This window comes from Eubalaena glacialis, chromosome 5 (genome assembly GCF_028564815.1).
Source record: "Eubalaena glacialis isolate mEubGla1 chromosome 5, mEubGla1.1.hap2.+ XY, whole genome shotgun sequence".
NCBI lineage: Eukaryota > Metazoa > Chordata > Mammalia > Artiodactyla > Balaenidae > Eubalaena > Eubalaena glacialis.
This window is the reverse complement of record NC_083720.1, coordinates 111,451,926-111,524,014: the sequence shown is the minus strand read 5'-3', so window position 1 is coordinate 111,524,014 and position 72,089 is coordinate 111,451,926. Positions and strand designations below refer to the sequence as shown.

Sequence of the window (72,089 nt, the reverse complement as noted above, 5' to 3'; positions counted from 1 at the left end):
TAAAAGTTTAAGTTAAAGGTATAAAAGTTGACAGAATTGAGATGAAAGTGTATGAACTGGGTATATTTAAATGGGCTTTATATAAGGTAGTTACATCTCTTTTGTTTAATTATATTGTGGGATAGGCATGTTTCACTGGGAAGTACTTCTCCTGCATGGTATTATAAGACAAGACATATAGATTGCCCCTCAGAAAATATTAAACCTACTAAAGGAAACCAATAGGGTTTCCTGAGCCATACAAATAAGTAAAAACTGGGAACTAACAGTCAAGGGCTAGTAAAAATAAAAATAGTGATTTTGCTCTGAGCTTAACTTGTGAACTCAAAATGAAGGCCTTTGCTGAATGCTTTATACAAACCTTTGAAGGCATGATAAATTAAACTCTAAGTTCTAGAACATAGAGCTCATAAAATAAGTTTCAGTTTAGTAAGAAATCTTGTCACTGATAAAATCTTTTAGTATCATTTAGGTGACAGACCTGTTCTTGGGGAACTAAAAACCACTGTCTTTCTAGTGCAAATCTCTAAGAACCAGAATGTAAATACAGGCCACAAGGACCTGAGCCTGAGCCTAATTAGCTCAATCAGACAAAACCTGAAACCAAGGGAGAAAAAGTGGCAATTTTAAAATTCAACCACTGAAAATGCTCCCTCAAGGAAAATTTACAAACAGTAAAGCCTTAGTCATCTGAGCAAGCAACTTTAATGTATTCCAACTGTTTGTAAACTAGTAATTTCATATTGAAATACCTGTTTCATAACTGTTTCTAAGTAAAGCCATGAGATCTCTAGTTTTGCCTGTTTATATTATATGTCTGTGAACGCATTATACATGAGATCTCTACCTCTGAAAAATATTATCAAAATTGAATTTATAAAGAGCTCTATTGAATTTAAAAGAAAGTGCTTACAAATAAAGAAACCAGCCAAAATGACTTTCAGGGTCACGTGAACTGAGAAAAAGTCAATATTAAGTTGATACCTGGTATTAAAATTTAAGTTTGTTTATCTAACGAATATAGACATGTAATTAGAGTTATCAACATGAAGTGTAATACTTTACTGTGCCTAGGCTTGACAGAAGTCAAATAAGACTTTAGTATATCTGTTGCAAGGAAAATAACTTGATATGATGAGACTTTAAATATAAATGAGATAAGAAGTTTTGGGTAAACTGTTTAAAAGTAATTATATTTTTGAAATGTCTACTTAAAATGATCTTTACAAATATTTGGTAATCCAAAGTTCTAGAGTTATGCTAGGTTAAGTAATGGAAGTTTATTGAATAGATAATTTCCAAAAAAATAAGATACTGAGACATCAATTGCTAAATAAAGAGACTAAAGGTATTTAGGGCTATTAATGAAAATGTGTGGTACCACCCTGAGATATTCTCTATAAGAAAACAAATGTTTTCAGAAATTATCATTGATATTTATGTTCACCAATCTACAGAATGCTAATTTAAAAAACTGTTCATAATTGCTTACTTCTTAAATTTCATTAGAAATTAAGGTTCTTAAGAGTTGAGGATTCTAATTTAAACATGTAATTAAAACTAATAGGAATATTATGGAAACATTTCAATGTACAGTAGGAAAGTAGAATGTGTGTTTTCAGTAAAGAAGGTATGAGGAATGGAATTACATTTTACTGAGGAAAAAGAAAGAAAGTATGTCTTAGAACTGGTTGGTTTATTTGGACTGGAGCTAAAATTAACTTGTAAGGAAACAAGTCAGTTCTGTTAGCTAGACTAGGAGAATATTTCTTCATTTTTGTGATTTCATAATCCTCTTTTGATCCTGTGTGATGACATGATCACAGAGTGCTCTTGCTTGTGCCTTACTCCATCATACCCAGTGGCCTTGTTTGATGACCACTGTGTTGTTTAAAATAGTTTCTGGGGACTCCCTTGGTGGCGCAGTGGTTAAGAATCTGCCAGCCAATGCAGGGGACACGGGTTTGAGCCCTGGTCCAGGAAGATCCCTCATGCTGCAGATCATGCCGGAACTAAGCCCATGCACCACAACTACTGAGCCTGTGCTCTAGAGCCCATGAGTCACAACTACTGAGCCTTCATGCCACAACTACTGAAGCCCGCATACTTAGAGCCTGTGCTCCACAACAAGAAGCCACCTTAATGAGAAGCCCGCGCACTGCAACGAAGAGTAGTCCCCCTTCGCCACAACTAGAGAAAGCCCATGTGCAGCAAAGAAGACCCACGCAGCCATAAATAAATAAATAAATAAATAAACAACAAACAAACAAATAAATAATAATAAATAATAAAATAATAAATAAATAATAAATAAATAATAAATAAATAAATAAATAAATAAAAATAAAAAATAAAAAAATAAAAAAATGGTTTCTGTCCAAGGAAGTCCCCCTGAAGTATATTTTAAAATATGTAACTATTGTGATGTGAGGTAGTTTTATTTGTTTCTAATTATCATTATGTTCCAGTCTACAATTTTAATCTTCCTGCAAGGTCCAACATGTCCACCCACACCATTAATTTTATACTTTCTTGATTGATGACCTTCTCTGACATTCTCTCTTTTCTCCAGTTCTTACCATATTTGTGTTGGGTCTAATTTGTGTAGTGAACACCTTCGTATATGTCTAGTAGCCCTGTGTTCCTTACTCTATCCTGAAAGTTATAATTGTGATGTCAGAAAACACGTAGGACATTATTTCTTAATGACATTGCTGAGATGTTGCATTTACCCTGTACTTTTTGTTTCCAGACAATTCCACGTGAGAAGTAGACACCATGCAGATATATAAAGCAGCTTGTGTGAGTTTCTGTGCCCTTAAGTGAGCCATATTTGTTGTTTTCTTTTAGTCATTTTGCAATATGACAAAATTTGGTCATGAAATGTCTTCCAATATTGGTCAAATTCCTGACCAAGAGGAGGATATCTGAGAAATGGAATATTTCCTGCCATATCAATAAACAAAGGATGTCACAGTCAATAACGATTGCAGCTATCCAATGTGAGCCAGTGAGCCAAGGAAACTCAGGGCTGAAAAGAATGCCTGCCATCTAACAGCCACTCCCTGTGGTGAGCCCTGAGGAAACTCAGGATGTGTCAGGATACTGGCCCCAGATAGTTGAGGTGCATATCAAAGGAATGATTTCAATGAGCCCAGACTCTTGCATCTTCCCATACATAGAAAAGCGCTAAAATCCTTAACTTGAGATATCTGGTTTTCTTTAATTAACAATAATCTTTTGATGTCCCCAACTACCTGTCCTTCGTTGCAAAAACTCCTGTATATCCTGGCTCCCCCCTCGCCTCTTTGGAGCTGTTTCTCAGAGTTATCTGAAACGCTGTCTCCTGGGCTGCAGTCCTCATTTTGCCCCAAATAAAACTTAACTCTCAACTCTCACGTTGTACATTTTTTTTTAAGACAATACCATTAAACATGGCCCTTGGCTCCAGGACAATCTTTTACTATTTAAATATAAATTTAAACCTGTCTTCTCTCTTTCTCATAAGAGATATTATTTCCTTGAGAGCTAGGGAACCAAGTGTCAGGGGTGTGTATTGAGGTGGGGGGTTAAGCGGATGTTATTTATTGTAATGGGTCACAGGCAGGTGATCCTGTAATCAACATGACTGGATCACTCAGAAAGCACAACCCCAGGAAGTTATCCTTCTGGGAGTGTTGTTGCACCTCTCACTGAGCTACAGATCTAGCCATGGTAAAAATTTGTGTGGAGGCACACTCCCATTCTCCCAAAGAAATAAACATGATAAAGCTGTGGAAATCCACTTAGTCTGTTCTATTACACACTCTTTAGTTTTTTCCCTGAAACTTATCCTTCTCCTTTTTTATTACTATTTTAAGCTTCTCTGTCCTTTATCTTTTCCCTAGACTTTCTCTATTATTCATTTTTGCATTTATAAAAGAAAAAACTTTTAAATGTTCAAATATATTCCATATCAACCAGATAAAAATAAGAACAATAAAAAATTCATATATTGCTAAGGTTTTACATACACTAATATAATCTAAATAACAAACTTATGATAATAGAGTACTTCTACTTTCCCAACTTTACCAAGGTAAACTGAAAATTAGAGGGAGTAACAACTTGTTCGAGGTCACATAGCTAATAAAAGAAAGGATTCAAATCTTATTCTAATTGACGCTAGAAGACATGATTAATTTATCCAATAAATATGGACTGAGTACCTTGGTGTTAGAAACACAACAGTGACAAAACAGACCAATCACTGCCCTCATGGTGCTTATCTTCTTGTGGAGTGTCAAATAAAAAGTGCCCCAGACAAGTTAAATAGGCAAAGAAAACTTCATTCAAAACTATGAGAGAGACTGAACTCAACTCCCCTAAGACATAAGGTAAGAGATTTTCTTTTTTCAGATTTTTCAAGTTATATTTATATAGGTTTAATTTACAAACAATAAATTTTACCCTTTTAATGTTAAAGATTGAGGGATTTTGACAAATATGTACAGGACTCGTTTTTTTTTAATTTTTAAATTTTATTTTATTTATTTTTTTATACAGCAGGTTCTTATTAGTCATCCATTTTATACACATCAGTGTATACATGTCAATCCCAATCTCCCAATTCATCACACCACCACCCTCACCTGCCTCTGCTTTCCCCCCTTGGTGTCCATACGTTTGTTCTCTATATCTGTGTCTCAATTTCTGCCCTGCAAACTGGTTCATCTGTACCATTTTTCTAGGTTCCACATATATGCGTGAATAAATGACATTTGTTTTTCTCTTTCTGACTTACTTCACTCTGTATGACAGTCTCTAGATCCATCCACGTCTCTACAAATGACCCAATTTCATTCCTTTTTATGGTTGAGTAATATTCCATTGTATATATGTACCACATCTTCTTTATCCATTCACCTGTCAATGGGTATTTAGGTTGCTTCCATGACCTGGCTATTGTAAATAGTGCTGCAATGAACATTGGGGTACATGTCTCTTTTGGAATTATGGTTTTCTCAGGGTATATGCCCAGTAGTGGGATTGCTGGATCATATGGTAGTTCTACTTTTAGTTTTTTAAGGAAGCTCCATACTGTTTTCCATAGTGGTTGTATCAATTTACATTCCCACTGACAGTGTAGGAGGGTTCCTTTTTCACCACACCCTTTCCAGCATTTATTGTTTCCAGCTTTTTTCATAGTGACCATTCTGACCAGGGTGAGGTGATACCTCATTATAGTTTTGATTTGCATTTCTCTAATAATTAGTGATGTTGACCATCTTTTCATGTGCCTCTTGGCCATCTGTATGTCTTCCTTGGTGAAATGTCTATTTAGGTCTTCCACCCATTTTTTAACTGGATTGTTTTTTTTTTTGATATTGAGCTGCATGAGCTGTTTGTATATTTTGGAGATTAATCCTTTGTCTGTTGTTTCATATGTAAATATTTTCTCCCATTGGGAGGGTTTTTTGTCTTCTTTATGGTTTCCTTTGCTGTGCAAAAGCTTTTAAGTTTACTTAAGTCCCATTTGTTTATTTTTGTTTTTATTTCTGTTACTCAAGGAGGTGGGTCAAACAGGATCTTGCTGTGGTTTATGTCAAAGAGTGTTTTTCCTAAGTTTTCCTCTAACAGTTTTATAGTGTCTGGTCTTACATTTAAGTCTTTAATCCATTTGGAGTTTATTTTTGTGTATGGTGTTGGGTAGTGTTCTAATTTCATTCTTTTACATGTAGCTGTCCAGTTTTCCCAGCACCACTTATTGAAGAGGCTCTTTTCTCCATTGTATGTTCTTCCCTCCTTTGTCATAGATTAGTTGACCTTAGGTGCGTGGGTTTATCTCTGGGCTTTCTATACTGTTCCATTGATCAATATTTCTGTTTTTGTGCCAGTACCATATTGTCTTGATTACTGTAGCTTTGTAGTATAGTCTGAAGTCAGGGAGTCTGATTCCTCCAGCTCCGTTTTTTTCCCTCAAGACTGCTTTGGATATTCGGGGTCTTTTGTGTCTCCATACAAATTTTAAGATTTTTTTGTTCTAGTTCTGTGAAAAATGCCATTGGTAATTTGATAGGGATTGCATTGAATCTGTAGATTGCTTTGCGTAATATAGTCATTTTCACAATATTGATTCTTCCAATCCAAGAACATGGTGTATCTCTCCATCTGTTGGTGTCATTTTTAATTTCTTTCAACACTGTCTCATTGTTTTCTGCATACAGGTCTTTTGTCTCCCTAGGTAGGTTTATTCCTAGGTATTTTATTCTTTTTGTTGCAGTGGTAAATGGGAGTGTTTCCTTAATTTCTCTTTCTGATTTTTCATCATTAGTGTATAGGAATGCAAGAGATTTCTGTGCATTAATTTTGTATCCTGCAACTTTACCAAATTCATTGGTTAGCTCTAGTAGTTTCCTGGTGGCATCTTTAGGATTCTCTATGGATAGTATCATGTCATCTGCAAACAGTGACAGCTTTACTTCTTCTTTTCCGATTTGGATTCCTTTTATTTCTTTTTCTCCTCCGATTGCCATAGCTAGGACTTCCAAAACTATGTTGAATAATAGTGGCAAGAGTGGACATCTTTGTCTTGTTCCTGATGTTAGAGGAAATGCTTTCAGTTTTTCACCACTGAGAATTATGTTTGCTGTGGGTTTGTCCTATATAGCCTTTATTATGTTGAGGTAGGTTCCCTATATGCCCACTTTCTGTAGAGTTTTTATCATAAATGTGTGTTGAATTCTGTCAAAAGCTTTTTCTGCATCTATTGAAATGATCATATATTTTTTATTCTTCAATTTGTTAATATGGTGTATCACATTGATTGATTTTCATATATTGAAGAATCCTTGCATCCCTGGGATAAGTCCCACTTGATCATGGTGTGTGATCCTTTTAATGTGTTGCTGGATTCTGTTTGCTAGTATTTTTTTGAGGATTTTTGCATCTATATTCATCAGGGATATTGGTCTGTAATTTTCTTTTTTTTGAAGTGTCATTGTCTGGTTTTGTATCAGGGTGATGATGGCCTCATAGAATGAGTTTAGGAGTGTTCCTTCATCCGCAATTTTTTGGAAGAGTTTGAGAAGGATGGGTGTTAGCTCTTCTCTAAATGTTTGATAGAATTCCCCTGTGAAGCCATCTGGTCCTGGACTTTTGTTTGTTGGAAGATGTTTAATTACAGTTTCAATTTTATTACTTGTGATTGCTCTGTTCATATATTCTATTTCTTCCTGGTTCAGTCTTGGAAGGTTATAACTTTTTACGAATTTGTCCATTTCCTCCAGGTTGTCCATTTTATTGGCATAGAGTTGTTTGTAGTAGTCTCTTAGGATGCTTTGTATTTCTGTAGTGTCTGTTGTAACTTCTCCTTTTTCATTTCTAATTTTATTGATTTGAGTCCTTTCCCTCTTTTTCTTGATAAGTCTGGCTAATGGTTTATCAATTTTGTTTATCTTCTCAAAGAACAAGTTTTTAGTTTTATTGATCTTGCTATTGTTTTCTTTGTTTCTATTTCATTTATTTCTGTTCTGATCTTTATGATTTCTTTCCTTCTGCCAGCTTTGGGTTTTCTTTGTTCTTCTTTCTCTAGTTCCTTTAGGTGTAAGGTTAGATTGTTTATTTGAGATTTTTCTTGTTTCTTGAGGTAGGCTTGTATAGCTATAAACTTCCCTCTTAGAACTGCTTTTGCTGCAATCCATAAGTTTTGGATCGTCGTGTTTTCATTATCATTTGTCTCTAGGTATTTTTTGATTTCCTCTTTGATTTCTTCAGTGATCTCTTGGTTATTTAATAACGTATTGTTTAGCCTCCATGTGTTTGTGTTTTTTATGTGTTTTCCCCTGTAATTGATTTCTAATCTCATAGTGTTGTGGTCAGAAAAGATGCTTGATATGTTTTCAATTTTCTTAAATTTACTGAGGCATGATTTGTGACCCAAGATGTGACCTATCCTGGAGAATGTTCCATGTGCACTTGAAGAAAGTGTAATCTGCTGTTTTTGGATGGAATGTCCTATAAATATCAATTAAATCTATCTGGTCTATTGTGTCATTTAAAGCTTGTGTTTCCTTATTAATTTTCTGTTTGGATGATCTGTCCATTGGTGTAAGTGAGGTGTTAAAGTCCCCCACTATTATTGTGTTACTGTCGATTTCCTCTTTTATAGCTGTTAGCAGTTGCCTTATGTATTGAGGTGCTCCTATGTTGGGTGCATATATAATTATAATTGTTATATCTTCTTCTTGGATTGATCCCTTGATCATTATGTAGTGTCCTTCCTTGTCTCTTGTAACAGTCTTTATTTTAAAGTCTATTTTATCTGATATGAGTGTTGCTACTCCAGCTTTCTTTTGATTTCCATTTGCATGGAATATCTTTTTTCATCCCTTCACGTTCAGTCTGAATGTGTCCCTAGGTCTGAAGTGGGTCTCTTGTAGACAGCATATATATGGGTCTTGTTTTTGTATCCATTCAGCAAACCTGTGTCTTTTGGTTGGAGCATTTAATCCATTCACGTTTAAGGTAATTATCGATATGTATGTTCCAATTACCATTTTCTTAATTGTTTTGGGTTTGTTTTTGCACGTCCTTTTCTTCTCTTGTGTTTCCCACTTAGAGAAGTTCCTTTAGCATTTGTTTTACAGCTGGTTTGGTGGTACTGAATTCCCTTAGCTTTTGCTTGTCTGTAAAGCTTTTGATTTCTCCATCGAATCTGAATGAGATCCTTGCCAGGTAGAGTAATCTTGGTTGTAGGTTCTTCCCTTTCATCAGTTTAAGTATATTATGCCACTCCCTTCTGGCTTGTAGAGTTTCTGCTGAGAAATCAGCTGTTAACCTTATGGGAGTTCCCTTATTTGTTAATTGTCGTTTTTCCCTTGCTGCTTTCAATAATTTTTCTTTGTCTTTAATTTTTGCCAATTTGATTACTATGTGTCTCAGCCTGTTTCTCCTTGGGTTTATCCTGCCTTGCACTCTCTGAGCTTCCTGGACTTGGGTGGCTATTTCCCTTCCCATGTTATGGAAGTTTTCGACTATAATTTCTTCAAATATTTTCTTGGGTCCATTCTCTCTCTCTCTTCTCCTTCTGGGTCCCTTATCATGCGAACATTTTTGAGTTTAATGTTGTCCCAGAAGTCTTTTAGGCTGTCTTAATTTCTTTTCATTCTTTTTTCTTTATTCTGTTCCATGGCAGTGAATTCTACCATTCTGTCTTCCAGGTCACTTATCCGTTCTTCTGCCTCAGTTTTTCTGCTATTGATTACTTCTAGTGTAGTTTTCATTTCAGTTATTGTGTTGTTCATCTCTGTTTGTTCTTTCATTCTTCTAGACCTTTGTTAAACATTTCTACATCTTCTCGACCTTTGCTCCATTCTTTTTCCAAGGTCCTGGATCATCTTCACTATCATTATTCTGAATTCTTTTTTCTGGAAGGTTGCCTGTCTCCACTTTGTTATTTGTTTTTCTGGGGTTTTATCTTTTTCCTTCATTTGGTACATAGCCCTCTGCTTTTTCATCTTGTCTATTTTTCTGTGAATGTGGTTTTTGTTCCACAGGATTGTAGTTCCTGTTCCACTGCAGGATTGTAGTTTTTCTTGCTTCTGCTGTCTTCCCTCCAGGGTAAGAGAGATTTTAAACACTGGGGTGAGCTAGTGGAAAAGTACTGGAGGACCTTCGGGGTGGTGGTCAATGTGATTGGTCATTTCTTGTTTGTTAGTTGATGCTTATCAAAGTTAAACTGCTACTCTCCCATAGATCTGGAGATAGGATGCTCTCTCTCTTGATGATGTTTCAAAAGGATGGCTTATAGGTCTTTGAGAAAGACATTTCTAGGTTGTAAAACTGGCAAGAGGTTGGGAGAAGATTTACATATTAAAGGGTCAGGGAAAGAATTTACAATAGTAAGTTTTCTAAAATAAATGTTTTAAGAAAAGAGAAGTCTATTGTCAGGAAGAAACCATTCTAATATTTAGTCAAGCTGAGGGGAACATTAAGCTCATCTTGGTCAAGAGAGAGACAAAAATACATAGAAGTATAACACCAAGCAGAATAATGGTGCTGGGTTGGATAGGGATGCTATTTTACAGGGTATATGTGATTTTATCCCAATTCATATCAAGAATAGCTGTCTTAAGCCCCCAGTTCCAGACTTATAGAGCAACTAATTAGAATTATAATTATAAGGGGGAACATCTCCTAACGACAAAGATGTAACAACCAACCTGTTGTTTACTAGAAAATGTGTTGACAGGCTGCATCTTCTGGCTTAGCTCTGATCTCAGAGCTTTTCCAGCTATTATTCCTAATGTTCATCATTAATTTCAGGGCCATAATTTGGCATTAGCAAATAGGCTACTATCAATCACCTTCATCATCTTTCCCTACCCCAAATTTCTAGATCCTCTAACTTGAAGACCTGATTATAACCATCTCCTGGATAACATGGCTATCCTCTCATTTTACTGAGGGAAAACATCCTGGGTCACTTTAGCCTGTTCTCCCTTCATGTCTTCTAAATCTGGCATATTTGCCAAATAAGCCTAAACTGAAAGTGTTCTTACACATTTTTCTGGACAATAGCTTTTTTCATTTAATCTCCAAAAGACAAGGAAATCACTTCAGCATCTCAGAAGTCATTTTTCCCCTTGGTTAATAAAGGAGACTTTTCTGAAGCTCTTTCCCCAGCTAAGACAGGAAAAACAACTGGCTAAAAAGCAAATTTAATCTCCAGCAGGGCACCTCTACTCCATTACACTATCCCTATTCTTTTTATGTTCTCACAAAAATGTTACAAAGCTCTACATTTAATAGATAAGAAGACTGAGACTTTGAGAGTCTTATTCAAGCCACATAACTGTTAAGCAAAGGGCTGAGATGTAAGCCTAGATTTTCATAATTCCAAAGCCTGTGTTCTTTGTAATTTTTTTTTGCATTGTTACATACTTAATCAAGTTTTAATCATGAGGATAAACCTAAATTCTATGGCTTTTATTTTTTCATGGAAAGATGTAGACATCTATAATGATATCAAAATGAAACATAAAAATATTATTCTGGTCTAATGTGGAGTTTTTCCTGAGTTACAATAATTATAACAGAGTTTTCTATTCAAATGTTCTTTCAGGAATAGATCATTAGAAAAAATATGCTAAATGGTATTGATTATTCATTTTTATTTCAACATTAAGAGGAACTATTTTACTAGCTTATTATTTCCTTTTGTGGCTTTATAAGGTCAATTAGTTTTGTTCTCTTTGGGGATAAGAATACTGAAGAAAACAGAGTACTACAGGTAATATTCTTTTTTTTTCTTTTTTACTATTTATTTTTTATGCAGCAGGTTCTTTTTTAAACATATTTATTTATTTATTTATTTATTTGTTTGTTTGTACAGGGTTAGCTGCAGCAGGTGGGCTCCTTAGTTGCAGCATGCAAACTAACGTTCTTTTTAATTATCTATTTTATACATATTAGTGTATATATGTCAATCCCAATCTCCCAATTCATCCCACCACCACCACCACCACTGACCCCCACCCTGCTTTTCCCCCTTGGTGTCATACGTTTGTTCTCTACATCTGTGTCTCTATTTCTGTATAGGACAAATTCTAATTACTTTATAGAATATGAACTACTTTACCTTGTTTTGGTTGTTTGCTTAAGATATTTTTTCTTATTAAAAAATTACAATGGAAAATGCAGGAGTAAATTTTCCTTTCACATTATTTCACAATTCACCTCGCTTCTCTTTCATGTACTTATACTATGAGGCTGATTTTAATTCTTGGCTTGGTGAACAATAGTTGGTGTATCCCTTTGAAAAACTGAGCCATGCCTCATTGCACTTCTGTCCTTCACTTTCTCAACCTAGAATTTATCCTGAATATTTCAGAAAATTAAGACTACATCTTCTCTGTAAGAGTGAGGTTTGAAGGATGAAAAGCCAAGTACCTGGATAGGCACAGATGCATCTAAGTTGCATTCATGGAGATGGGGCTGTGGCTGCTATGTTCTTGCTGATGTTCTGTTCTGCTGCTGCCATGAGCCTACTGAGGTCATGAGCCCTTCTCTTTGTCACTGGCTCCTAATACTGCCACATAGCAATAGAATTCTCCATCATGGCATCAGTTAGAGGGAATGTACAAAACTCCCTATCTCAAGAGATGTTTAAAGATAGGTACTAGAGCTGTACCTAGTGTATGTGAGTGATAGAATTATACAATCTCACAGGGAGATGGGGCCATAAAAAATCACAGTCATTGTCAGACTTCAGAATTACTTAGTATCACTCAGGGATGATTGTTAGGTAAGCAGATCTCCCTGTCATAGTAACAATGCATTTCTCTGAGTGGCTCCAGAATATACTTGTTTGACAAACTTCTGAAAGTATTTCTTAGTTACCTCTGAAACATAAAAGGATTTGACTGGGTGGTTAAACAGTGCAATGCACCTCTGAGATAATAGAATCTGAAAATGACAGCAAATAATTCCTGAATGATAATTTTCATCATAATTATCTGGGTAAAATCTAACCAGATTCTAACTCTTTTATAGATCAAAAACCTATTATGTTTTCTCCTAAATGGATGGATTGCAAACTGATTTGATTTTGCCTCCAGCAGACTTTCTGTGACTGTGTCCCAGGGGAGAGACAAAAGGACTGGAAACAAGGGTCATTCTAGAGGACAGTTTTTGTTGAGAAAGGTACCTTCATTCTTCTCACTTGAGGCAGAGAGCACCGTCTTCACCAGGTAATGAAAGATCTGCTTCTAGAGTCATTACTCCCTCACCCCCTCCTGATTCTTGACAGAGTGCATCCAAAAAGTGAAAGAACTGTTTATCTCATGATTCTAGTGAAGTGAAAAAAATGGCCTTCTCCCAACTCCTGGGTAATTAATTTAGCCTAATGTGTCTGTTCTAGAATCCAAGTACTGCAGTAATAGGCGCCATGTAAATATACAGATAGCTTAAGAGAGATCACTTTATTTAGATAATCAAATAACTCTTTGGTTCACCCAAGATTAACAATGACTTGAAACTCTCATTCATTTAAACTAATACCATCTTACCTGTTATAACAATTTTTAGTATTTAATGCACAAATTTTAGTATTTAATACACTGTAAGGAAGGTAGTGCTTAACAAAGATTATATGCCTTGCTTTCAAGGTCTGACAACACAGGAAGGATCAGATTTGGGATCCAAATGCAAGCCTACAGACTCCAAGTCTAGTTCTCTTTAAAGGATGTGAGGGCGTATGTAATGAGTTTTTCCAGATTCTTACAGTTATGGAGGACATCCAAAGTTCTGGTTACAGTAAGAGTGTTATTGGCCTCAAACCCTCACCCAGATTTGCTAAGACTGTAAAGTACTCCTATCTCTCTTCAAGTCTTGGTTTCTCCTAAAAAACATTCTCCAGTCTCCTTTCTCTGGTTAAGGTTCAGGGGCAACTCATTTGACATAGCACTAAAGCCTGGGGTCATCATATAATTTACTCATAAACCTTCGACAGACTCCATAGTTCCAAAATATTTACATCAGACAGATTCTGCCACTGCAATTGTTGTCTAGATGTGGAGACAGATATCTGGTGCTCTCTCCTCTGCCATCATCTCAGAACTCTTCCCTCCAATCATACGTATTTGCACAAGAGAAGTGAAAACATATGTCCACCAAAAGCGTTGAACAAGAATATTTATAACAACGTTATTCATAATCATCGAAAACTGGAAACAACCAGATTCTATCAACAGTCCAAAGGATAAATCAAGTGTATATTCATACAAAAGAGTACTGAGTAGTATTCTACTCAGCAATAAAATGGACCAAACTGATGATAAAATTAGCAACATAGGTGAATCTCAAAAATGTTATGTTGGGTATATTTCTACTGATATGTATACTTTTGTGTAATTCTGAAATGGCCCAAACTAATACTGAGGATAAAAATCAGATCAGTGATTACTTGGGAAACAGAAGGAGGATATAAGCTGGGAAAGGACATGAGAGAACTCTCTGAGATGGTGGAAATGTTCTGTGTGGGGGTCAGTTTGCATTTTTCAAACTGACTGAATGATATTCTTAAGATCTGAGCATTTTATTGAGTGTAAATTATACCTCAAAAGGAAATATTTTTTAAAGCTCACTAAAAATTACCCCTGTAAATTCTACTTGATCTTGCTTATCAGTTGATTTTGAAAATACCTATACAGATGATAACCACCCATGAATAGAAAACATCAAATAAATGGGTCAAAATATGATTTTATAAGTTTGAATCCAAGTCATTCAGTATCTGTTTCAGTCAGGTCAGAATGTATAAATGAGATACTAATAATTAACCAAATTCATTGTGATGTCCGGAGAATAAATTGATTGAAGATCTCTAAAACAATAAAAACAAATCATTCTTTATATGCCATATAGTTTATCTTGACATGTAAAATGGAAAATCATCATTCTTTTCTTCAGTTGTTATTGTAATTTTTGCTATACTTTAGGGAGGTCAAGCTATGTAGGCTGTATGTAAAAAGAGGAACAGGTCATTGTTATTTTGCATAATTGATTTTCAGTGATCTGAGACCCTTCTTGGAGGTTGATTTGTGTAAATACCATAGTGCCTTTGTTGTCATAAATAAGGAACCAATTTATTGAGTTGATAGCTGTGAGAAGGTGGGAGAGGCAACAGATTGTTATCAACTGCAAACTTATGGAATCATGAGGACATTTGGCCAAGTACCACTTCATATGGAACTAAAGGGGAGTATTGTCCCTATGATCAATAATGCTTACCCGGGCACAGAAGAATATAGAGAAAATCTAGATAGGGACAGAAAGCAGAAAGGTAAAGAAAATCAGATGTGATATAAACCATAGAGCACATGAGGGTATTGCTCATTTCTCTATGAACTGCATTAAGATAAAGCAGAGGGGCTTCCCTGGTGGCTCAGTTGTTAAGAATCTGCCTGCCAATGAGGGAACACGGGTTCAAGCCCTGGTCCGGGAAGATCCCACATGCCATGGAGCAACTAAGCCCATGAGCCACAACTATTCTAGTTGTGCACTCTAGAGCCCATGAGCCACAACTACTGAGCCCACGTGCCACAACTACTGAAGCCCACATGCCTAGAGCCTGTGCTCCACAACAAGAGAAACCACCACAATGAGAAGCCTGCACACCGCAAAGAGGAGTAGTCCCCGTTCGTCTCAACTAGAGAAAGCCCGTGTTCAGCAACAAAGACACAACACAGCCATAATTAATTAATTAATTAATTTTTAAAAAGATAAAGCAGAAATAGCTGAAGCTAACTGTTTATACACCCAAATATTTAGAAATAAAAATATTTTCATCTACAACAATCCTGAAAATCACTCCTGTTCCTAAAAGGCCAAAGATAATTGGCAGGTATATAAAGAAAGCGATATTTAGATGGGAGGACCTGACATTTAGTCTATTTAGATAGGTGACATCAATACATATTGTTAAGCTGGCCAATTGATGTGACACAATAAATCATTGTTACAACACAGTTTCAGAAGTACTATCTAAAAATAAAGTTATGTCCCAGAACAAAGAAAAATTTTTAGCTTCAACACTTGTTGACTCTGTTTTCTTGGGCAAGTTACTTACTGAGCCTTAGTGTCCCCATCAGTAAAATATGGATAATAGCACCTACCTCATAGGGTGTTTGAGAGGATTAATGATAAAATGCAGACAAAACATTTAGCACCATGCTTAGAATAGAGTAAGTGCCCAATAGGTGATAAAATATAGTATAGGTAGAGATGTATGCACATGCATATATACATAATTATAAATATTTGGCAAAAGAAGAGACAGATTTGACAGATATACATCAAATTTTTACTTGTTACTCATGCTAGGCACTGAATTCCTACCACTGGAATGAATAGAAGGGATGTGCACTGCCACTTCCAGGCCTGGCATGTGAAATCCTTCCATGAATTTCTCTACATGTTCTCTTTTCCTTCTGCCAGCTAAATGTTAGGGGTCACTTGCTAAAGGATGGCAGAACCTGGATTACTGACAGCAAGGACTGAGTGCCACCACCACCACCATCTCCTCTCCCCTGACCCCGTGTCCAAAAGTTTTAAGTGCATGAAAAATAAACTTCTATTGCATTAAGGCCACTGAAAATTGGGATCCACCTATTGTAGTAACTAGCATTTCTTTGACTGGCACACTAACACATCGGAACATCAGTTTCAGATTTTCTTTGTACGAATGAATAGCAGGAGAGGGTGTCAGTCAGAATTTTGTTTGGTTCTTAGTAGTAAAAAACTCAATTTCCAGCAGCTTTAACACCTAGGGGGTTATTTTTCTTATAGAACAGAGATCCAGAAGTAGCAGTTACTCCCTTATTTCGGCAGCTGGTATATCTGGAAATCTCTTGCTTTTCCTCCTGATTGCAATATTACGGCTGCAGCTCCCACTATCATGTCCATGTATAGGGCAGGAGGAAGATAGCAAAGCTCATTGCATCTGTCCCCTTTTATCAGAAAAGTCAAAGCATATATACTTCTCAGCAGACATCTGCTCAAAACTGGCAGAAGTGTGTCATCTAGTCACAACTAGCCACAGGAAGGATGGAAAGTCAATATTTACTGGGTACCTTGTTGCCCCAGACATAAGTATGGTTCTGTTATCAAGGAAGAATTGTCCATTCTACCAATATAAGGGCTCAGTTCCTCAAGATTGTGTTGTGTTCACACCCCAGTCCTCCACCCCAGTTCAGATGCCAATCACAAGCCCAGGTTATCACCTGTGCTTCTGACCAATGGGCTGCAGATTGGAGGTTCCCATGACCCCCTTCTTGGGTTGGTTTAATTTGCTAGAGTTTTCACAGAACTCAGAGAAACATTTTACTCACTAGATTACTGGTTTAGTATAAAAATATATAATTAAGGAACAGCTAGATGCAAGAGATACATAGGGAAAGATATGGGTAAGGGCACAGAGCTTCCATGCCCTCTCCAGGCATGCTACTCTCTCCAAATTTCCACATGTTCACCAACCCTGAAGCTCTCTGAACCCGTCCTTTTGAGGTTTTATGGAGGTTTCATTACATAAACATGATTGATTAAATTATTAGACATAGTCAGTTGATTCAACCTCCAACACCTCTCCCTTCCCCAGAGGTCAGGGGGTGGGACTGAAAGTTCCAGTTCTCCAATCACATGGTTGGGTCTCCTGGCAACCAGCCCCCATCCTTAAGTTACCTAAGGGCTTTCCAAAACTGACCTCATTAACATAACACAAGACATCTATGTTGCTGTCATCACTTACTAGAAAATTCCAAGGGTTTTAGGAGCTCTGTGCCAGAAATGGGGATGAAGACTAAAAAATATATATATATATATGAATATATATATTATATATATAAATATATATATACTTATATATGTATGTATTTTTCTTATTATAAATCACAATAAAACACTTGTGAATTCAGTATTTTGTGAATCTATCTGCTGTTAGTTCTGGAATAGACTATTAAGTTTGTGTTTTGCTTGACAAACATTGATCTTCCCATATATTTATTGATATGCAAAATTACAAAGTTGCTGGAAAAATAGTGAAAAAAAAAGTCACATGGGGCAAGCAACTTCCTAGAAGTAAAAAGACAGAGAAATCTCTTTTGTTACCATTACCCCTGGACATGATATACTGAAGTAGCCCCTACTAAATATGGTGGGAGAAGGCAGAAAAGACTCACCAAACAGCAAGGGAAGTGGTTATTGGACTTGTGTGTGATTGGGCTTAATACCAGGCATAGGTTGTCATAAGACATGACTGCATCCTGGTAAAGATCATGGCCCAGGCTTGAAGTGCCCCTTGAATGAAACTGTGTCATGGGGTTTTGTATGGTATACATTAATTAAGGAGCAAGCAGAGTCAGACATATACTCAGGTCAGTCAGCATCTCTTTCTCCTAATCTCTTCACTAGGCTCTGAAATGTCTAGGACCAATTCCCTCAAATCTATCACCACCCCTCACACCCCAAAATATTTCACCTTCATGCTTATCATGCATCCATTGGCTCAGGCTATGATGAAACCCTGAAGTCGTTGTTGACTTTTCTCTATCCTTCATATCTCCTACTCAGTCCATTAGAAAAGTCTATTTTTCTACCACCTAACTGTATCTTAAATCCAACCACTTCTCATTACCTCCACTGCTACAACCCCAGACCAAGTCTCCATCAATCCCTACCAGGACAGGAAAGAAATCTTCCAACAAGCTATCCCCCACATAGGAGCCTGAGGGAACTTTTTAAAGTACATGTCAGATCACTTAGGTCTCAAACTAAAACCCTCCCATTGCACTTGGAATTAAATTCAGACTCCTTAAAATGGCTTCTAACTCTTTGCATACGCTAGAGCCTACGTACCTTTCTGGCCTCATTTCCTTACTCTCTGCTCCTTGTTCATCACCAAGCAATGTTGGCTTTTTCCCTCCTCAAAGCCTTTGCACTCAGTGTGCCTTCTGCTTGGACCATTCTTCCAACAGTCATCCTGGGGTTGTCTTCTCATCATTTCAGGTCACAACTCAAATATTGTTTCTTCAGAGATGCCGCCTCTATTCTTATTGCTAAAAAATTTGCTAAAAATCTTCTAGATCCCAGTCATGCTTTATCACATTAAATTATTTTAACTTCTTCATAGAATATATCAGACTAAAATTATTTTGTTTATTTGTTCAGTGATTTCTGTTTGTCTCCTTCCAACTTGCATATAAGTTCCCATGTCTGTCTATTACTGCCATATCCCAAAAGCTTCACAAAAGAGCCTGGCATATGGCAGCTTGTTCACCACTTGATGAACTAACAGTTTTGATATGGAACAATCAACATCTGGTAGCATTTGTGGAGATCACAATCACAAGCTTTAAAAGTGTAACTCTGAGCTCTAGATCTACTGAGAAACAAGTATCTACAGAGTGACCACTCCCTCCACTCATCAGGGTCGAGGCACAGCTGCAGGGTCTGGATTCAGCATCCACACTTGGGCATATTTGAATTTCAGCCCTAGTTAAAAGATAATTCTACTCAGGATTCATTCTTTAACCCAGAGGTCCCCAACCCCTGGGCTGCAGACTGGTATTTGTCAGTGGCCTGTTAGGAACTGGGCCGTACAGCAGGAGGTGACCAGTGAGCGAGCAAAGCTTCATCTGCTCCTCCCCATCACTCGCATTACCACCTGAACCATCCTCATCCCCGACCCCAGTCCGTGGAAAAATTGTCATCCCCAAAACCAGTCCCTGGTGCCAAAAAGGTTGGGGACCACTGCGTTAGACTGAATGAGCCAGTGAGCCCTAGTCTGGCTCCCCTCTTTCCTTTTCTTTTTCTTTCTTTCTTCCTTTCTTTTCTTTCTCTCTCTCTCTCTCTTTCTTTCCTTTCTTTCTTTCTCTTTCCTTTCTTCCCCTTCCTTCCTCTCTTTCTTTCTTTCTTTATTTTTTTATTTTTCATTGTTGTTGCTTAAAAGAAGGACACCAAGAAAAAAGAAAAGAGTTTTCTTGATAGGGCTCAATCTATTTAACTGTAAATATTAGAATATACATAAGCTTTCCCAACATAATGCAATCACCTTTTAAGTGTACAGTTACATAATTTTGAGGATATTCACATGGTTGTGCAAACAATCTCCAGAACTCTGTATCTTGCAAAACTGAAATTCTGTACCCATTAAACTCCCATTCCATGTCTTATAGTCCTGGCAGTATGAATCTGTTCCTAGCTTTACTTATGAAATTTATTTATCTGTAGCACTGATGTGATCTTACAAAGTGATCCATGACACTTTTCTCATCTTGTACATGCACTGCAGCAAGAAGGCTAATCCTCAGAGTGTGAAACCTCCTGAGTGACTGTCTCAAAGGCTAAGTTCCATAAGCCACTAGATATTTTGACATTTTAATACTAGATACAGGTGTTTGACCAACTCCTTAAATATTCTGAATTATTTTTTCATTTCACAAATTTAATGAGGTCTACCATCACTAATAACAAGGCTATTGACTACAAGAATGTTGACTGTATTATTACTTATTATAGTCAACATTCTTAAGGAAACAAATTGCTCAAAAATAGGTTAAATAAATTATAGTTGCATCAAAGATTATTTGAAAGGTGTAATAACATGGAAATATGTTCATTACATACTGTTGAGTGGAAAAAATCTGGTTACCAAATACGTAGTTTGATCTCATTTTTAAAGAATAAAAATATGTATGTTTGAATATATGCATGTATGTGCATGTGTTGTATTTTATATAATATACACACATATCTTTACACACATATGTATACAGACATATAGCAGCATGGTAGAGCAATAGAGAGACACAGAGAAAAATAGAGAGAAGGGAAGAGAGAGGGGACTGTACCTCTACATTATTGACTCTCAGCTTAACTTCATGTATGGAGGAAAATGAACTAGAAAATAAAAACTGGAAGAAAACAAAATATTAACTATGATTGTCTTTGGGAAAAGACAATGTGGGTAATTTTTGCTATTTGCATTTTCTAGTTATTAATAATTATATACTTACATTACCTTTGTAATTTGTGTAGTGTTTTAAGTAAAAAAGTTTTATATCCAAATTTTCAATGATTTTTAATAAAAGATATATCAACAAAGTATGATTATTTCACCTTTAGCCCACAAATAAAACTCATACCATATTTTCTGTCATTATGAAATAAATTTGGGCACAGTCAATAAATAATATCACCCAATAAAATAAATCTTGTATGGTTCACTTTAATTAAACATTACATGAAAATATGCTACTAAAAAGCAGACATTAAACACATCTCCTAAAATAATTCTTAAAACATCCTAAATCCAATACCAAGAATTTAGTTGACCCAAGTTAACATTATACAACTACATGTAACACATGTTTCAAAATAACCAAATCACATGAAATTTTAAAGTAAAAAGAATTCAGAGAAGTCTTCAGTTAAATGTTACATAGTATTCATTATTTCTGTCAGCCAGTGTACCTAGGAAACAGGATAATTGATAGTATCTTTGCTTTGTGTAGAATGGAGGCATATGGGTTTAAATACTTTTTAATAGAGCACTATTGAAAGCAGAGTCAAAATTAAATCAGGAAAATGTGTTTTCTGTATTAGTTTATTCTTGGGAGCTATTTTGACAAACATCAATTTCTCCTATTTTGTAAAATTCTTTTCCTCTACTGTATCTTAGCCCATGACTCAGGATTTAAAAAACGTCAGTATTTCCCCACATTTTCAGTGACAGTGTAGGTGCACAAACAGCTCTGATCTGGTGGATAGTTATGGAGAAGGCCGTGAAAGAGCAAGGGCACATCTGAGAGGATAAAAATCAATGACATTAATAATGACCACAGTTACAAGAGTTAGTGCAAAACTTTTATCAGATTATCAAAATTGTGGAATGGTGGACAGTCTACAGCTGGGAAACCTGATACCTGAGCTGTCACTCTAGATTTCTTATGGTCATTTGTGTGAGCTTGAGCAAGTCAGAGGCTTTGGAAATCAGTTTCTTCAATTTAGAAATAAGTCTGGGCCAGGCTTATTAAAATTCCTTTCAGATTCATAGTTATATAACTCTAAGGTACATATACCTTTGGACGTCTAACTACTATCAGGTACTGCTTTGGCAACATGAAAAATATCAGTTTCAATACTATATAAAACAATAAATGAACTACTAACATTTTCAAAATGTGGTACAATACAAACCACTGGAATATTGTTATCCCTGAACAGTTCTTATTTTCTTACATTAAGAAAATTTTAACCTCCTACTGATCTAAAATGCCATATTGTTTCTTTTTATTTATGTCACTAATTTTCTTGGTTATTATGAAACTTCATTTCTGAATAAAATTTTATTTTTTAGTATTATTATTTAAATTTCTAGGGAAATTGTTTTCAGTAATGTTTTAAAATATTCATTAAATTCCTATTTACTTTAAGTGTCAGCATTCTTCAAGTGCTCAATACAGTTTACACAACTAGAAGTTTAATCTGAAAATCTATAGGCTTTTAGTGTCTTTAATTTGAATTAACATTCCCTCATATTATAACAAAAACTTAATGAAAGTTAATGATATTGATATCTGATAATTTCTAAGGAAATATGGGGAAAGCATACACATTAAATAGACAAATATATTCAGGAGAATATTACCTGGCTTGATTCTCCCTTTGGATCTCAGAAAGTAAATAGCACTGTATTTTCATCCAGCTCCGAGAACTCAGCTTTATTTCTGCTATAGGCAAAGAGGTGATTTCATTCAACTAGACAATTCAATCAGCACAGCTTGCTGTAAACAGGAAATAATATATTATTTAGCATAGTAACATGAAAATCCCATTTGAGGGAAATGACTTGTTGGGTCTTTGCAAACACCTCAATTTCCCTTTTCATTGACCTCACAAGCAATGCTAAGGAATTAGTATTTAGATTTCTTTTTAGAAGGTCCCAAACGCAGGTCACCTCTATATTCTCTCTTGAGTGCTACAACCTAGACTGGCGAGGAAAGCAGAGATTTCTTCTTATATGCTAACCAAATGCAATGTTAACTCATCATTATCAGCCTCATCCATGTTAACCTTTTCACAAACATGAGGTGGGGAAACAAACGGCTCAAGGTAGGAAGTAAGTGAAAACAATGAACATTTATTAAGCTTTTTCTTATGTGCCATATTCTTTATATTAATTAACTAACTTCAATTCTCACAACTCAGAGGTGATAATAGTTAATCCACTATGCATGATAAATAAGAAGAAAATGTTCAGAATGCTTAAGTCAATATTTAATGTGAAATCTATGACACACACACTTAAGATCTCACATTCATAAAAGTAGCTGTACATTTTTCTAGTTTTCCTTTTACTTCCCTGGAGTTTGCAAATATCTTTTAAGCTCTGAATAGAATTCAATACAATATAAACACTTAATCTTTTCTGCTTGGTACTGTGGGGGACAAACGAATGAACTAAAGGAGGCCCTAAATCCCATACTGATACTGATGGTAATTAGTTCAATTTCATGACAGATTCTCCTAGTTCCAGTGGTATAAAAAGGCTTCCAGTTTTATTTATGAAATTTTTAAATTTATCTGTAGCACTGATGTGATCTTACAAAGTGATCCACAACACCTTTCTTACCTTGCACATCCACTGCAGGAAGAAAGCTAATCCTCAGAGTGTGAAACCTCCTGAGTAACTGTCTGAAAGCCTAAATTCCATAACCTGCTGGGTGCTCTCACATTATAATACTAGACATGGGCATTTGACTAACTCCTTAAATACTATGAATTCTTTTCTTTTATTTTGAAGATCTAATGAGGTTAACTGTCTCTAATAACAAACAGCTATTTCTTAAAGGAAAGATAATCTCTGGATAACAATACATGATTTTAGGATCTGAGAAGTAAAATGTGTTTTTAAGGTTGATATAATACAGAGGTTTTGACAGAATTTACAATTCTCTGAGGTCACATGAGAGCATGAACATGAGCATCTGAATTCTAGAGGTAGAGAGACTTCATCAGCTCTAATCCCAGCTCAGTCACATGCTAAATGTGTGGCAAGTTCTTTGATTTCTCTGAGTCTCAGTATTTTTATCTGCAAAATGAAGCTAATAACATGTACTCTGAATAGTTGTTGTAAAGACAAAAAATAATACTTGTAAAGATCTAGTAGAGAGGATACAACAGGTACTTCATAAATAGTAACTTTTTTCTCATCTATCATTGCATTGCATCATTGGCTACAGTAGCATTTCAACTCTGAGAGCATACATTTGGTCTGTGATAAACTAGTTGACCAGTTCAAGTATGAGTCCGATTAATGAGGATATGCAGAGATCAAATAAATAAATAGATTCTTTGGACATTTTCTACAAATTACCTTCCCATACAGCTGTCTTCTAAATATAATGTAGATGACTCTGGATTAGCTAAGAGGACAAAAATTGCCATTATCTTCTTTATGGCTTTAGTCTGGAAAATAATAATAGTGATAATGACCTTGGACTCTTGTGGAATTTCCATAAGTAATGTATATAATTACCATGAAATGGACATCTTTTGATATCAATGAAATAGTAAAATGAGATAGAATTTAGGAAGACACATTTCAGAAGTCTGCTCATTATAAAGTGCCTATTATTGTCACTTAAGCAGGAACAGGTAAAGTATACTCGTATTAAAACATATGGCAACATTCTTAAATAAAATGCCTCAGTGATTGGATGATTCTACTGAACTACTGCCTCAGTTGACCAAAATTCTAACTTGCACAGTGCAACTACTTTGAGCTAAAGATTAGTTTTAGAATAAATAATATATGCATACTCCCCAGTGACCATTCATTTTAAAACCTGACTCTAGATGTGCAATCATTTACAAAATCAATTATTTCTATGATTATGGTACCTAGACGGTTTTCTTTTTATGTTGGAGAATAATCATACTTAAATAACATGCACAGGTTAGGGAAAGTGATCATGGATCATCAGACTATAAGAATTATCAGGACATGATAAAGGGTTATGTATTTCAATGGTAAAAGCAATCTGATTATTAGCTCTTCATTTGAAGCAGTTTATCTACAGTTCAAAAATGCTTTCAGTGCTTTCACTGATTAAACTCTAAAGCATCTTTTTCATTGTCAGCAGAAGTGACCAGCATTTAATTAAAATAGACTCTTCTAACTATAAATAATTTAATTAATAGTTTTAAATTTAATTTGGCTAAAATTGGTGAATTGATAAATAACTAAATAATGCAAGAATAAGAATTATCAAAACATTTTTGAGAACACAGTTCTGCTTGGAGGGCTCCATGGAGGAAGTACCTCATTTTCAAGAAAGGGATGATGTTTCTTTTGTTTTCGTTCAATTCTTTCCTTCCTTTCTTTTTTTTCCTAAAGAGAAAATAGAAAACTATTTATATATAAATTTATATACAAATATGACCATTATTTTCAAATCAAGTTGCTTGCTGAAGAACAAAATAATCATTATAAGGTATTTAAATGTCATTTGCTAGCTTAATTGGTTATAAAGTAATAGCAGCTAGGGAATATTGTTAATTTATGAGTATACTATCAATAGGCGTTAACGCACCACTTAATTTTTTAAATATTAAAAGTGATAATATTTTAAAAGAATTATGTAAAATAGGAAAAAAAGACCTGTAATCCCATAATTCAAAGAGAATAATTATTAGAAGTTAGTGATGACTTTCTGAGAACAGAGTCTCAGAAATAAATTTACTGGGTGCAAAGGTTGAATACATGATGGCAGCAGACGATACTTCACAGTGTTTAGAAATATTTGAATATTGAGGTTCATGTTTCTTTGCTTGTTATTGAGCTTGAGCACATTTTCATTTCTTTAGTGCTTTTGTGAAGTTTTTGCTCTATTATTTGGCTCTTCTAACTGTATGGGTATTGGTGCTTGTAATTTTTAGCAATTTACATATTTTCATATAATAAATATTATCCTTGTAGCATTTTATCTACATTATTTTTAGTCCTTAATTTTTTACCAAAAAATTAATATTTCAACCATAGACAACTAAACTGTTTAAAGAGTAATATAGTCAAAATCTGTGTACCCACTACCTGCCTTTTGAAATAAAACATGACCAATACTTGTGCAGCCCTTGTATCCACTCCCTCACCACACCTGCTTTCTCTCCACCATCCAGAGATAACCATTACTGAATTTAGTGCTTAAGTTGCAGTGCATCCCTTAATACCTTTATCACACACACATATTCATCCCCAAACAACAAATAATTTTGTTTTGCAGGTTTTTTGAGTTTATGCTAAAAGGTACCATGTTATATATTCTTTTGCATCTGTCTTTTATTTATGACCATATTTCTAAGATCCATCTATATGGAGCTGTAGCTCTAGTTCATTGATGCACAGAATTCTGGTATATCAACATATCACAGTTTACTAATCTATTTTGGTGTTGAAGACATGATGTTCTAATGTTTTTTCCACACAAAGACAATGCTGCTGTAAATATCCCTGTTTGATTCCTTGTGCTTATAAGCCAAGATTTTCTCTCCAAGTATATGCCTAGGAATGAAATTGCCAGTTTGTAGGGTATGAATATGTTCGACTTTGCTGGACAATAATGATTTATTCTCCAAAGTTGTAGGAAATTACCCTCCAGCCAGCAATTATACTGATTTTTTATTTTGTATTATTAATATGATGTATTCTATTGTTTGGCATTTTATATTTAATGTTTAAATCTTTTGAAGTTTGTATTGCAGTAAAGGAATTGTTTGAAGTGATTTTATGTCCAAATGTCACAAATAATCCCAATTGTTATTGCCTTGCATCCATTAATTTGTGTTACTTTATTATATAATACATCCTTACAGGTAACAGGTTCTGAGGCTATTATTCTACTTGTACTATACTATAATTTGTGCTCATTCATTCAATGTTAAGCACTGAGATCTTACTCTGGGTCAAGCAGTATACAGGGAGCAATGCATGAAGTGATTATGAAATACAAACACACAGGTTACTGTTCCTGTCCTTTAGGGAACTTTCAAAATAGACGCTTAATAAACAAGTACATAAACAACAGATAATTCCAAATTGTGTGAAATTCTATGAAACATATAAACAAGCTGTTGTGATTGATAAAAAATGAAATGAAGTACTTACTTTCAAAGAAAAGTGGATTCAGGGAAAGTCACTTTGAGACGTGATGGGTAAGAGGAGCCACTGGTGATGTGCACTGAGGGGAGGGCACCCCACGCAGACAGAAGAGTGTGTGTGAGGACTCTGACAAGTGGGGAAAACTTGGGATGGGAGAGGAAGCCAGAGAGCCAGTGTGAATAAAGCCTGTCGGGAGATGGGAGCAGGGTCCCAGATGAGAATGACAAGGTATACATGTAAGATCAGACGGGGCCTAGCAGGCCACGGTAACATTTAGAACACAGGTTTGAAAAAAAAAAAAAAGAGCTGTCAACAGGTGATTTGGAGGAGAAAGGCAGAATGCTGAGAGGTAAACCGAGGAACATGACAGCAGAGGAGGAGACAGCTCAAGTGGAAGGGGAAATCAACTGTGCAGAATGCCTAGAGGTCTAGGAAACAGGGCAGAAAAGAATACATAAATACCATAGGCTAGATGCTCTAGCAAAATCGTAACTCTCAAAGTTTAGTTTCAGAAAAGGGATAAGATGGGGGTTTATTGAGGATGAAAAGGATATGAAGAACTAAGGAAGTGTAACAAACTTTCCAGAAGTTTAGCTATTTAAAAAGATGAGATCATAGCTGGAGGGAAATGAAGAATTAAGAGAGTTTATGTTTATTAAGATTACTTATCCTGAGACTTGATGGGAATAATCCAGGAGGGTAGAAGAATGCAGATTCACAGGAGAGTGAAATGGTAAGTTCATATTTCATTGCTTGATTGGTACAGTCCCGCTTCATATTATTTTGAAAATATTATCTTCCATAGTCTCACATTTTTATTATACCAGGTGAATTTTAGAACCATTTGGCTTCCCTGCTATACTCCCTTCCAAGAAATGACTATCTGAGGATTAATATGAAATCTAAACAATGATCTAGGAATACTTGAAATGTTAATAGCATTTGGCCTTTCATCCTGCAGCTTGGACTGTCTCTCCGTTTCTTCAAGTTTCTGCTAAAACTATAAAGTTTAGTGGTTTCCTTGTATTCCAAAGAGCAATGGTGTCACGGAACACTTGGACAACCCTGCCTCTGCAGGCTGAATGGCTTGGGAGGAGTGGTATTTTGGTAAATTATTAGGTGTCTATGCTTCTTTCATCAGTACATAAATGGAATTGATAATGTCACAAGGAGAATATGGTAATGTAAGGTTCCATTAACATGCAATTATTCACATACAACAAAAGGATTGAAGAGAGGTGTGAAATTTTCTTTTTGTCTTAACATTTTGCTCTTCATCATGAGAATGTTTTCATCCTTGCTACTTCTAATAAACAGAGAACCTCCTTTCAGAATCCTAACTGAGAAAATAAAAGCTGTAATTGGACCACGGTCAATCATCTTATTACTTTAGTGAGAGGCAGGCCCTCTAGCTAGGTGAGAGAAAAGCAGTGACCATGCTGTGTCCTCAGAAACTGACTGAAAAAACCTCATTGTCTATTCCATTTAACATAGGGAGAGAGAGGAACTGAAAGCAACCTTGAGTTTACCGGCAGGTGCTAAAAAGTCAGGGCAGGAAATAGGCAATTAATTATCAACCTTAATATCAATTTACATGAATCAATGTTATCTTGAGTAATAATTAAAAGAGGTTTCTTAAAAAGTCCTTCTGTCTGTTGTTTGTTGGAGTCTGAATCTTTTGCTTATTTTCTTATTAAAGGTAACTATGAATTAATCTGGGAACCAGCTTGACGAAGCATCTTACCTGATCTTTGGCTACAATTTTCACCTAAAACAGTGACCCATCAATTGCTCACTCCCCAAACTAGGTTGTACATCAAAATTTTGAGATGTTACTTTACATGAAGATTGAAGTAATTAGCTCTTCTGTATAAGGGTATTTTTCCATTCTCTCTGCAAACAAATTTCAATAAGAAATTGGTAAGATGGGGAATAGAGCTGTAACATGTCGTACATGGATTTTTTTTTAGGTAGCGCTGTATTGTAGGGATATATTGTATACCAAAACAAGTTATTTTGTCTTAGGTCTTTGATGAGTTTTTGTTTTCCAGAGGATTGATTAGAAAGAGAAAGTGACTAACAACTGTAATAAAACATTGTGTACCTAACTATGACTTAGTCACTAAGGAAATTCTATCTCATTTTCAAGACAATGTGAAAATAAAACTGAAAACTGAAACATTTACATTCAGTTACTACTCTAAAAGATACTAGCAGAATTAGCATACGTCTCCTTAATATAAGAAGATTTTTAATTTTTCTTAGAACAAAGCATTATTTAAGAGTTTAAGGAAATCATCATAGAACACTACTATCCTCATTCAAACAACTGAACCAATTTTGATCGCCTTATTACTGTTTCTCTGCATGGATTTAGCATTATAGCAGTACTAAAGTCAACACATAAACAACAATAAATTCTGTTGGTATTTTTATTAGGATTGCATTAAATTTGTAAATTACTTCAGGGAAAACTGACATCTTTATAGCATCATTATAAGATTGTTTCTATACAAGGACAGTTTTGTTCTAATTTCTCAGGTATTCATTTGTGTCCTTCAGGAGTGTTCTAAAGTTTTCTTTATATTGGTATTGCACATTTCCTAAGTTTATTCCTAAGTGTTACATCTTTTTATCCTATCTTTAAATAGCCTGCTTTGGGTCCTGTGTGTGTCTCTAGCTACTACTGATTCTAAAATTTATGTGGAAAAAAAAAACCCAAGAATATTCAGAAATAGTTTGAATGAAGAGTTATGAAGGGAGATTAACCCAAACATATATGAAAATATATAAAGTCCTGATGATGAAACAGTGTCGTACTGGAATATGTACAGTGAGATTGACCAATGGAACAGAAAGTTAAGAAACAAACAGACCTGAAAATATGGGAACGATCTAATGTATCATATAATAAAGGCAGTACCTCAAATCAGTGGGTAAAAGATGTGCTGTTTTATGAAAGATGCATTTGGAAAAAATAAAGGTGGAATCATATTTCCCATCATACACTAGGATAAATTCTAAGTAGAGCAAATATTAAAATGTTAAGATATTAAAAACATAAAGTCATTAGAAGAAAAATGGAAGCTTTGACCCTAAATTTTGGAGAAAGTCCTTTCAACTACACCTGAAAATCAGAAGCCATAAAAAAAGACTGATAGATTTGACATCTGAAAATAAAATTGAATTTTTCATGGAATAAAATGATATAAGACTTCCCTGGTGGCACAGTGGTTAAGAATCCACCTGCCAATGCAGAGGACACGGGTTTGAGCCCTGGTCCAGGAAGATCCCACATGCTGCAGAGCAACTAAGCCCATGTGCCACAACTACTGAGCCTGTTCTCTAGAACCCATGAGCCAGAACTACTGAGCCCACATGTCACAACTACTGAAGCCCGTGCACCCTAGAGCCCATGCTCCACAACAAGAGAAGCCACTGCTATAAGAAGCCCACATATCGCAATGAAGAGTAGCCCATGCTTGCCACAACTAGAGAAAGCCTGTGTGCGGCAAAGACCCAATACAGCCAAAAATAAATAATAAATAAATAGATTTACTAAAATAATGATATAAGCAAAGTTGAGAGACCAACAATACAATTGGAAAAAATTTATAACTCATATCAGAAATGATAGGCTAATTTCCCTAGTACATAAAAAAGCTTCTAGAAATCACTAAGAAAAAGACCAATGAAAAAATGTTCAGTTTATGAATTGACACTTTACAGGAAAAAAAATACAAATTATCCTCATACAAATGAAAGGATACTCAAGCTCAATCCTAACCAGAGAAATGCAAATAAAAAAATACTCTGGATGACATTTTTTTAACTTGCTGATAGACATGAAATCAAAAAAAGTTTGATAAGAAACCCTACTGGACCCTAAGCCCTGTGGAGAAATTTTGCACTTTTTGATTGTTGAATCATGTGAATGTGTTAACTATTCACATAAAGTACTTATGCATCTGAAATGTATTATTTATTTACTTATTCAAAAATAAATGAATAATATACATATTTATATTGATATTTTAAAACAGAAAACAGTATTTTGCTTGCCATCACTAAAAGTAACTATAAACATAAGTACATTGAAACAAAGAATATAAAGTCCTGCTAGATATCATTTCTCCCAACGTTCATACTTGATTGCTTTCATTAAAAAATCACTTAAATAAGACCTTCTCCTTGAAGTCATCAGAAAGATCAAAAGAAAATGAAAAATGGAATAACTTTGTCGTTAAATACAATTTTACTGTGTGTCGGGACCAAGTTCCACCTAAATTAACCTGGTATACCTTCAGTAATACACTTGTCAGCTTTTTATAATTTTAGGTAGGAGAATCATTGTGAAGGATGAATAGGCATGACTAGTAAGTGACTAAATGTGGGGATGTAGGTAAGGAACAATATTATGACTAGTTTTAAGCCTGAGTGTTTTAAGGAATAGTAGAATCATTAATAGAAATGAGTAGATCGAATAAATTATGATATATGTAGGAGAGAATGAATTCAACAATATAGCTTCCAGGTAGAAACAGTCAGTAGGCATGGGACAAATAGAACTGGAATTAGGGACAGAAAAGTCAGAAAAAGTACATTTAAAAGACACAGTGCAGGGCTTCCCTGGTGGCACAGTGGTTGAGAATCTGTCTGGCAATGCAGGGGACATGGGTTCGAGCCCTGGTCTGGGAAGATCCCACATGCCGTGGAGCAACTAGGCCCATGAGCCACAACTACTGAGCCTGCGCATCTGGAGCTTGTGCTCTGCAACAAGAGAGGCTACGATAGTGAGAGGCCCACGCACCGCGATGAAGAGTGACCTCTGCTTGCCACAACTAGAGAAAGCCCTTGCACAGAAACGAAGACCCAACACAGCCAAAAATAAATTAATTAATTAATTAAAAAAAAAGACACAGTGCATTAACAAATAACACCTACCAGCCATTTTTCATATTCATCAAGAGCTTGTTTATCTTTATCTTTTTTCTCAGCTTTTTTCAGTTCTTCTTTTCTTTTCTCATTTATTTTCTCTTTTTCCTTTTCCTTGAAAAAAGCTTCCTTTTTTTCATTCCTATGTAGGATAGTCAAAACATGGGCAAGTTAAAGGAGAATATATAATAAAGATTCCCTAATGTGTCTTTGCAATAATGAGACTGAGTGCATTAGTAACATTCAAGTAAATGAATTTTAGAAAAGCCTAAAGAGTTACTAATTTAAGATCTATCAAAACATTTATTATTTTGGATTACCATTTTTCAACAGCAGTTAAGTTATCTTTCCTTTTCCCAGCAACAGTTTCCTCCTCTTTCTGTTTCTTTGCTCTTTCATATTCTTTCTCTTTTTTACTTTTCTCTTTAAGATATTCCATCTTTTTCTCTTTCCATTTTTCAAAAGACTGAAAAAGTTCAGAGTTACTTTCTTATTTAATGTGAATATAATAAAATAGTAAAAACACAGTTAATCATTAATTTTCAAATATTTTAAAAATAATTAAGATATTCAAAACCATTGCATACTTGCAGTGCTTCTCTTTTTCTCACAGCATTTTCTTCTTCAGTTTTCTTCTGGTTTTTTTCCTCAAGCCTTTTTTTTGCAGCCACCTTCTTTGCTTCCTTTTCTTTCATGGTTTTCCAGGCCTCAAATGATGCTAAGCCTTCTTCTCTCTTAGCAGCTCTTTTCTATTTTGGAAAAATAATAGACAGTTATATGTATATGTATAAATAGACAAATATAGATAGATATAGATATACATACATTCATTTATTTTTAATTCCCTTCATATTCATCAAATTATGTTTCAAAGCAATCTACTTAAAATAGATTTAGAGAAGTTAATTGATAAAGAATATTATCTGAATTATTCACGGCATTTTAAAATGTCTTTCTTAAGCATTTCTCAGATATTGGTCTACTACCATGCATAGGAAGGAATTTTTTTTGGAAGTATACTGAACAAATGCTATGAAAATAAACTGTAAAAGGCTAATTGGTACTGCAAAGTGCTCATAATGCAATATTGCACTACAAGAAAAATATCAGGAAAGTTGCAGGCCAGAAAGGTAAAGTTATAGTCAGAGTAAGGTAAATTGGCTGAGTCACACAGGATAAACTACAGATCTGTGCTTTAACCCTGAGTTTTGACCGACATCAAAGCATAAAATTCTTACTGCATAAACATATCCCAAGTGTTGAAAACATGTGCCAGATTAGAAAATATGTAGGTGAACATATAGCAAGTATGTTATTACTTTACTTACTTCAATCTAATCCCATAATATTCTATGTTTGCCTTATAATATTGCTTAGCATTAAATGATATAAAGTTTTATTACAGAGATAACATAATTTAGAAATAAAAGTATGAACTCCCTCACTGAGTTGTGAAGAGCAAATGAGGTATCTGGCACTGACTGTGGCAGATAATGCTGCAAAGGCAGTGCCAGTGTCCAGGCACATCCCCTGCAGGGCTGCTCCACACAGTGCTGTGCACTGGGGAAATATGTTTCTATCCATGGTAGTATTAAAAGCACAATGAAGGGTTGTTTTTTTTTTTCTTTTGGTTTTTTCAGGGATTTTACTTTAGAAGATGGGAAAGAACTGGAGCATGTTGTAGGCAGGAGTTAGAGGCAGAGGGTGAAGTACAGGAGAGACTGAAATGAGAGCCCAGCTCCAGTCAGTGGGAAGGATAGGGGCAAACACTCAGGTAGAGGCTGGTCTTGAAGATACATACAAAACTCAAGATAGAAAAGGGGAAAACTAAATGTTAATGTCTGATGACCCTTTATATTCCTGGCTAAGTTGTAATATCAAAGTCAATTTTTAAGAATGAAATAGGTACACGGTCACAAGAAAAAATAAGTTCATAATCAGTAGTGCCAAAGCTATTGCTCACATATAAATAATAAAAATCTCTCTGCATCCATGTTTTCATGTAAAATAGTTATAATATATTTATATCAAACTAAAAATATATAAAGTACCAGAGAAATAAAATCAGAAATCAATTCTTTTATATACAATTTATTTCACCATTTAAAAAACAGTTGATTTAGAAATATTAAACATTCAGACTATTTTACTGACTTAAAAATCCAGAATATTTTTCACTTCTATATTCAGAATACCTGTTCATTTTGAATCCTTAAATTTTCACTTTTGATTCTTTTAATTCTGTGCATTTCATGTAAATAAACATTTTTCTTTTCTAACCACTCCTGTGGGAACAAGAAAAAGGCTATATGATATTCAAAGTTTTGCAAATGAATTAGAATTCTTATTTATTTCTGAAATATATGATTAAAACTTTAAAAAAGCAAAACATAAAACTTATAGATTTTATATGCACTGGTATCATTCTTTTTCTGATAATATTCTAATATGTAAAGATGAACAAGAATTAAGAAAATCATGTGTATATATGATTTATATATGTGTAATATAATGTGTAATATAATAACTACATATATTAACATTTTTCTCTGAAATTCACATGGACAATTTTCCAAAGTGTACGATATTCTGTACAACAATTTTTGAAAGTGTACTATATTCTGTAAAACTACATATATTAACATTTTTCTCTGAAATTCACATGGATAATTTTCCAAAGTGTACTATATTCTGTACAACAAATAAGACAAAAAAAAAAAGACTTCTTTTTTGGAATTGTGAAAAAATTAGGACAGCTTTCTTCTATGTAAGTTTAACTCAAATACAGAAAGTCTCAGGAAAGAAAAAAAAATTAAAACCCTTTTTGTTCATAACTATATAAACTTTAAGGAGAAAAAGTATAGAACATAGGTGTACCTCAACTACATTTTGCTTTTGCTGTATTTTTATCAATTGCCATGGCATATTCTCTTTCTTTAAAAACAACTATGATCAGTTAAACAAAGCCTGGGAGGAGATAATTTAGTATAAAAAAAAAAAAAAGCTTTGGATTGCTCAGGTATTATAAAGGAAATAAATTAAACATTAAATCATCATTTCTGACAGGGTCATTTTATTTCCTGATAAACAAACCTTATGTAAGTGATTAATTCTTCTAATTTTTAAAAAAAAATTTTCCTTTTTACCTGATAAACAGCTGCCCTTATGTTATCTGCTCTGTCAGGTTCTGTGTTCTGTTTCTGTGAGGGCTTTTGGTCCAAGATTCTCAAAGTCCCTAAATAGTGAGAAGTGGGAACTGTCAACGGAGCTCTCCTTAGAGAACCAGGTTTCTTTAAGAACTCAGAGGTCACTAATCTGAAAAGATCCAAATGAATCAAGATAAACTATTACAATTGCACTTGGTAGAAGACAGATTCATTAGATTTTGCAAATACTATATTTGAAAACTACATCATAATGTAATAAATTATAATTACTTTGAAAATGATGTGTTCTTAGCATACAAAGACCCCTATTCAACATAATTTAAATTTTATTACTCTAAGTTATATAGCTTCAAAGTAATTTTTCTTTTTAGGTTTTGTAATTAAAACATTTTTAACAAACATGGACTCAAGTTACATGGGAAAAGATGATATTAATAAGTAAGTTTTAATAGTTTCTCATGTTATTTTGCTACATAAACCATCTTAAATATAAAGTTAGACTAGTGACCTCTATTTCAGGGTTGGTGGGAAAATCTGACCCCCCATCTATTCTGGTATATAAAGTTTATTGCACCCTGGCTTTTTCATTTATTTGCATAATGCCAACAGTGTCTTCCCTGCTACAACAGCAGAACTGAGTAATTACAACAGAGACCATATGGCCTACAAAACCTGACATATGTACTAACTGGTAAATTTACAGAAAACTTTTGCTGACCCCTGTTCTATTTGACTAATGATAATTTAAAAGATTCAGAAGGTTTTGAATAGCACTTATGAGTTCTTATCATTTTAATAAACCAACTTAGTCCATAGAACCTCTAAGTTTAAAGTACAATTTTTCATGTGTTAGACAAAGACATTTAATAGAGAAAGTGAATGCTGAACTTCAGCTTTATTACCACTGTATATCTACTGTCTCAGGAAAAATAGGAGAAAGAAACTGTATCCTAGGAGCAATGTAGAACATAGAGGATCCTTAATCAATTCCTTTTTATAAATGAATATATTCAACTAGGGGGATTTACCATGAAGTAACTACTTCATTCTTCTCATTAAGAAGAAAATTAAGTAACACCAAATGAAATTTACTGTACAGAAGTTAAACTAAAACTAGTTTTCTTGGAATGTAAACCCATAACTGAGGGAAAATGATAACTCTATTACCTGCCAGATGCATTGGATGCGTTATTATTTGTTGACTTTTTATTCTTCATATTTCTATCTTCAATTATTTTCTGTTAAATAGAAAAAGCCAAAAATGGATTACTCACTGTATCTATCACAGTTAGACTTAGAGGCCAATCTTCCAGTAAATTGATGTTTTTTAAGCATCTACTATGTGTCAAGTATAGCTGTCACCAGGAACAAATAAGGATATTACATTTTAGGGAGGTTGACTGGCAATAAACACGTAAACTAATGTCACTCATGAAGGAGATAAACTAGGGTCCAGTGACAGTGACAGAGAGGAGTTGATGAACCACAATAATGAATGTGATCAGGGAAGGCCTCCCTGAAGGCTGGACATTAGAGCTCAGACAAATGATGAATAACAAAGGGCCACATGATGTTCTATGGAGAGCTTGATAATTTTGAGAAACCAAAAAAGGTGAAAGATGCTGAGGCACAGTGAATGGCAGGGACAGCTGAGGAGTATAAGGTCCGGGAAGAATCGTATGAGATCTCCAGTGGTGAGGAGTCTGCATTTTATTCCATGGGGAGAATCCAACAAAGAGACCTTAGAGGGGAATGATTAATCAGACTTAAGATCACTCAGTAGAGGGTAAGAATAAGGCCAAGGATTCATTCAAAAGAAATATGTTATAATCTTACTTGTTATATATAAATCACCTGTTCTAATTTAGAATTACCTCTGTTAAACATTTCTAAGACCTGTCTATAAATTCCAGAATACCCTTCTTCCTTTTAAGGAATAACTCTTCTACTTTACACAGACAGATGGGTGTTAACACTAAAGTGAGAGCAGATGTAAACACATCCCTAACTTGGCATTAGTGTTTTTTCCTAAGGAAACTGGTTAAGGACAATATACCTGGAATGTGGCTTAATGAACCTTCTCCATAAAATTTAATAAAAGCTTATACTCTGTATTATAAAAGTCCCATTCAACCACAAGTTTTCAGCTAACTGTTATCTTCCCTAGTAATAAGTATACATAGCCACCAATTAACTGCAGGAGAAACTGCATAAAGAAAATTTAGGAGAAATAAAGACTAAAAATGCTCCCCATAAATTTTAACAGTATAATACTCTGGTGCAATGTAGTGTAGGGACAAGTAATCCTACATATCACAAATCTGGTTCTCAAGGTAATAATAATAATATTCCTGATAATGATCCTGTCCATCCATTTAAATAGGTATGGATGTTGATAAACTTTTCTTAAAGATTTTTATTAAAATTTATAAAATATTTAAAAATGATATCCAAAGGAATATCCTTCACTAACTCAAAACCTTAGAAATTATTCCAGACAGCTGCATTTTTATAACATGAAGACCTATAGAAACCTATCCACTTCTGGGTATGTATTTCTGAAACATTTAAAAGTATATTATGATCATATACTTCTGATAACTTTTAATGAAATGTTGGGTTTTATTATTTTCACTGCAAACCTTCCCTGAAGTTAAAATTCTATTGAATAAGAATCACTTGACAGTATAATACCATTATTTCCACAGATAATTCAGATGTACCTAACATGGAAGATAAAATATTTAAAAGTTCTATTTTGAATTTTAAGCTATAGTATAGAAAGTATGGTTTTATATAAATACCTTTGCAGACTCAGTGCATAAGATACTCTGAAGTTGAAATAGTGGTGGATCATCATCTGTTAAGTCATCATTCATAATCAGTTCAGCTTTCTCCTTTTCTTCTTCAAGGTCACCAGTAGTCACTTGACTTTCCTTGGGTTTCTCAAGTGCAGTAACAAAGTCTATCAAAAATGAGTTCTTTTCACTTTCAATTGATTTCAAGGAATTATTGTTTTCAGTGCATTCTTCATTCTGATCTATTTTGTGACAGAGTAACAGAACTAAATCTCCCTTCTGAATTAATAAGGTGGATAACAGATTCATTTGCTTTCTGCTAAATGAAAACTGTCTATAATCTCTTTCTTGCAAAATAATAAATGGAGAAAACTATCATATTCAACTTGAATAAACGTTTTCCCCAAGTGAGCTACAAAAGAAAAAATGGCTACTAAATCTACTAAAGCATTTGACACACCTTAGAAAATGGAATAACAACCCTAAACCATAGACACGCCACAAGCTCTTGTTGGTGTATAAACCAAGTAAGTGAAATGGCAATATCTATTCTATTCAAAAGCCTGTGTTTCTTAGCTGGAGCAAGAGGCACAGATTTCTAAGATACTACAGTTACTAGCAATGCACTTATAATATTGTACAGATGTAGAGAGAACCAAGAATCAATGCAGTTCTAGAAGAGGCCACCACACAGAGAATAAAGCCATCCTTTAGAGTTTTACTCCCACTAAGATGCAGTGTTGCCTCTGATACCAAAAGGGCAGGAAAGGAAGGCCTAGTACTTACCCTCTCAGTGCTCAAGGGACAGGCTTAAGCTCTGGCATGGAGGATTCAGTTTCGCATTTACAGAATTACTTCTATTATTCTGATTCTACCACACTTTAGAATGTTCAACAGAAAATCAGTGCTTTCTGCATTGATCATCAACTTTCAGTTCTACTAGGATCCACCTACTGGCCAACCTGTATCTTTACTGTCAAAGTCTTAATTACGAGGCTTTCATTACAGCCATTTCTGGGGAACTCGTTTTGAGGTAAGCTAGATATAATATCACTTTATAATTCCAGTTATACATTCATATTTGGAGACTACTCATGATTCAAAGTATCATTAATGGATTCTTTAGAGCTGTTAATCAAAGTACTCAGTGAAAAGAACAAAGACTTTGGAGCCAAAGATTCAAATTATGGCTCCATCACTGACCTTGGGTATGTTTCCCAATATCTTTGCACTTCAGTTTTTCTCATCCGTAATATGACAAAAATTATACTACATAGTAAGCACTTAATAAATGTAAGTTATATATCCCAGTCTTAAAATCAGCTATGCCTTTAGCTCTCATTAAGTTATATGTCATAAGACTAAGGAAAGAAACAATATTAACTACTCATACCTCACACTTACTATGTGCTAACGATGGTTCTGTTCTACATGCTTTACATGTATTAAAACTAATTTAATTCTCACAACCACCCTACTCTTATTAAGCCCATTTTAAAGAGTAACATACAGGGCCAGAAAGGTTACTTTCTCATGTAGTTGTACCTAGATTCAAATCCAGCTTAGTCTCACTCTAAAAGTTCACCTAACCATTATGCTGACTATTGCAGCAACACCTACATAATAATAGCTCACATTTAGTGAATAGTCTACTTGTGCCAGGAATTGAGTTAGTGGCTAAAATGCATAGTATCACTTAATTTTCACAATAGGCTTATGAGATTGGTCTTACTATAACTTGGGGGATTGAGGCATTGAGAGATCAAGTTCTGCATCTACAATCACATGGTTAATAAATTGTATTTTGGGGATTAAAACTCAGGCAAACACAAACATATATTGTTCCTATAACTGTGTAAAGTATTATTTCTTTTACAAATAGCATTCTAAGCAATACAGAGTTCACAAATAAAATAAGGTAGAATAATTTGATATAATCACCTGTAATGGAGGCTTTTTCCCCAGATCCTGGTGAAGAGGAATTTCCGAGACTTTCTTTAAGGGATGATGATGATAGACTTGTTAACCATGCATCCTATTTAAAGAAAATGTATTTACTAGTAAGTTTAGTTCTCAAGATTTGTGGGGGGCAATAGGATTATTAAAACTACTTCATAACTCTGAAATCTGCATTATTAGTTTTCTGCTAAACACCAAAAGTAAGTCAAAGGAGGTTATAATATGTTTTACTTTCAAGCCTTTATATCTTGATCATTAAAAGAGATCACTAAGAGCTATTCCAGTTCTTTAACTGAAACCTCTATATTTTCAAAACTCCTGCTGTTCTAAAATCAAATCTCAGAAATATTTAAGGTAAATATTTGACATCTCTTTCCCTAATTATATACTTTCTTAGAAAGTATAAAGGAAATAGTAGGTAAAAACCCTTAGTTTCAAACAAATATTACTTGTTTACAAAATGAAAGCAATTTATAAAACCAAGTAGACAGTTACTTCCAAATATTTTAGATAAAATACTACATAGATTTCATACACTTTAGTTTTCCTCAAAATTCCTATATCTGAATTAAAATAATTATTATATCTGAAATGAAGTAATTATATTTGTGTGCATAAATTAAACATCTCTTTATAGAATAATACTCTAATCTAAAGGTGATGATATTATAATGTAAGAAGTTTGATTTTTTTGCATAGATAATAAATTTTAATTTTCTTTCCCATAATATTTACAAAGAAAATTATATGTCAAAAGCAATAGAGAGAAACCATCTGGGCAGATGGCAGAAGGGCTCAAACACTGGAGGCTACCCTGAGAAGGGAATATTTACCCAAGGAGATTTGCAAGTTAGTAGCCTTCTTCCTGAGGAAATTCCCCCAACTGTGCAGCTTAGTAGAAGGCTGCAGCATTACTAGACTGGCTTGAGGGGTCAGAAGATAGAGTTTAGGACTAGAAGATCAGCCAGTAAATTTGGAGAAGAGCTGCAGAAGGTATGAACCCCAATATCTGCATATAAAATCCACCTCAAACACTTGGCTCATCTATGCATGGCATGGGAAAGACCTCAGAGGGTCCTGTAAAATCACAGTAGCTAGAAAGTGAAAAAAACTAAGCAGAGATTTCAGTCAATGTCCATGGCAAGGGAGACAGAGCTGGGAATTTGAGTCTAGCCATAATACCTGTGTGCTAGAACACATGTTCAGAGGAACATAACAGAATCCAGAATCTCTACAACATATCATTCATAATGTTCAGTAGTCAATCAAAAAGTTAATAAGTAAAGTAAAAAAAATGGTGACACATACTCATGAAAACAAAAATAACAAAAGCAGTCTATAGTAACCAAGCCAGAGATGACCCAGATGTTACAATTAGCAAACAAGAACTTTAAAGTAGGGATTATAAATATGTTCAAGCACTTAGGAAGAAATATATACATAGTGGCTGAACAGATGGGGTATCTTATTATTAGATACAGAAAATACAAAAAAATACCAATGGAAATTCTAGAGTTGAACGCTACTGAAATTAAAAAAAAAAATCACTGATAGACTTAACAGCAGATCAGGAATGGTAGAAAAAGGCAGTGAACTTGAAGACAGAACAATACAACTTATTCAATCTAAAAAAAACAAAGGGAAAAAAGATTGAAGAAACATGAAAGAAATTTAGAGATCAGTGAGACATATCAAAAATTTCAATGTGCATGTAATTACAAACAAGAGGAAAGAAAATAAAACAGAAAAAAAAATTTAACTTCCCATCTGCATGGAAAATATCAGTTTACAAATCCGGAAATCTCAACAAAACCCAAGCAGGATAAATATAAAGAAAACCACACCTAGGTACCTCATAGTCAAATTGTTGTAATTCAAAGAAAAAAGACTAAATCTTGAAAATAATTCTGAAAGCTGCCAGAAAAAAACAAAACATTGTATAATGAGGATAGCAAAATAAATTTTTGCTGATTTCCTAACAGAAATAATAGAGACCAGGAACAATGGAAACCTATAAAGAGCTGGGAATAGGAGAAGGAAACTGTCAGCCAAGAAGTATATATTCAACTAAGCCATCCTTCAAAAATGAAGATAAAGTGAATATGTTTTAGATAAGCAAAGACTGAGACAATCCATCACTGGCAAACCAAGAAATGCAAAAATAAGTTCTTAAGATTGAAGGGAAATAACACTAGAAGGTAATCTGGATCTATAGGAAGAAATGAAGATCCCTGGAAATGGTATATATATCTAAGAAAACTATAAATGTTTATTCTTTTCTTCTTTTAGTTCTTTAAAAGTCTAAGACAAAAAGTTTAAAAGGCTCTTTAAAGAAAAGTTATAATTCTGTGTTGTGGAAATTATATCATATGTAGGTGTAATATACATGACAACAACAGCGTGATGGATGAGGGAGTATATGGAACTATACTGTTACAAGGTTTCTATTTTAAATGTGAAACAACACAGTGTCAACTGTATTGTGACCATTTATAGACGCATCTTGTAACCCATAAGACAACTACTAAAAATAAAACGCAGGGCTTCCCTGGTGGTGCAGTTGTTGAGAATCTGCCTGCTAATGCAGGGGACAAGGGTTCAAGCTCTGGTCTGGGAAGATCCCACATGCCGTGGAGCAACTAGGCCCGTGAGCCACAACTACTGATCCTGCGCGTCTGGAGCCTGTGCTCCGCAACAACAGAGGCCACAATAGTGAGAAGTTCGCGCACTGCGATGAAGAGTGGCCCCCACTTGCCACAACTAGAGGAAGCCCTCGCACAGAAACGAAGACCCAACACAGCCAAAAATAAATAAATAAATAATAATTAAAGGTACTAATAATTTTAAAAAAATACCACAGAAGTGAAGAACCTAGAAAGTTAAACATATAGTTCTTCCTAAAAAAAAAAAAAAAAAAATATATATATATATATAAAAAACACAAATAGGTATAGTCAAAAGGTGACAGAGAAAACTAATGGAAAACTAAAACCTATGTGATTAACTCTGAAAAAAAAAAAGGCAAGAAAGAAGTTATAGAGGAACAACAACTTCAATTTTAAAAAAATAGATAAAATAAATATAAAACAAACAGCAACAAATTGGCCCTACGTGTACTTACATTAAATGTATATGGACTGGAGTTCCCTGGTGGCGCAGTGGTTAAGAATCCACCTGCCAATGCAGGGGACACGGGTTCAAGCCCTTGTCTGGGAAGATCCCACATGCCGTGGAGCAACTAAGCCCGTGAGCCACAACTACTGAGCCTGCGCTCTAGAGCCCACGAGCCACAACTGCTGAGCCCGAGAGCCACAACTACTGAAGCCTGTGTGCCTAGAGCCCGTGCTCCACAACAAGATAAGCCACCACAATGAGAAGCCCGCACACCACAACAAAGTGTAGCCCCCCGCTTGCCATAACTAGAGAAAGCCCGTGCACAGCAACGAAGACCCAATGCAGCCAAAAATAAAATAAATAAAATAAATAAATTTATTTTAAAAAAGTATATGGACTAAACACTCATAAATGGAATAATGGATTCATAAGTAGATTGCAATTAAAAAGCAGATTGTCCAACTTGATAAAAAAGTAATACCAAACTGCTATTATGAGTCATTTAAAGAAAAAGAAAAAAATTGTTTGAAAGGAAAATAATGGAAAAAGTTATACCATGCAAATACTGAAATGTTGAAATATCAGGCAAAACAAACTGCAAGATATGAAGCATTACCAGAGATACAAAAATTTCATAATGCTAAATAGGGTTAAGAACTAATAATGATGAATGTGTATGTGTCTAATTAGAGTCATGGAATGCTGACAGAACAAAAAGGAAGTACAGAGAAATTCACAAACATAACTGGAGATTTTAACACACTCTATTTAGTACATGGTAAATCAACTAGACAAAAATTCAGTAAGAATGGAGAAGATCTGAATGACACTACCAACCATCTTGACCAAACTGAAATTACAGAACGTTATATCTAACACCTGCAGAACACACATTCTTTGTTAATACAAATGAAACTTTCACAAGACACACTTAGTCTGGGCCATAAAAAAAGATCTCAACAATTTTTAAAAATGTGAATTCATATAAGATATATTCTTTGATCATAATAAAATTAAATTATAAATCTATGCAAGAATATATCTAGAGAAGATCTAAATATGTGGAAATAAAATCATTCACCATAAAATAACCATTTGGTCAAAAAAGAGATCACAAGGAAAATTAGAAAATATATTTAAAGGAATGATAATGAAAATAAATGGCATCAAAAAAATTGGGTGCTGCTAATCAGTGCATTAGAGGAAAATTTATAGTTTTCAAAGTTTTGATAGAAAGGATGAAAAGCTTAAAATGAATGGACACATCTTCTAACTTAAAGGTAAGCAAATTAAACCCAAAGAAAATAAAAGAAAGAAATAATAAAGAGTGAAAATCAACAAAATTGGAAACAAACAACAGAGAAAGCTAACAAAGCCAACACTGGTTCTTAGGAAAGTTTTAACAAAACTGAGCAATGCCTATCAAAATTTAACAAGAAAGACAGAAAACACAAACTACACATTAGAAATGAAAGATGGAATGTCATGATAATTTTACTGTCATCAAAAGGATAAGGGACTATCACAAACAACTTTATAAATTCAACATCTCAGATAAAGTGGACAAATTTCTAAATAGACATAAATTACCAAACTGATGAGAAAATCTGGATACCAAATATTCACCCCCACAAAAAAAAAAAAAAAAAAAAAAAATCAAACTTAGTGTCAAAGACCTCTCCACAAAGAAAATTCTAGGCCCAGATAATTTCGCTGGTGAATTCTCTCAATTAAGGGGAAAATGATACTAAACTTCTGGTTTCATAACAAACAAACTTTTAGAAAATAAAGGAGGAAGAGACACTCCCCAATTCATATGATACTCACACCTGATAACAACATTATAAGGAAAGAATTATAGATAACCTCCATAAATATTGATGTAGAAGTCTTAACAAAATATTAAAAAATCAAATCCCACACAAAAATGGTCTACCATGATCGACTAGATTTTATCCCAGGAATAATGAGTTAATTTAACATATAAACATAGATATATATCATCATACACACACACACACACACACATGCACACACAAAGGAAAGGTGGGAAGTGAGGTTGTAGTGAGAAAGAAAATGTCACCCTTTCGATACCCAGCTGTGACATTTGCAGGAAGGTAAGGCAATAGGGAGAGAGGTGCAGTGTCATGTGAAAGCTTATACAAAGTTAAAGAGGCTTCAGCATAGTTGAATGTGGATGAAAATAGAGTCTTCCAGAGCCAAAGATTATAGACATAGGAGAGAGAAGGGTTGGACAAAAAATAAATGGGAAATCCCTGAAAATGTGGGCTTAAAGAAGATTCAGAGCATGGTCAGGAAAATTTTATAATGAGGAATAAGGAAAATTTAGACTATTAAAAAGAGAAGTATCTAATATACCCAATAAAGATAATAGCTCTACAATATGGGCTATGTTATAGTCATTAAGGTGAACGTAGTCTCAAGATCACCCAGCAACATGGAAACATGTCATGACCTAATGTTAAGAGATTAAACAAAAAAGCATGATACAAAACATTGTGAATGTTAAGATGACAAATATTATAAAAACAAGTATAGGAAAACAGCCCAAAAGGGGAGTAAGAATAATGAATATAGTTGTTATTAGGTGGTGGGATTTTACGTAGATATTTTTCAATTAAATTTTCTGTCATAATATAATGTTACTTTAAAAACTTTAGGAATACTTTTTTCTTTAATCAAGGGATATAGAATACATCACAAAGAGCAATTAAAGTTAGGTATCACTACCAGTTTGAATAGTGCTCCCTCAAAATTCATGTCTATCCCAAATCTCCAAACGTGATCTTATTTGAAAATAAGGTGTTTGCAGATGGAATTAGTTAAGATGAGAACTTACTGGAGTAGGGCGGACCCTAAATCAAATGACTGATGTCTTTTTTTAGAGAAAAGTGAGGGGAGACACAGAGACCCAGGGAAGAAGACCATGGGTTGATGGAGGCAGGGACTGGAGTGGTGCAGCTACAAGCCAAGGACAACCACCAGAAGCTGGAAGAAGCAAAAGAAGGATTCTTCCCTAGAGCCTTCAGAGGGAACATGGCCCTGTCCACACCCTGATATTGGACTTCTGACCTCCAGAACTGAGAGAACTTCTGTTGTTTTAAGTCATCTACTTTATGACAATTTGTTACAGCAGCTACAGTGAACTAACACAATATCCACTTGGCCAGATGATTTTATTAAACATAAAATAATTGTTTGGTTTTGATAACACCCTCTCTTCACCTGATTTTCAGAACAAATTAGGACATAGCACATTGAAGTCAGGCAGATTTATATCAAAATGCCAGCTTTTCTAGTAAAGCTAACTTACAGGATAAGAGTGGAATCAGAGCCTACTGTGCTCATACTTCTAGCCTGAATTGGAGAGATTCATCTGTTTAGTTGTGATACAAAGGACTTCCTCTGTCTGCCTTTGTACCACGTTCTGGGGAGCAGATCTTTTCTCACATCAGTAACACAGAGGAGTCAGGAGAAGAAGAAAGAAGCTTAGCCAGTACTGTTTAGTTCCTTTTCTCTGATCTGCTCAAGCAGATTGTGGAGGAGGAATGCTCTTCCCATACTTACCCCTTCTGAAATGTGAGGTGGAACTTCTCTAACCATAGTGAAGTGTAAAGACAGGCGGCCAAGTGTTCTTCCCTAATAAAAATACACAGTAAACTCCTGATGAAGTCCTGAAGGATCACATCTACATCCCTTCTAGTGTATCCCAAAAAATATAGGACTGTGCCATGAACATTCAGTATACATTTGTTGAGTGATTAAAACCAAATGAATAAAATGACACTGGCCATAAATTTTACAATTCAAAGATATGTAAATAAAAACTCTTGCAATTAAAATGTTGCATAGATTCAAAAAGGCAACAGTTTTTTTCACATTTTACTTTCTCTGAAATTGGATGCATCGTATGTTACAGTTTAGCAGTTTTCTTCTTTCTTAGCAGTACATAAAATAATGCTGTATTTTTGCTATATCTTACAATTGAGTTTTAGATCCAATAAAATATAATATATTTTTAAAAACAAAATTATTTCCTTATCAATTGCTGAAGAAATCATGTAAAACACACACACATGCAGGCGCGCACACAAATATTCTTTCTCTCATAATCAGATGCAAAAACCTGAATTAGAAACACAGTTTAGCAGTAGTGCTAACCTCAGGGTCAAGGTTTTCAGAGAATGCATTTTTCTCAGCTTCTGGTTGTCTGCCATTCAGCCTTGAGAGGAACGAAGGTGGAGAATGTGCCTCTAATTCTTCATGGAGGGCAGTGTCTTTGTCTTCTCCTAGACTGTCTTTCTCCTCCCTGTGTCTGTGCTTTTTCAACATGCTCCTTGGCCGAGGTGAAGGCTTAAAGTGGTTGTCTGCTTCAAGGCTGCTGTTATTTTCTGCGAAAAAATACAATGTTTTAATACATTAAATACAATTTAATACACTAAAAAATACATTTTTTAAATGACCATGGCTTCTCCTACATTGCAGGTGCCACCACACTTCCCTCCTGTGCCGAAGCACCTTGGCTTTCTATCCTGGAGAGTCTAGAAGAAGCCCACACCCTTCTCTACACAGAACTCCAGAAAGTACAAGTAGGTGATAGTTCATAATCAAATAAATTTTTTTAAATGGCCACCATCCTGGAAGTAACTAGTATACTTCACTTTTGGAGTAGTTAACTCATCAACTCTCATAGTATTAAAAAAAAATTATTTTTTAACAAACAAAATCAAACTGCCTCAGTTTCAGCCTTTATACAATGAGGCAGTTCAACCATCAAACCTTTATTGAGTATCTGCTGCCAGGCCCCATACACATCACTCACATTAATGGACCTCAGAATCAAGACACTGGCAACGGCCCTGTCCAAGGATTTTAGAGGTTGGGAACAGAGACGATTCTAAACAAATAAAATTATAAGACAAAGGTAAGTGCTGTTACAAGTATAAAGATGATGTCAGTACAGGGAGTACAGGGAGTCAGTACAGGGAGTAGAAAAGCCAAATGTCCCTGGAAGGAGGAACTGGATAACTTGTGAGCTGCTGTTCTCTGAGTCCATAAAACGTCTCCAGCAGTTATTAAAATTTCTCAGTTACTATTTCCATTACTTCTAAGTTTAAAACAACAATCTAATGCTGGTATACTTCCAGCCCTCAAAACATGATAAGAAACATTTTACATGAAATTTTCCCTAAATTTTACCTGTTATACATATCCATCTCTCCATTGTTCTACCAATGTATTCTTCTGATGAAACTTCAAAACTGAACTAATTAATACCTTTATCCTTTTTATCTATAAGTGGAGTTATAAATCCTGCTAGAAGATTCTACAACCATACCTAATTGGAACCACTTTAAATGTTTCATTGTCAATTTTAGGTATGTCCTAAACTCTGGTCAAATGTCCAATCCAAAATCCAAGAGTCATCCTAGATTCCTCTCTCAAAATCCAAAGGATCACAATACCCTATCCATTCTACTTGCTAAATTTCTCTCTCATTTATCCCACTTTCTACATCCCCACTCTCAGTTCCTCATCCACTCTTGCCTAGATTACTGCCTCAGTGACATTTATAAAACACAAATCAGATCACATCACTCCTCTCCACAAAATTTTTCAATGGCTCCCCATCAGCCAGTCTTACAGAATAAAAAGCTCATTGCCGGGGGTAGGCGGAAGAGTAAGACGCGGAGATCACCTTCCTTCCCACAGATACAGTAGAAATACATCTACACGTGGAACTGCTCCTACAGAACACCCACTGAACGCTGGCAGAAGACGTCAGACCTCCCAAAAGGCAAGAAAATCCCCACGTACTTGGGTAGGGCAAAAGAAAAAAGAAATAACAGAGACAAAAGAATAGGGACGGGACCTGCACCAGTGGGAGAGAGCTGTGAAGGAGGAAAGGTTTCCACACACTAGGAAGCCCCTTCGTGGGCAGAGACTGCGGGTGGCAGAGGGGGGAAGCTTCAGAGCCACGGAGGAGAGCGCAGCCACAGGGGTGCGGAGGGCAAAGCGGAGATTCCCGCACAGAGGAGCGGTGCCGACCAGCACTCACCAGCCTGAGAGGCTTGTCTGCTCAGCCGCCGGGGCGGGCGGGGCCTGGGAGCTGGGGCTCGGGCTTCGGTGCGAGCTGGGAGGGAGTCCGGGAAAAAGACTGCAGCTGCCAAAGAGGCAAGAGAATTTTTCTTGCCTCTTTGTTTCGCGGCGCGCAAGGAGAGGGGATTCAGAGCACCGCCTAAACGAGCTCCAGAGACGGGCGCGAGCCGCGGCTATCAGCGCGGATCCCACAGCAACAGGGGCGCAGAGGGAAAAACTGAGAGATTCCCTCACAGAGGCTCGGCGCCGACCTGCACTCACCAGCCTGAAAGGCTTGCCTGCTCACCCGGCAGGGCGGGCGGGGGCTGGGAGCTGAGGCTCGGGCTTCGGTCGGATCGCAGGGAGAGGACTGGGGTTGGCGGCGTGAACACAGCCTGAAGGGGCTAGCGCACCACAGCTAGCTGGGAGGGAGCCCGAGAAAAAGTCTGCAGCTGCCGAAGAGGCAGGAGACTTTTTCTTGCCTCTTTGTTTCACGGCGCGCAAGGAGAGGGTATTCAGAGCGCCGCTTAAACGAGCTCCAGAGACGGGCGCGAGCCGCGGCTATCAGCGCGGACCCCAGAGACGGGCAGGAGACGCTAAGGCCGCTGCTGCCACCACCAAAAAGCCTGTGTGCGAGCACAGCTCACTCTCCACACCGCCCCTCCCGGGAGCCAGTGCAGCCCGCCAAGGCCAGGTTCCCGTGATCCGGGGACAACTTCCCCGGAAGAGCGCACGGCTTGCCTCAGGCTGCTGCAACGTCACGCCGGCTTCTGCCACCGCAGGCTCGCCCCGCCTCCTCCGTACCGCTCCCTCCCCGTGGCCTGACTGAGCCAGAGCCCCCGAATCAGCTGCTCCTTTAACCCCGTTCTGTCTGGGCAGGGAACAGACGCCCTCAGGTGACCTACATGCAGAGGCGGGTCCAAATCCAAAGCTGAACCCCGGGAGCTGTACGAACAAAGAAGAGAAAGGGAAATCTCTCCCAGCAGCCTCAGAAGCAGCGGATTAAAGCTCCACAAACAACTTGATGTGCCTGCATCTGTTGAATACCTGACTAGACAACGAATCATCCCAAATTTAGGAGGTGGACTTTGGGAGCAGGATATATTAATTTTTCCCCTTTTCCTTTTTTTGTGAGTGTATATGTGTGTGCTTCTGGGTGAGATTTTGTCTGTATAGCTTTGCTCTCACCGTTAGTCCTAGGGTTAGGTCCGTCCGTTTTTTTTTTTTTTACTTAAAAAAATTTTTTTGCCCTAATAAATGTTTTCTTAATAATTTTTTCCTTATTTTCTATTTTTAAAAAATTTAAAAAATTTTTTGTAATAAGTTTTTTCATATTTTTTATTTTAAAATAAATATGAATAAATAAATAATATAAATAAATATAAATAAATATAAATAAATATAAATATAAATAAATAATATAAATAAATATAAATAAATATAAATAAATAAAATAAATAAATATGAATAAATAAAATAAAATAAATATCAATAAAAAAAATTGAATTTTTTTCTTAATAAATTTTTTTCTTAATAATTTTTCTTATTTTTTATTATAAAAAATTAATAAATCTATTTTTTAAAAAATAAAAAAAAATTTTTTCTTAATAAATTTATTCTTAATAAGTTTTTTCTTATTTTTTATTATAATAGCTTTGTTTTATTTTATTTTATCCTCTTTCTTTCTTCCTTTCTATTTTTTCTCCCTTTTATTCTGAGCCGTGTGGATGAAAGGCTCTTGGAGCTCCAGCCAGGCATCAGGGCTGTGCCTCTGAGGTGGGAGAGCCAACTTCAGGACACTGCTCCACAAGAGACCTCCCAGCTCCACGTAATACCAAACGGCGAAAATCCCTCAGAGATCTCCATCTCAACATCAAGACCCAGCTTCACTCAACGACCAGCAAGCTATAGTACTGGACACCCTATGCCAAACAACTAGTAAGACAGGAACACAGCCCCTTCCATTAACAGAGAGGCTGCCTAAAATCATAATAAGGCCACAGACACCCCAAAACACACCACCAGACGTGGACGTGCCCACCAGAAAGACAACATCCAACCTCATCCACCAGAACACAGGCATTAGTCCCCCCCCACCAGGAAGCCTACACAACCCTCAGAACCAACCTTAGCCACTGGGGACAGATACCAAAAACAATGGGAACTACGAACCTGCAGCCTGTGAAAAGGAGACACCAAACACAGTAAGATAAGCAAAATGAGAAGACAAAAAAACACACAGCAGGTGAAGGAGCAGGGTCAAAACACACCAGACCTAACAAATGAAGAGGAAATAGGCAGTCTACCTGAAAAAGAATTCAGAATAATGATAGTAAAGATGATCCAAAATCTTGGAAATAGAATAGACAAAATGCAAGAAACATTTAACAAGGACGTAGAAGAACTAAAGAGGAACCAAGCAACGATGAAAAACACAATAAATGAAATTAAAAATACTCTAGACGGGATCAATAGCAGAATAACTGAGGCAGAAGAACGGATAAGTGACCTGGAAGATAAAATAGTGGAAATAACTACTGCAGACCAGAATAAAGAAAAAAGAATGAAAAGAACTGAGGACAGTCTCAGAGACCTCTGGGATAACATTAAACGCACCAACATTTGAATCATAGGGGTCCCAGAAGAAGAAGAGAAAAAGAAAGGGACTGAGAAAATATTTGAAGAGATTATAGTTGAAAACTTCCCTAATATGGGAAAGGAAATAGTTAATCAAGTCCTGGAAGCACAGAGAGTCCCATACAGGATAAATCCAAGGAGAAACACACCAAGACACATATTAATCAAACTATCAAAAATTAAATATAAAGAAAACATATTAAAAGCAGCAAGGGAAAAACAACAAATAACACACAAGGGAATCCCCATAAGGTTAACAGCTGATCTTTCAGCAGAAACTCTGCAAGCCAGAAGGGAGTGGCAGGATATACTTAAAGTGATGAAGGAGGAAAACCTACAACCAAGGTTACTCTACCCAGCAAGGATCTCATTCAGATTTGATGGAGAAATTAAAACCTTTACAGACAAGCAAAAGCTGAGAGAGTTCAGCACCACCAAACCAGCTTTACAGCAAATGCTAAAGGAACTTCTCTAGGCAAGAAACACAAGAGAAGGAAAACACCTACAATAACAAACCCAAAACATTTAAGAAAATGGGAATAGGAAAATACATATCGATAATTACCTTAAATGTAAATGGATTAAATGCTCCCACCAAAAGACACAGACTGGCTGAATGGATACAAAAACAAGACCCATATATATGCTGTCTACAAGAGACCCACTTCAGACCTAGAGACACATACAGACTGAAAGTGAGGGGATGGAAAAAGATATTCCATGCAAATGGAAATCAAAAGAAAGCTGGAGTAGCAATTTTCATATCAGACAAAATAGACTTTAAAATAAAGACTATTACAAGAGACAAAGAAGGACACTATATAATGATCAAGGGATCGATCCAAGAGGAAGGTATAACAATTGTAAATATTTATGCACCCAACATAGGAGCACCTCAATACATAAGGCAAATACTAACAGCCATAAAAGGGGAAATCGACAGTAACACAATCATAGTAGGGGACTTTAACACCCCACTTTCACCAATGGACAGATCATCCAAAATGAAAATAAATAAGACACACAAGCTTTAAATGATACATTAAACAAGATGGATTTAATTGATATTTATAGGACATTCCACCCAAAAACAACAGAAAACACATTTTTCTCAAGTGCTCATGGAACATTCTCCAGGATAGATCATATCTTGGGTCACAAATCAAGCCTTGGTAAATTTTAAAAAACTTTAAATCGTATCAAGTATCTTTTCCGACCACAATGCTATGAGACTAGATATCAATTACAGGAAGAGATCTGTAAAAAATACAAACACATGGAGGCTACACAATACACTACTTAATAACGAAGTGATCACTGAAGAAATCAAAGGGGAAATCAAAAAGTACCTAGAAACAAATGACAATGGAGACATGATGACCCAAAACCTATGGGATGCAGCAAAAGCAGTTCTAAGTGGGAAGTTTATAGCAATACAAGCCTACCTCAAGAAACAGGAAACATCTTGAATAAACAACCTAACCTTGCACCTAAAGCAATTAGAGAAAGAAGAACAAAAAAACCCCAAAGCTAGCAGAAGGAAAGAAATCATAAAGATCAGATCAGAAATAAATGAAAAAGAAATGAAGGAAACAATAGCAAAAATCAATGAAACTAAAAGCTGGTTCTTTGAGAAGATAAACAAAATTGATAAACCATTAGCCAGACTCATCAAGAGAAAAAGGGAGAAGACTCAAATCAATAGAATTAGAAATGAAAAAGGAGAAGTAACCACTGACACTGCAGAAATACAAACGATCATGAGAGATTACTACAAGCAACTCCATGCCAATAAAATGGACAACCTGGAAGAAATGGACAGATTCTTAGAAATGCACAACCTGCTGAGACTGAACCAGGAAGAAATAGAAAATATGAACAGACCAATCACAAGCACTGAAATTGAAACTGTGATTAAAAATCTTCCAACACACAAAAGCCCAGGACCAGATGGCTTCACAGGCGAATTCTATCAAACATTTAGAGAAGAGCTAACACCTATCCTTCTCAAACTCTTCCAAAATATTGCAGAGGGAGGAACACTCCCCAACTCATTCTACGAGGCCACCATCACCCTGATACCAAAACCAGACAAAGATGTCACAAAGAAAGAAAACTACAGGCCAATATCACTGATGAACATAGATGCAAAAATCCTCAACAAAATACTAGCAAACAGAATCCAACAGCACATTAAAAGGATTATACACCATGATCAAGTGGGGTTTATTCCAGGAATGCAAGGATTCTTCAATACACGCAAATCAATCAACGTGATACATCATATTAACAAATTGAAGGGGAAAAACCATATGATCATCTCAATAGATGCAGAGAAAGCTTTCGACAAAATTCAACACCCATTTATGATAAAAACCCTCCAGAAAGTAGGCATAGAGGGAACTTTCCTCAACATAATAAAGGCCATATATGACAAACCCACAGCCAACATCTTCCTCAATGGTGAAAAACTGAAACCATTTCCACTAAGATCAGGAACAAGACAAGGTTGCCCACTCTCACCACTATTATTCAACATAGTTTTGGAAGTGTTAGCCACAGCAATCAGAGACGAAAAAGAAATAAAAGGAATCCAAATCAGAAAAGAAGATGTAAAGCTGTCACTCTTTGCAGATGACATGATACTATACATAGAGAATCCTAAAGATGCTACCAGAAAACTACTAGAGCTAATCAATGAATTTGGTAAAGTAGCAGGATACAAAATTAATGCACAGAAATCTCTTGCATTCCTATATACTAATGATGAAAAATCTGAAAGTGAAATTAAGAAAACACTCCCGTTTACCATTGCAACAAAAAGAATAAAATATCTAGGAATAAGCCTACCTAAGGAGACAAAAGACCTGTATGCAGAAAATTATAGGACACTGATGAAAGAAATTAAAGATGATACAAATAGATGGAGAGATATACCATGTCTTGGATTGGAAGAATCAACATTGTGAAAATGACTCTGCTACCCAAAGCAATCTACAGATTCAATGCAATCCCTATCAAACTACCAATGGCATTTTTCACAGAACTAGAACAAAAAATTTCACAATTTGTATGGAAACACAAAAGACCCCGAATAGCCAAAGCAATCTTGAGAACGAAAAATGGAGCTGGAGGAATCAGGCTCCCTGACTTCAGACTATATTACAAAGCTACAGTAATCAAGACAGTTTGGTACTGGCACCAAAACAGAAATATAGATCAATGGAACAGGATAGAAAGCCCAGAGATAAGCCCACGCACATATGGTCACCTTATCTTTGATAAAGGAGGCAAGCATATACAGTGGAGAAAAGACAGCCTCTTCAATAAGTGGTGCTGGGAAAATTGGACAGATACATGTAAAAGTATGAAATTAGAACACTCCCTGACACCATACACAAAAATAAACTCAAAATGGATTAAAGACCTAAGTGTAAGGCCAGACACTATCAAACTCTTAGAGGAAAACATAGGCAGAACACTCTATGACATAAATCACAGCAAGATCCTTTTTGACCCAGCTACTAGAGAAATGGAAATAAAAACACAAATAAACAAATGGGAGCTAATGAAACTTAAAAGCTTTTGCACAGCAAAGGAAACCATAAACAAGACCAAAAGACAACCCTCAGAATGGGAGAAAATATTTTCAAATGAAGCAACTGACAAAGGATTAATTCCCAAGATTTACAAGCAGCTCATGCAGCTCAATAACAAAAAAACAAACAACCCAATCCAAAAATGGGCAGAAGACCTAAATAGACATTTCTCCAAAGAAGATATACAGATTGCCAACAGACACATGAAAGAATGCTCAACATCATTCATCATTAGAGAAATGCAAATCAAAACTACAATGAGGTATCATCTCACACCAGTCAGAATGGCCATCATCAAAAAATCTAGAAACAATAAATGCTGGAGAGGGTGTGGAGAAAAGGGAACCCTCTTGCACTGTTGGTGGGAATGTAAATTGATACAGCCACTATGGAGAACAGTATGGAGGTTCCTTAAAAAACTACAAATAGAACTACCATACGACCCAGCAATCCCACTACTGGGCATATACCCTGAGAAAACCATAATTCAGAAAGAGTCATGTACCAAAATATTCATTGCAGCTCTGTTTACAATAGCCAGGACATGGAAGCAACCTAGGTGTCCATCATCGGATGAATGGATAAAGAAGATGTGGCACATATATACAATGGAATATTACTCAGCCATAAAAAGAAATGAAATGGAGGTATTTGTAATGAGGTGGATGGAGTTAGAGTCTGTCATACAGAGTGAAGTAAGTCAGAAAGAGAAAAAGAAATACAGTATGCTAACACATATATATGGAATCTAAGGGGAAAAAAAAGAAAAAAAAGGTCTTGAAGAACCTAGTGGCAAGACGGGAATAAAGACACAGACCTACTGGAGAATGGACTGGAGGATATGGGGAGGGGGAGGGGAGAGATGTGACAGGGTGAGAGAGTGTCATGGACATATATACACTACCAAATGTAAAATAGATAGCTAGTGGGAAGCAGCCGCATAGCACAGGGAGATCAGCTCGGTGCTTTGTGACCACCTAGAGGCATGGGATAGGGAGGGTGGGAGGGAGGGAGATGCAAGAGGGAAGAGATATGGGAACATATGTATATGTATAACTGATTCACTTTGTTATAAAGCAGAAACTAACACACCATTGTAAAGCAATTATACTTCAATAAAGATGTTTTAAAAAAAAAAAAAAGCTCATTGCCTCTGAACAATATAAAAGGTTTCATGGTTTTGTCCCTGGCTACCCGTGCTGCCTCATCACTGACACACCTACTTAGTAATCTGTCCTGAAATGCTGGGCTCACTGTGCTTCTGCAGCTCTGCCACATCCCTCCTGCCACCAGAGCTTGCCACCCAAGCTCTCCCTCTGCCTAGGATGTCCACTTCCTGTTTCTCCTCCTGACAAATGCTTGCCTGTCTTTGGAACCTCAGTTTAAGCAGAATATTGTATAATGCCTGGTTTTGAGTCATTTTTTTTTATTGTGGTAAGAACACTTAATAGGAGATCCACCCTCTTAACAAATTTTCAAGTGCACAATACAGTATTATTAACTAAAGGCACAATGCCATAAGGCAGAGCTCTAGAACTTATTCATTGTGCATAACTGAAACTTTACATCTGTTGACTAGCAACTCCCATTTCCATCTCCCTTCAGCCCCTCATAACCACCATTCTACCCACTCTCTGTATGGGTTGCCTATTTCATATTTGAATCTTGCTCTGACACTCATTAGCATTGTAAACTTACACGAATCATATAACCGCCGCAAACCCCAGTTTTCCTATAGGTAGAATTAGCTAAGATTTCCTAAAGTGCTCATGGGACTTGAGTAAGATAATACATACAAAGCGCACAACACAGTGCCTGACACATGGGAAGTGCTCAATGAATATCAACGATTGTATAGACATTTCCTGTTCTGATTTGTCCACCACTCCTGTTTTCTTTTTGGGTATCCTCTTCTCCTTTCTATCCATGTGATTCTGGTGGGTTAATAAATATCTCCTCCATACCTCAGTGAGAATGATGGGCACGTGATGCAACCCCCTCCTTCCTGTGCAGCTTATCATAGAAACTTCATTTCCTCTGACCACAGCAGGCAGTCAGGAGGTCAGTATTTTTCTACTTGGAGTTGGTGGATATGCATTTAAGGCCATGGAGCTGGAAGGATGTGATTTAGAGACCGCTAGTGGCATTCTCTGCTGCCAAGTGAAGGGCTGTCTGAGACAAAGAAGTCAAATGACAGAAAAATGGACCAAGGGATGGAGTAAATGGGGCAGTGACAGTGCAGGAGGAGAGAATGAGAGGGTCAGGGAGGGAGGGCAAAAGTAAAGAGAGAGAATCCTGATGATATAGAAATACCGATTCTCTACACTTAATCACACCTAAAACGAGGACTTCTGACATCCATGCTCAACACAGGGATAAACTCTTTCCACTGATGTTTGAATTGGGTCATTTGCATCTGAGTCCTGACTACAGGTACTATTATTTGTCAGTTATAGCTATTAATACCAGCTCCTCTAGGACACCTTCCCTGATGCCCTCAGGTAAATTTAGATGCCCACTTTCCTGTGTTCTTACTATACCTTTTATACACCTTCCCACCAAATTGTAAAGTATTTGCTATGGTCTGAATGTTTGTGTCCCCACCCAATTCTTATGTTGAAATCTTAACCCCAAAAGTGACGTATTAGGAGGTGAGGCCTTTGGGGGGTGATTAAGTCATGAGGGTAGAATCTTCATGAATGGGATTAGTGCCCTTAAAACAATGCTCTACAAAGTTCCTTTGCCCTTTCCATCGCATAAAGATACAATGAGGGGCTTCCCTGGTGGCGCAGTGGTTGAGAATCTGCCTGCCAATGCAGGGGACGCGGGTTCAAGCCCTGGTCTGGGAAGATCCCACATGCCGCGGAGCAACTCGGCCCGTGAGCCACAATTACTGAGCCTGCGCATCTGGAGCCTGTGCTCGGCAACGAGAGGCCGCGATAGTGAGAGGCCCGCGCACCGCGATGAAGAGTGGCCCCCGCACCGCGATGAAGAGTGACCCCCGCTTGCCACAACTAGAGAAAGCCCTCGCACAGAAACGAAGACCCAACACAGCCATACATACATACATACATACATACCTTTAAAAAAAAAAAAAAGATACAATGAGAAGCCTGCAACCTGGAAGAGGGCCCTATCCAACCGTGTGAGTCCTGTGATTTCAGACTTCCAGCCTCCAGGACTGTAAGAAACAGGTTTCTGTTGGTTATAATCTACCCAGTCTGTGGTATTCGGTTACAGCAGCCCAAACGGACTAAGACAGTATTGGAGGATTGGTACTAGGTCTTTGTAATGCCACAGTGATAGCTACTGTCACAGTGCTTGTAACAGTGAAACATATCGTACCCACAATAAATATGTGGGATAAATAAAATGATCTGCTTATGAACAAATGCTGAATAATAAAATGAAGAGTAAAAGCATTTATAGAGTACTTAATTTATGCCAAGATTGCTCTAAGCACTTAATTTATGCCAAGATTGCTCTAAGCACTTCAAATACATGAACTCAATTTAATTGCTTCAAACCCCTAGTGGTGGTTCAACTACTGTCTCCATTTTACAGGTAAATAAAATGAGGAACAAAGAGGTCATGTGCCCATAGTCATAAACTCTAGTTTGTGGGATTAAAGCAGGAGCACCCAGACTCCAATGCTAATAGAGTCAAGGTTCTCCTGCTTTAAAGGTAAAATAAAAACAGCATAACCTGTAAAAATTACTTTCTACAATCACTACCAATGTGACCATTACCTGATAAAAGTGAAAGAGTTTGATTATTGTACTAGTTACAGCAGACAAGCAAGAACAAAGGAAACTTTCAGGTTCTAATATTTTTATAAAGCATTAAGTGATACTCAGCAATATCTCACTACATTAAAAATATTAAGTTCTAAACTCTATAAGAAAAAAAAGTCTAAAAATTTAGAGAAGGATAAAGCTAAGCTCATTAACCACTTTCCTTCTTTAATGAATGAATTATTCATTTATTCATTTATACATTCAAATACTTAATGAATTCTACATGCCAGGCACTAACCAGCAGCCTCAACTTTTTTCTTCAACTTGAATAACCTAGGAATAATGATTTTCATATATTTTATACCAAAATTCCACTTCCAGAAGCATCATCAGTTTTCAGAAAGAAAAAAAATACATCTATACATTATCAAATGTTTTATTTTACAATCCAATGTAAATGATTACCTGTTTTGGTAATATTTTAATCCTACATATACTGAATTGCAAATGGTTAATGATTGTTTAAAAATACAGTATTGCACATTTAGAAGCCTGAGCTATCTTGTGGTCAAAATACAGTATTTCTCTATTCATTTTAATTTGTCACAGGTTTTTAAAAAGATATTAAATGGGTAGATTATTGCTGATTATCTACCATAAAGTTCTAATTATATACTTCTATCTATATCAGACTAATTTTTAGCTTCTATAATATGCTCACATTTTCTTATTAACCTAATGAAAAGCTTTCAGAATCAGGACAAATAGGATAAACATAATCCATAAAAATAGGTTTTTAAACTCAACTAAGACTAGGAAACACTGCATACTCTTTCTTGAAGATTCACTGTGCATATGTCTTTATTAACAGTTCCAAGAAGTTCATAAAGAAATTGGTTTAAAATTCCTATAACTCTGTGTTTTCCCCTCAATACCAATGAACAAACTGTGGAACATACTTTGGAAAATGGTGATGTAATGGATTATTCACTGTTTGATTACATTTCCCTTCTCTCCATTTTTGATTTTACTCAGTACACTGGGAAGGTACATTTTAGCAAGTTAATTCTGTTTCATTAGGCCTTGTGCTTACACTTTTGTAGAAGTTTATAGTTTGAGACATACTTCAGTAGATTCTTAAAACAATTTTGTAGGAAAGGAGAGCAGGTTTCCACCCCCTCCTCATGAAGACAGTGAGGCTTACCCTATGGCTGAGGTCACACATAATTAACTTGCAGTAGCTTTTCCCCTAGTATCCCTGCTTGCTCATATCTTCTCCTCATTTGAAAGTGGATGGAATTTTGGGGGTGGAAAAAGGAGTGTCTGAAATATAGCTTTGCCTAAGGTTACCAGTGCTATCTAATATGTAAAGTATGAAATACTTACCAGTACCATATTTAATGATGATATGAAAGAAAGAGTTTTTTGTGAAGGTTAGCATCAACTACTATTTTTTCTATAGAACAGAAAAAGACTGGAAGACTCCAAATCCTTAAACTTCTATGCCCTTGTTTCTGCATGGCAGCCCAGGGGATGTCACAGCAGTTGGTGCCTGCTTCACTCCATCTCTGCTGCACTATGCACAGAGCTCAGTAGAACTGTGGAGAAACTACTGTAATCACACCAGGAACATCCCCACAGAAAATTGAGTTTTAGTGGATTTTCCTGGGGAACAGAGAAACCAAATGGAGATTCTCTTTTCTTAAGGAAAGTCTGGAGGCTTAAACAATAACAGCAACAACACCTCCCCCCACCACCTCCTTCAAATATACAAATGCCAAACAAATATTCTGGCAAATGGCTGCATGGAAATGATTGTTTTAAGGACTAGCCCCAATGCTGCTATAAGCCTGATGTCTGGAGTGAGATGGATTAGAAAGGATTCCATTGTAGTTCCACTGCTAAAAACAAAATTGGAGCTCACAGGCCTAAGCAAGGCTGGACCGAGGAGCTTTGGAGCCACAGCTGTGGATGACTGAAGGTACTTTGGCCAGCTATCAGGCACTAGCAGAGATACAAGACTGAACGTACAACTGGACATCAGAATTATGGTTTTTCTCTATGGTTTTATTATTTTTATTTATATCTGTAAAATTGAAAAGTTAAGTCTGATTTTTTTTTCTTAAATATCTACTAGCCACCATACGCAGTGGTCAAGAATCAGCCTGCCAATGTGGGGGACACGGGTTCAATCCCTGGTCTGGGAAGATCCGACATGCCACAGAGCAACTAAGCCCATGCACCACAATTACTGAGCCTGTGCTCTAGAGTCCATGAGCCACAGCTACTGAACCCATGCAGCACAACTACTGAAGCCCACGCGCCTAGAGCCCATGCTCCACAACAAGAGAAGCCACCGCAATGAGAAGCCCGTGCACTGCAATGAAGAGTAGCCCCCGCTCTCCACAACTAGAGAAAGCCTGTGAGTGGCAATGAAGACCCAACGCAGCCAAATATAAATAATAAATAAATAAATAAAAATTTTAAAAAATCTACTAGCTACCATGTAAAAGTATTTTGTGATTGATTATCTTAAAATAAATTTTCAATAAATGCAATTACAGTAACCTAACAAATTACCTGAAGATACGCTTTTGATTGGAAGAATTCTGGGTTTCATTTCCATTTTAATTTTCTCTTTTTCAACTTCTTGTTTATTTTGAGATTCAGATAAGGGATTTACAACCATGCCTTCACCACCATCAGGTGCCATCTCATCATTTTTGATAGAGACTACTGGCTCATCTTTCCTCACATCATTGATTGATTTCTTTGTTTTCAAAAAAGACAGTTTTGGAGAATTCTTTACTTCATCATCTGATATATGAAAATCATTAATCTTTTTCTTAACTGAATTTTCATCTACTGAGGTGTCAGAAAAATCACCTAAGGAAACTGAAAAATAGAAGAGAAAAAATATTTTCAATAGTATATTTTAAAGTTTTGAAGATTACATCAATCAAAAAGATTACCTTAAAGACTGGAAATGAATTTACAACTGTGAATAGATTTGCAGCCCTAAAAAACAGTTAACTTTGGCAGTTTTTATTGGCATTTGTAAAATAACAATTTCAGTTTCATTAATTTATTCAAAACATACTTATCGAGTATGAATAGTTTGTCAAGCCAAGCACTGTGCTTGCTCTGAGAAAAGTCCTTCAAAAGTTCTTCAAAATAATAATCAGCCATGGACATTTAAATTAGATTTTGGACTGTAAAGCTTTTCTTTTTTTTTTTCAAAAACTTCATAAAATCAACAATATTTGTAAATGGAAGAATTTGCTAATAATGTTTTTTCATAAAAATTTTGGAACTGCAATTCCATCCATACCACAGTATTAGATTTTACTATGAGAAGAATAATAAAGAATGCTAACCGAACTATAAAGCAATGACTTAACTATTGTTCTGATTACTTTTACAGAGAACATTGAGAGTTATTCACTGAAAGTATAAAACACTGAATTTCAAGTTTAGAATTTTGTATGTTTATCCTGAAATGTAAAATATTAATATTTTACATAATCAAAAGAAACCAAATTAACCATACATTACTGATATACTGGGTTTTTTAAACTGATTCCCTGTCACAGCCAAAAAAACCTTGATTTATAAAAAGCATTATAAAAGTGATCCTAACGTGCACAAAGTTTAGTTTTATGGGCCCTAGTTATTACCTTATAGGGTTGACCTTAAAGATGAACTTGTTATCTCCAATGTGGTTTACCACTAACAAGCAAATCTGCTGTCAGTTAAATTTTATTTTCATACACACATTCAGAAAAAAAACAAGGAAAATCATACAACTTCTTTAAAATTAAGAGTGGCTTTTTACTCATTAAAAAGTTGGAGATCTAAAACCTGTGAATTCATAGGTATTATTTTAACATAGTGATTTTTTTGCAGGGTTGGACTAAACCTAACTAAAGAAGCAAAAAGAAGAGAAGTGGTTTACTTTCCCATGTTCTCACATACCAATCTCATCACTGTCAAAGTCATCTGAGTATTCAGAACTTCTTTGTCTGACTGAGCGAGCTGTAATTGCTTTTATTAGTTCATCCTGAAATGAGATAATTAAAATCAATTTCCACCCAAATGTGGAGGTCTCATATATTGAATTAATTCTTTAAACAAATAATGCTTGATTAATAACTGCCTTAAAACTTAGGTTTCATTCATTTAACAGATATTCACTGAAAGCTTACCTTATGCCATGCACCCAACCCCTAAGACTCAATGCAGAACATCACAGACAATTCCTTTCCTCATGGAGCTTAGGGTTAAATTAAAGAAGACAGACAACACCAAGCAAATTAATTGAAGGACTCAATTTAGACAGGGTTCATTATAAACTGGCATTATGGAAGAAACTGGTATTCTTTATGATCTTTTGTTTCAGCATATTGCTTTTAACAGATGTAATCAATACTGCAAACTTAGAGGCTGAGTTCAAAATTGTAGTGACTGGACAGAGAAAACCTAAATGTTATAATGTTACACCAGGGGAAAAAAAAAACCAATTTTTATATGAAAATGGCAATTAGAAGCTGCTATTCAACTTTTAAAAGCTAATTTAACTTTTAATATAGTAAGAACCTAGTATTGAGTTTAGTTTGGTAGTCTTAAAGCCACACAGAAGAGTTGGTAATACTGGAGCCCAAATACAATCATCTGCAAAATTTCAAAAGAAACGTAGATTTACTCCAGCTTTACATAGGACTGTTGTATTGAATAGAAGCACTTTCAAGTCCAATATTCCTAATACAGTGTTTAACATGTAAAATCATTCAAAATAAAAATACTTTACCTGGAAAGTAGTTCTTTTGGTGACTTTTGGACTCTTTGTATATGCCAAAGTTGTGCTAAAAACTTCATCAGACATAGTGTTTATTTTAATTCTCTAACTTTATAAAATGGCTAACAAATGATAGGGATAATTCAACCTCTGAAGGTGGCTGAAATATATAAAAAACAAATCAGACTTTTTTGCATGCTTGAGAATTTCCATTACTACACTTAGTACTCCCTCCCTGCCCCCAAAGCCAAACAAAAACCAGAAAAGCATCATATGAACATTGTGCTATATCTTCACTTTTAAGTAGCAGAGTAATAAACAGAGTTCTTGTAAAGAAAAAGCAAATTCTACTAACAAACTTGTTTTCAGAAAAATAAAATTCAAACTGAAGTTATCCAAAAATATTTCTACAATTATTTTATTATCCTAAATAAGTTTTACAATTATTGCACTCATTTAAATAATGAGTGCAATAGGTTGTTGCCAATTAAAATAGAAACTTTTTCACCTCCCTTCCGTTCAAAAAGTATAATATAGCCTACAAAACAGCCATACTTATTTAAAAGGCTACAAAGAAGACTATTGTCAGCATAAAGTACAGCAACGTTCCCCAACCTTTTTGGCACCAGGGACCAGTTTCGTGGAAGACAATTTTTCCACAGATGGTGGGTGGGGGGAATTGTTCGGGCGGTAATGCAAACGATGGGGAGCGATGGGGGGCTGCAGATGAAGCTTCGCTCACTCGCCCGTCGTTCACCTACTGCTGTGTGGTCCGGTTCCTGGTTCCTAACAGGGGTCTGCGGCCTGGGGTTGGGGACCCCTGAAGTACAGAAGTCCCCTACATACCAATGAGTTCCATTCCGAGATTGTGTTTGTAAGTCCAATTTGTTCGTAAGTCCAACAAATTTAGCCTAGGTACCCAACAGTAGTACAGTACAACAACTAGCATACAGGGGCCGGCATCAAGTGAACAGGCAAGAAGAGTTACTGACTGGAGGAGGGAGAGGAGGTGGGAGATGGTAGAGTTGAAGGATTGTCAGCAATAGGAGAAGGAGGGCAAGCTGCAATTTCCCTCATGCCTGACATTGATGGCACATGTTCTGCTTCCTGGCTGCATTCAATTCTATCTACCCTCTTGCTTCCGGGCATCCTGGGCTTGAAATAAAGATACTGAACTACTGTGCCCTATACAGTACTGTACAGTAAAGTACACAAAAGCACAACCACTTGTAGAGGACGCACAATGTACACCATACACGTGAACTAACGTACGTGATTGGACATGAGAACGCAGGTTCGCATCTTTTAAAGTTCGCAACTTGAAGGTTCATAGGTAGGGGACTTAGTGTACATAACTAAGAACATCACCATTTTTTTAAAAAAGCTTACATACAGTGCTGGGAAAGAAAAAGATCGTAAATAGTGATATTTTTCCAGCCACTCTTCCCTCTCACAAGTGTTGAAATACTATTAGATAGAACAAAAAGAAACTTCTGCGATGGACTAGATTAAAATCTCTGTTAAATGGTCCTGTGGACGTTTCCAGTGCTCCAGGCGGAGGCTGCTCACCCTCCCCGCCGCCCTCAGCAGCGCGGGGTGGGGGACCGCTCCGGCCCGGCCAGGTGGCGCCCTGTGCCTGCTCGATCTGCCCCGTGTGGCCGACCAAGCACCCGTCACTAGCCAGGTCGGTGCACAGCCGAGCGCCGCCTCCGCCCCGATTCTCCACAACCCTCAAGTCGCGCGGTCTGTACTCACTCTGCATTCCTGCGGATGTCTCCCCGCGACCGGAGGAACCAGCTGCTGGCCCCTCTCCTGGGCCTGCGCCTGGCTGCTCTCAGAGACCAACTCTGCAGGGAGCGAGGAGGCGGTACTAAGAACGGAGGTGGGAAGCGGTTGCTAGGAAACAGCGTCTCCGGGAGGAAGTGACATACCGCGCCGCAGGTCTCTCGGGTACCTAACACCGCCCTACAGCCCGCCGTGTCACTGGTGCAACCGCCCAGACGAAGGAAATGACATCAGCCCTCTGGGTCTGGGGAGAAGGGTGCTTTATCGGCCGCCTGTGCTTCAGTCATTACCTAGGAGACAGAACCTGTCCAGCTCCCACCTGAGCGCTGAGAGCTGGCGCTTGTCAGTGGCGTTAGGATCTTCAGCCACACAAAGCACATCCATCGTTTGTTTTGCCACAGTTGTCACAGACATGAAGTTCTGTGAATCGTAGTAGTGTACTAACGGACTAGTGCACTAACGGATTGGACAGAATAGCAAGATAGATACGTTTGCAGGTTCAGGGGTCAAACTACGCGTTTGAATCCTGGTGCACCTCCCTCTGTCCGTGTGACGCCGTGCAAGTTAACGTCTGTACACCCCAGTTTCATCTTCTGTAAAATAAACAAATAAAGATAATAATATAAATAGCCACCTTAATAGCGTTGCTGTCAGTATTGAATGAAATCATGCAGATGGAATACTTGGAAGAGTGCCTGGGATTGCATTCCGTCAATGTTAGATACTCTCTTTGTGCAACTCAGCCACAAAGGGCCTGGATAGAAGTCATCCCTTGTCCACACAGCTGAAAACCCATTCCGAGTGTTTCTTTAATGTAAAGTTCCCCGCTTTGTATATGTACTCGGTGGATAATCTGGCTAAAATCAAACCAGTCCACAAAATGATCTAATAGGCAGAGGACTGTGTGCTGATAAGGTAACCAAAATCAACACCACTTAATTAACATAGGTAATCCTTAAACAAATAAACAAATACTTTTCTTTAAAGACTTTAAAATAACAAGGATTTCTACTTTTTTTTAATTTAAAAGAAGCTCAATCCTAAATTGTCTGAATGCATTTATTATTCATTGACAAGTAATTAAACTTGTTGCCGGTATTTTTCCCCTGACTCTGAAATTTATTTTCACTTGTTCATCAATTATTTATAAACAAATCACATTGAGATATAAGTTTAATAAATCAATGTGTTGGAAAACCAAATGTGCATAACAAGAAATACGAAATTTAGTGTAAAAAAACAACCTATGCTTTTAACAATATGTGCAATGCAATTTTTTAAATACTATGTTCCGTTGATGCTCAACTTGTCCTTGTTTGAAAAGCTCAGTTTGATCAACATTTGCTTAACTTTGATGTTTTCAAACATTTTTGGATGTCTGCATCAAAGACTTTTCATTCACCACTTACTGTTAACTTTCTGACCCATATAAGTTATTAATCAACAAATATGATTCCATCATAGTACCTGTGTCCACAAGGAAAGGACAAGGTCCACATTTTCCTTATATGTGAAGTACTAATTTACTTGTGTTGAAATATTTATATTCATTCAAAATGCTCTGTTCATTTTTTTCATCCATTTGGCTAATATAGTTTTCACTTGGATATGGCTTAAGAAAATAAAATTCACAAAGATATTAATAAAAAGAGCTTTTAAGGAAAAAGTCTATCTTTTTTTACAGAACCCACTAGATTTATACTTTTAACTTAATTCAAAATAAGTAATACAGGATATAAAAGCTATGCCATACATAGCTATAGTAAATAAGACAGTTAACCTGAACTAGTTAATTTCTCACAAGCCCTAAGGCACAATGTCTTTCCACTATTATGTTAAGCACCAGAATATTATGCATTTTATTAATATTTTCAGGTAGCTTCAGTATAGTAATATGTTAATAATAACATTATATAAACCTGAATTAATAGCATGATGTTTTCTGATGTATAGTTTGCAATAAATAACTGTTGAATGAATGAATGAAATCAAGAATAAACAAATAGCATTTAAAGCTGAAAAATAATTTTTGAAACATTCCTATAAAAGCTCATGGATACTCACTTAAGAAAATGAAAACACTCCAACACACAAAATTTCAGTAGCTTATGTAACATTTTCTATATATTTCATTTTTCTAATATATATTTGATCACAGAAGTATTTGCCTAGCAAACTTTTTTGAGTTTACTACTCTTTTCATTTCCAAACTTTGCCTTCATTCATTCATTCAATAAGTAAGTATACCCATAACATTTTGGGTCAGATTTGGTGAGTTCCAAGGTAAAGCAGACTAAGTCCCTGCCTGGGGATCCTGTAGACTAGAGAGAGCTAGAAGGCTGGGTAAACACATAATGACTGTACAGTGTGAGAATTTCTCTATAGGAATACAAAGTAAGAAGCTCTCAAGAGAGAAAAATTCTTCCTGGACGTTCTAAAGAGTTTTCACAGAGAAAGTGAATTCAAGTTGATTAATGAATTTAGGAGATAAGGAAGGATTTTAAGCAGAGGAAATGGTCTATGAATATGGAGGCTAACACTGTTCTATCTGAGGGGCAAGGAGGGGAGTGAGAAGCTCCACTTCCAGATCAAGAAGCAAACAAAAAGTGACTCTTCTTCAAAATTTCCCTGCCTTCACAAGAACAGGCAAATTGTTAATGTCTTTTGACTGGCAGTTAGAGAAAAATGATCTGGTGCTCATAGGCAGTGCTGGTTGAAAACATACAGCACGTGTTTAACATCTTGAGAAGTATGCTACAAAAACAAATCCCTCTGGGTGTCAATTGATAAAGATTATACTTGCATTAAGCATTGAATGCCTATGTTGGCAGAGGATAGGAGAAAGAGCCCAGATTCAAGTGCACTTACCAATCAATACCAGGGCCGATTTGTGGGAGAAGAACAGCAAGAAGCTTATAGAAGGTAAATATCAGAATCTTGAAGAAAGACAAACATGACGAACTACACTGGCCATCTTTACTCAACTATAGCAGTATGTATTCTTTAGGGCTGTTAAGCAGACATACATGAATACAGCAAGAGAAGCATGATTCGTCATAATTCGAACTCAGAAGTTGTAATTCAAACAAGTACCTACAGTATGATTTTTTCCCCATGTTAGTTTACAACTGCATTCAGCTAAGATGTGCAAAGGTGACTTGGAGAGAAAGCACTTCCACTGCCTAAAAAGGCTTGTGTTCTGTGCAGTAATCCTATGTGTCTTCTGAAAGCGAGAGGAAAGGAATTTCAGGCATGATGTACCTTCTCTGTAAAAAAACAAAACAAAACAAAACAATCATCCCCAAAGGAAGTAGGACTTCGTGAATTGTTCCTGAGCTCAGCAATATTCTTGCATCTCCAGCTAAATGAAGAGATGGACTTAGCTTAATTTCCTAGGGTGACTAGAAGTGAATGCCTTTAAGACTGTTGCAAGGTTTGCATCCTACTGGGTAAAACATACAGATTTTTGCAAGCTACTAGGAGGAACGGGAGAACATTCCAAAGACTGGGAAACTGACCTTTGGCCAGTGACCGAGAGATGAAAGCACTGGGGAAGGACTGGTCTTTTAGAGACTTATATGGGCTACAGTTGAAACGCTTCTCCATAAGGTGTTTGACCAAGAATGGTTAAGACACAAGTTTTCACCCCTCCTAGCAGAAGCAGATTCCTTTCCTATGTACAAGGCCTTTCTTCACACCCATGTGTACCAAGGCCAGGCACGGACATTTCAGTGAAGAGTAATATTAGGAAGGATGGAATACCCACTGCAATTAGAGGTCTGGTGATCTTCAGCTGAGCACTGCCAAGGGCAGTATGAAATGGCAAGTGAAACCGTTTGCGAAAACAATTCATAGGAAGAGGCTTTGGGTTACCGGGTTAGACCTGTCTCTCCTCCACGGAGAGTAGGGCTTACTTACTGTCTGTAGCAGAGGAAGTCTAGGTGCAGAGACCGTTTCTTAGGTGGATGATCAAATGGAAGTCAAGTGCATGGGGAGCCCTGTTAAAGGGACAGCCAAGCAAGATAAGAGGAGTCACTTGAAAAATGCACTCGTCTTAGGGTACCCGGTACAAGCAACCACTGTGTGAAATCTGTATCCTGCGAGCTGCTCTCTTTAGGCCATGGGTAGTCGGATGCATGCTAGATATCAGAAATTTCACACATTGTATTGATTTGCCAAGTGAAACTCTTCTGTCACACCAGAAACAGGCTACGATTCGTCTGATAGCCTGCACTACAACGGTTTCCTCAGCTTAGTTTATAGCTGCCTTCAGGTAAGAGGTGCAAGCCTGAGTTGGCTAGAAAGCGTTCCCACTATTAAAAGGCCTGTATTCCAACCAGTAAATATTTTTGTCCTCTCAAACTGAGACAAAAGGAATTTCACTAATGGTTTACTGTCTCTGTCAAAGAGTCACCACCAGAGGAAGCAGGGTGTGAGAATGGTTGCAGAGCTCTGAAATACACTTCTTCTTCAGCCAAATGACGAGAAGGGCTCAGCTTAGTTTTCTAGTGTGATTAGAGGCGAATGATTTAAGTTTGTATGAAAGGCTGGTGTCCTACTGGTAAAACATATGTGAGTATACCTAGCCACAAAGAGGATGGTTGAGAAGACATTGACCTCCGTGGAGACGCACTTTCGCACTTGGATAACAAGAGAAGAGCTGTAGGCGTAAGACTTACGTATCTGCTGCTTCTATGGCCTAAACTGAACACCCTCCTCCCTGTGGTATTTAACTGAGAATGAGAGGGAAAAGCGTACAACCAGCCAAAGAGAAGTAGCTTCCTTTCTGAAGCAGAAAGCCTTTCTGCAATGCTATGTGAAGGGCCTTGTGTTCCAGGTGGGTGAGAAAAAGATAATGTTACAGAAGGAAAAATTCGCAGTGTGCGTGGAGGCCGGGAAGTACCCAGTGGAGTTTTACCGATGGCAGCTTTCATTGCGAACATTGAGAGTTTAGTAGAAGCATTGAAAGGCCGAATCCTTAGTGTTACCTGGTTAGACCTGTCTCTCTTACACGGAGAGAAGGGCTTGCTTACTGGGTATTGCAGGGAAAGACTAGGTGCAGATACCTCTCCTTGGGTGGATGATCAAATGAAAGTCAAGTGCATGGGGAGCCCTGTTAAAGGGACAACCTGGCAAATTAAGAAGAGGCACTTTAAAAATGCACTCATCTCAGCGTACATGATAGAATCGTCTAGAGTGAAGGCTGTGTGAAATGTGTATCCTATGAGCTGTTCTCTAAAGGCCATGGGTGAGTCTGATGCATGCTAGATCTCAGAAACTTCACACATTGTACTGATTCACCTTTTGAAACTCTTCGCTCACTTTGGAATAAGGCTACAATTCCTCTGGCAGGCCTACACAACAACGGTTTCCTCAAGTTAGTTTATATCTGCCTTCAGGTAAGAGGGGCAAGTGTGAGTTGGCTAGAAAGCATTTCCACTGCCTTAAAAGATCTGTATTCTGGCCAGAAAACATTTTTGTCTTTTCAAGTTGAGAAGAAGGGAAATACGGGCATCGTGTACTGTCTCTGTCAAAGAGTCATACAGAGAGGGATCAGTGTGTGAGAATGGTTGTAGAGTTCTGCGATACTCTTCATTTCAGCTGAATGACACAAAGTGCTCAGCTTAGTTTCCTAGGGTAACTACAGGCAATGCATTTTACTTTGTTTGAAAGGCTGGGGTCCTACTGGTAAAATATATGTGAGTTTTCAAGCCAAAAGAAGGATGGTTGAGAAGACACCGACCTCTGTGGAGATGGACTGTCATGCTTGGATCACGCGAGGAGAGCTGTAGGCATAGGGCTTTGGTCGCTGCTGCTTCTAGGGCCTAACCTGAACACCCTCCTCCCAGTGGTATTTAACTGAGAATGGTAGGGAAAAACCTTCAACCTGCCACAAAGAAGTACCTTCCTTTCTGAAGCAGAAACACTTTCGTCAATGCCATTTGAAGGGCCTTCTCTTTCAGATGGCTGAGAAAAAGATAATATTACAAAAGGAGAAATTCGCACTGTTCGCGGAATCCTGGTGATGCTCAGAGGAGTTTTGCCGAGGGTAGCTTTCATTGTGAACGTTGACCGTTTGGCGGAAGCATTTGCAAGGCCAAGTTTAGTGTTGCCTGGTTAGACCTGTTTCTCGTACATGGAAAGTAGGACTTGCTTCCTGGGTACTGCAGGGAAAGTCTAGGTGCAGAGCCATCGCCTTAGGTGGAGGATCAAATGGAAGTCAAGTGCAAGGGGAGCACTGTTAAAGGGACAATGAGGCAAGATAAGAAGAAGCACTCGTCTCAGTGTAAAAGGTAGAATCATCTAGAGTGAAGACTGTGTGAAATGAGTACCCTACAAGCTGCACTCCGGAGGCCAAGGGTGAGTCTGATGCAAGCGAGATTTCAGGAATTTCACACATTTCGATTCGACTTTTGAAACTCTTTGGTCACTTTGGGATAAGGCTACAATTCCTCTGGCAACCCTACACTACAAGGGTTTCCTCACATTAGTTTATAGCTGCCCTTAGGTAAGAGAGGCAAGGGTGAGTTGGCTAGAAGGCGTTTCCACTGCCTTAAAGGATCCGTATTCCGACCAGAAAATATTTTTGTCTTTTCACATTGAGAAGAAGGGAAATTCGGGCATGCTGTGCTGTCTCTCTCAAACTGTCATCCACAGAGGCAGTAGGGTTTGAGAATGGTTGCAGAGGTCTGCAATACTCTTCGTCGTCCACTGAATGACGAGAAGCGCTCAGCTTAGTTTCATAGGGTGACTCGAGGTGAATGCC

At 36.5% G+C, this 72,089-nt stretch overlaps 1 protein-coding gene across 1 annotated transcript; it reads right to left on the bottom strand.

Moving 5' to 3' along the window:
* Positions 1-24,776: 24,776 nt before the first annotated feature.
* MAP9 (microtubule associated protein 9) lies at positions 24,777-63,692 on the bottom strand. The gene is made up of 13 exons (XM_061191579.1): positions 63,551-63,692; positions 62,719-62,803; positions 61,324-61,638; positions 46,854-47,083; positions 39,540-39,633; positions 37,605-37,840; positions 35,968-36,038; positions 34,780-34,948; positions 33,829-33,918; positions 32,221-32,382; positions 31,954-32,099; positions 31,643-31,775; positions 24,777-24,931 (listed from the first exon to the last, which is right to left on the bottom strand). The coding sequence occupies exons 1-13, from the start codon at positions 63,623-63,625 to the stop codon at positions 24,809-24,811; spliced, it is 1,929 nt and encodes a 642-aa protein (XP_061047562.1). The 5' UTR covers positions 63,626-63,692; the 3' UTR covers positions 24,777-24,808.
* Between the last annotated feature and the right edge of the window lie 8,397 nt (positions 63,693-72,089).

Excerpts from the sequence above, each read along its gene's own strand:
- MAP9 (XM_061191579.1), bottom strand. The coding sequence starts at position 63,625 with ATGTCTGATGAAGTTTTTAGCACAACTTTGGCATATACAAAGAGTCCA. Across the intron at positions 32,100-32,220 it reads GAAAAAGAGAAGCACTGCAA|TCTTTTGAAAAATGGAAAGA; the intron begins GTATGCAATGGT and ends GAACTTTTTCAG. Across the intron at positions 31,776-31,953 it reads TTAACTGCTGTTGAAAAATG|GAATGAAAAAAAGGAAGCTT; the intron begins GTAATCCAAAAT and ends TATCCTACATAG.